General features: G+C 38.3%; 1 protein-coding gene across 1 annotated transcript; it reads left to right on the plus strand.

Annotated features, from left to right (window-relative positions):
- Positions 1-29,742: 29,742 nt before the first annotated feature.
- LOC121414407 (coiled-coil domain-containing protein 174-like) lies at positions 29,743-54,006 on the plus strand. The gene is made up of 11 exons (XM_041607571.1): positions 29,743-29,854; positions 32,811-32,921; positions 33,555-33,655; positions 34,474-34,535; positions 35,772-35,922; positions 36,741-36,834; positions 43,493-43,504; positions 46,622-46,757; positions 48,411-48,505; positions 51,084-51,315; positions 52,803-54,006. The coding sequence occupies exons 1-11, from the start codon at positions 29,816-29,818 to the stop codon at positions 53,375-53,377; spliced, it is 1,608 nt and encodes a 535-aa protein (XP_041463505.1). The 5' UTR covers positions 29,743-29,815; the 3' UTR covers positions 53,378-54,006.
- Positions 54,007-66,890: the final 12,884 nt, after the last annotated feature.

Consider the following 66,890-nt stretch of genomic DNA (forward strand, 5'->3'; position numbering starts at 1 on the left):
GCAAATCTTTGCATCTCATTGACTGTGTGCAAATTAGTCAGTGGTAAATCACTGACCAAGCCTTTCATGAAATGCTCCCCTAATGTTAACTGTTCTCATTAATGTATCTTTTTATGTGGATTTGGTGGTATCTTATGTTCCAACTAGTCTTACATCAGACTGTATGGTTTAATGGCTTGTTAACACAGTTGCATGCAAGAAGGAAGAAAAAAACCTGATGGGCGCAGAATGGCTTTACACAAGACTAACTCTCAAATGGTGATTTCTAGTTCGTAGTAATTTGCCAACGCATGTTATGTTCAGAGACATTGATTCATATCACAAAAAGAAGTTGATTAGTCCTGAATTTCACCAAGTAATCTTAAGCTGTCCAACCTTATAAGTTGGATGTGTACAACTTGTTGGTATCACTATTTCATATGTACCACTCTGTAACCATACTCCTTTGTAATGTTGAATTCATTGTGCTTCTTGAGAGGAAAATGCATCGGAATAGGCATGGGAATTTTTTTTTATGTTGATCGTCTAGTAAAGAGAGTAGAGATGATGTTCGACATAACCTGTATTGCTGTGCATGTAAAGCGCAATGTTTACCGCTGGACTATGTTGTCCCGTTGTGAGGATAAAAAAAGGGAAAAATTCTGATGATTAAAACTATTTTTGAAGATTGTCAATCAAGAAGAAAGTTTGTGGATGATGTCATTTATTCTTGTTGTCAGACTGTGGTGGTGTTATTGCCACTGTTGTGCTAATGATGAGGGAGATGATTGCAACATTAGTAATCGTTATTGGAGTTGATGATGTTACAGCTTAAAAGGACAGTGAATAACATCAGAAGTTGTTGTTCAATGTTCTTTTAGATCAGATTGTGATGAAGATTACTGAAACTAGACGTTTCAGTGGTGGTAGATTTTTAACATTGTTATGTTATTATGATTGCAGGAATGATTACAACATGAATGGTTGTTGGCAATGATGGTAAAGCTTGAATATGTTGATGACAATCATAGTAGTTGTTGATTACATTCATACAAGAGTGAGAGGAACATAGCTAGGGATAGTAGTTGCAGTGGTGGTAGATATATCTAGTGATAGTGAGGATGATTGTATGATTTTAATGGTGTTAGTTTTGATGGCATTGATGGTACAGCTTGTATATGTTGATGACAATCATAGTAGTTTTGATGGCATTCATAGCATAGTGAGATGATTGTTAGAAATAGTAGTTGCAGTGGTGGTAGGTGTTTTTGCCATGTTGTGGTAGTGATAGTGGGAATTATAGTGTGATGACATCGATGGCACAGGTTACATGTGTTGATGGCAGTTAAAGTAGTTTTGATGACATTCATATCAGAGTGAGATGATCGTTAGAAATAGTAGTTGCAGTGGTGGTAGGTGTTCTTGCCATGTTGTTGTGATAGTGGGAATTATAGTGTGATGGCATCGATGGTACAGCTCGTATAATTATGTTGATGACAGCTATAGTAGTTGTTGATGGCATTTGTGTCGGAGTGAAATGATCGTTAGAAATAGTTGCAGTGTTGGTAGGTGTTCTTGCCATGTTGTTGTGATAGTGGGAATTATAGTGTGATGGCATCGATGGTACAGCTCGTATAATTATGTTGATGACAGCTATAGTAGTTGTTGATGGCATTCGTGTCGGAGTGAAATGATCATTAGAAATAGTTGCAGTGTTGGTAGGTGTTTTTGCCAAGTTAGTGATAGTGGGAATTATAGTGTGATGACATCGATGGCACAGTTGTATGTGTTGATGACAGTTAAAGTAGTTTTGATGACAATCATGTCAGAGTGAGATGTCGTTAGAAATAGTAGTTGCAGTGGTGGTAGGTGTTTTTGCCATTGTTAGGGTAGTTATAGTGTGGTTGACTGTAATAGTGGTATTGCATTGCAAAAACACCGGTGTTGATTTAACACCAGACCGGAATCTATATATCCACACCAGAGAAGTGTTAAACTGTGGAAACGGTTATGAGGTTGGTCACGTGGTGATGCTTAAGGCCTGTTGATTTAAATAACTTGTGTCATGGCGTTGATGGTATTGGTATTGCACGTATAAGTTGGTGATCTCAATTAGAGTGACTCAGCCATGCGATGATCGTGGTGTGGATGCATAGGCGGCGGAAGCGGGGGGGACATGTCCCCCCCCCCCTAAAAATTTTTTTGCTAACCTTTTTTTTTTTTTGCTTGTCAATTTTTTTCTCTGCGTTCCCCCCCTAAATTCACGTGGACCCCCATTAAAACGTGTGTTGTCCCCCCCCCCTAAGATTCAGGTTGATTACCTTTTTTTTTTTTTTTGCTTGTCAAAAATTTTTGGAGCACTTGTCCAATTTTTTACATGTGTCCATCCCGAAATTTCAGGTAGACACCCCCAAAATTTTTTTCCTTCCGCCGCCAATGTGTTGATGACCAGTAAAGTGACATTTTGCGTTTGTGTTGTTTATGGCTGGGATGATATTGATGATTATCAGTGTGGTAGTGCTGTGAGACTGGTGGTAAAAGTGGTAATTGGGGGATTTCGTGGTACCTTTCGGTTGTGTTGGTGATGTCAATAGTGAGTGGTGTTTTGGCCGGTGTTTTGGCGGTGATGGTGGTTAGATGGTAGTTAAATAGTAGTATTTGTGACTGTAGTTGCAGTGTTGATTGCTGTAGTGTTGTCAAAACTGGTAGAATCGGTAAATTTTGGTTTTTGTGGTACATCTGGGCTATGTTGGGGATGACAATAGCAGTCTTGTTCAGGTTAGTAGGTGGGTTGCCGATGCTTACGTGGTAGTTGGTACTAGTTGCGGTGTAGATGATGGTTGTAGAAGTTCTGCTAATGCCGACGCGGCGTCGCGTCGGCGATCACGTTCAAAGCAGCTAGCGGAGAATTAGAAGAGTAATGAAAGCGACAGTCCTGAGTCCTTACCATTATTATACAACATCACCTTCACCCTACAGTCCTCGATATTATTGAAGACTGGATTGTTCCGATCTCGCATTCAGCTCAGAACCACTTCTGACTAGCTGTACTCTCCGCCCACATCTCTTTTCATTCCTTTCGTCCTTTGATTAATGAGATCGCAAGGGATATGAAGCCATGGAAAAATTCCTTTAACGAGTATTCTTCATTTTATATGATTTTGACCAGAAAATTATATCTTGTAATGAGTTCGCAAATTTCTCCCACGCAAATCTCCCCCTCTATCTCTCTCTCTCTCTCCTTCTCTCTCCCGTCCTCACAGATATGAAGAAAAGTTATAAAAGATCCACGAACGCTTACGAAACCATTTTTTTTTATATATATCAATCTTGTCTCTCGGTAAAACTGGAAAATTCACGCAAAGAAAAGGATCTAAGAGAATTCTTCTAATAATATTTTATGCGTAAATTCTAATAATTTGATTGAGATGATAACTTTCTCAATATTTTAAATAGCCCTTTTCTTTTGGCGACCTGGATTTGTTTTGCGCCCTGTAAAAAAAGAAGCCTAGACGCCACATTTCTCTACTCATTATGGGGGTAGTGTAAAGTTGTACGGTACAGAACATTTCTTTTTATATTCCTTCATTTCTCCTCCTTTTTTGCACTAATTTAGATATCGTAGGGGTCAGTTGCCCCCCCCCCCCACACCCCAAGTTTCCCACTGTGGCAACACCTATGGTTGGGTAATATAACTGTCCGTGTTAGGCTCAACTTTATGAAATAACGGTGTGTGAAGCGCCAAATTGAGAGCTCGCAAAATTTTCTAATTTTCTACTATAAAAGCTTGATTTTGATTGGCTACTGAGGAATGTTACCATGGTGATGCATACGACACAGATTTTGTGTGTTTCAAAAAACGAAATAAAAATCTGGGATTAGCAGATATTGGACATGTTGGAAGGAAAGAATAATTTCAGGCATTTAGAATAAGGTTTTGCGGTTTGGGGATACTCTACTAATTCTGAAAAGGTCAAGTGAAAAGCAAATGTCATCGACTTAAAAAAAATCATAAGCCAAGAGAAAAATCACTTGAAAATGTCATATGTATCAGTTTGGTCACTTTGAGAGTGATGAATGATAGCAATATCATTCAGATTTATAAAATTAATTATATAGCAAGAACTGTTAAGGATGTTTAGCATTCACTTTTGTTTGAAAAGAAATCAGAGACATACGCTAACCGTTGGATTGTGAGTGACGAAGAGATTAGATTGGAAATGTTAAAATCAAAGTACGATAAATTTCGTCATGACGCTACTTGTATCGTTTGATATTATCACTACAATTATCAATCTTTATAAAGCAAGAACAATTATAAATTCAATGAAATAGATCAATAATCGTATTGCATAATGTTTCGTGTCGGGAGGCGAGAGTCTATATTTTGTCGATTTTTAATAGCCTAGTTGGGATTAGGTCGAGGCCAATAAAGCGAGCCATGTTGATAATTAAAAAAAAATGATGATGATGATTATTATTATCATCATCATCATCACCACCACCACCATCATCATTATCATCATCATCATTACCACCACCTCCACTATCATCATTATCGTCAGATATCTAATGAAGATGAGAACATAGTACATTAAAATAGGATTATGCTGACGAACATAATTGCAATGACGATGATGATGAGGATGATAAAGCTAATAATTATGATGATGATGATAATACTGATGATGATGATGATAATGATATTGATGATGATGATGTTGAAGATGATGATGATGATGATGATAATAATGATATTGATGATGATGATGATGATGATGATGATGATAATTTTGATGGCGGCAATGGTAATGAAAATGATGATGAGGGTGATGATGACAAGGATAGGGGTTAGGGTTAGGATATTAATAGTGACAGCGATTATGATGATGATTTTTTTTTTACTATGGTTATCATTCTTATTACAACCACTACCATGATCATCATTATCAGATCAGGGCCTATCTCACGAAGGTCAGAATATAGTATATTAACATGAGATTATGCTGACGAAGATGATGATAGCAATGATGAGCATGAAGTTGATGATGATCATGATAAAAATAAACATGATAATGATGATGATGATGATGATATCAGTAATTCCAATGATGCTATTGCTGTTGCTGTTGTTGATGATGTCGATGATGATACTGGTGATGTTTCGGAATATAGATGTGGCGACGATAATTATGATGATAGTTGTCTTCATTATCATCATACCGAGGTTATACCAAGGTTTTTTTACCCGACTGCTGAGAAAGCACACATGCCTGTGAGCAAGCAACCAGGGGACCGACGCGTCGCGACGGCTTAAGGTGCTCTCCGAGGGTCCTGGTAATGAGGATAAATGCCTTACCAAAGGGCACTAGCGCACCACTTGGGAATCGAACCCGGGTCACCGGAATCCGAAACCCCCGCTCTACCGACTGAGCTATCGCGCCTCCTAAATGGTGATGAAGATGATGATGACGATGATCAGGGCTGATGATGATATCAGTAATTCCAGTGATGCTATTGCTGTTGATGCTGTTGATGATGGTGATGCCGATGGTGGTGGTGGTGATTCTGAATATTCTGACTATGATTGCGATGGCGATAATTCTGATTAGTATATTCATCATCTTCTTCATGATCACGATTAGGAATACTTTAGTACGGTATAAACAAACTGTTATCTAATGAAGATGAGAACGTATTATATGGACATGAGATGATGGTGACCATAATAAATATGATGATATTTGGAATTATTGATAGCATCAGCATCATAATCATCATCGTCATCATCATCATCATCATCATCATCATTATCATTATCATCATCACCCTCATCATCATCATCATCGTCATCATCATCATCACCATCATCATCATCGTCGTCACCATCATCTTCATCATCACCACCACAATCATTGCTCTCATCACCTTTGTCATTATAATCCCATTTTTATATACTATATTTTCATCTTCATTAGATATCTGATTATGGTGGTGATGGTGGTGGTCTTAATGATGGGGGAAATGGTGATGATGATGATGATGATGGTGGTGATGATGATGACGGTGATTTGGAGATGGTAATGATGGTGTTATCAATAATAATGATACTTTAAAGATGATGATTATCATTATCATAATCACCATCATCATCATCATCATCGCCATTATCACCAACATCACCATCATCATGAAGAGCACCAACTTCATCATTATCATCATCATCGCAACCATCACATTCATCTTCATCATCAACTTCATGTTCCTCCTCATTTCCTTCATCGTCGCCGTTAGTATAATCTTATTTTCGTATACTACGTTCTCATCTTCAGTAGATAACTCTGTGGATTTAGATTCAGGGTTCCACCTGTAGAACTGCATGATATATATTGATAGCTATTCTGACTTAACTGTGCCTATATATATAAGCTCTTGGGACCGCTTGACGTCATCTCCTAGGGACTTCGTAATTTGGCTACTGACTCACCGTGTAAAAAAGGCATGAAACTATTGTTATCTAAACTGATATATTAAAAAAACTCTACTGTGCAGTTCTACTATGAGAGGAGACCGCTTCACTGCAAAAACTCCGGGGTTGATTTAACACCAGCCCAGAATCTATATATGTCCACACCAGAGAAGTGTTAAACAACACCAGTTTCGTTTTGGTCTAACTCCTGAAATGTGTTTATAAAACACCAATTAGTATTAAAACAGCGTCGGTTTGATTAAAAACTGGTGTTGTTTCAATGCTTCTCTGGTGTGGACATATATAGATTCCGGGCTGGTGTTAAATAAACACCGGAGTTTTTGCAGTGTACTATGCAGTTGAGAATGGACATTCTGGAGGAAATTCTCTGCACGACTTTGCCACCATCTCGGTTTAATTTCAAACTTCCTAGGGCTTTCTCTATAATTGAAATGACAGCACCTGCTCGTGTCGCCGCTGCATTTCCGATTAACCGATTGCATTAATATCGATACCTAATTAAAATAGCAATTTTGAGTCATTAATTTTGCCGCCCGCTCGGCTAGTTATTCCTAAATAGTAAGATACATAAATACCCTCGAACGCGTTGATTCCATAGATAGGACGGTCCTACTTCACACGGTGACCTATGTTTGACTCGACGTTATGCTCCTGCAACATTTTGCTCCAGTTTTAGTTTCTCAGAGGGCATAGGGTTAGAGCAGGGGCGTCAATCCATTTTTCAGATGGGGGGGGGGGGAATCATGAATAAACTTTCCAAAGGCGCTCGATCACACAAAGCAAACAAACACACACACATATGTCTATATATATATGTGTGTGTGTACATAAATTTTGATATTTCGAACTGAGTTGGGGCTGTAATAGAGTTTTGGGTCCAGAATAATGTAAATGTGAGGATTCTGGTTTATCTAGATTTCGAGGTTAGGATTTATGTTTGGTGTACAAGTGTAGATTTTCTATCGGAGCAATATTGTCACCGGGGCAATTTTCATGAAACCAAAAAGTAGTAGAAATGGTTAATGTGGTGGCTTTAGTTCAAGCGGCCTTCCAGCGCTCAGTGCATTCGAAGGAATTAATCCTGCTGGGTACCCATTCACCTCTCTTTGGTTAAGTGCAGCACAATGTGGCTAAATTTCTTGCTGAAGGAAAATACGGCTTGGCTGGGATTTGAACCCACGTCCCTCTGGTTGAGAGACGAGAGTCGTAGAGCACAACGCCCCCATTAGAAGAGTAACGATAGCGACAGTCCTATATCGTTACTTTCATCATCATTTACCCTACAATCTTCATGATTATTGAAGACTGGTTTATTACAGTCTCACGTTCTACTTAGAACAACTTCTAACTAGCTGTACTCGCGCTTACATCTCTGCTCTTTCCTTTCATTCTTCTTACACGGTAAACAAAGTCTAAAAGAAGAAGTTGTAAACACTTATATTAAATATGAATAACCCTTCATACACAAAATCATTGCAAAACATTTTATTTTGTTGTATTATATTATCTTATGCCTGTTTTATCATTTTGTTCTTATATCACGTTTTTTATCTTTTTAAATGTTACATAATTCTATAAATGTTATCTATGTCCTTTTCTATGGTAATTTACATTGTTTTATTCTTTTCCCCATTGTTAAACTTATGTTCTTATATTGATGCTTCTTTATATTTGGGATTCAAACTTGTACGGGGTTTTCAAACCGTTTTTGTTCCCCTTGACATGTTTTACTTGTCTAAATAAATACAAATACAAACTTGTAACGGGGTCGAGTTTACTGATCTCCAATATTTTAAACCTTTAGATGCATGGAGAGAAATAAAAATAAATTCCATCTAAAATCCATGACTTTGGAGTGTATTTGTATTAATAACAATGAAATCGAGGATTCATGATGAAATTACTACTATCACCCCCCCCCCCCAATCACACATATGTGATTATCTTTACTATATATTTTTTTTTACTAATCGAGGGAATAATTTCCTTCATTGTTTATTAGTTATTGTAAAAACGTATAAGCATTTTTTTTCAAATGAAGTTCATTTTTTAAAAGTAGACTTTCGTTTACAAACACACTGTGGTGTTAACTGGTGTACATAGAGGACCACACCAGTTATTTTACACCGGTGTTAAATTGGTGGTGTTAGTTTTACACCTATACACTCTAAAAAATGAAGTGCTAATTCAGCTCTTAAAGAGCGTGTTTAGTGACTGCACTTCGGTGTGCTGATTTGTCTAGTTCAAATTTGAACGAGAAAAATCAGCACTCCGAAGTGCAGTCACTATACACGCTCTTTAAGAGCTGAATTAGCACTTCATTTTTAGAGTGTAGGTGTTATTCAACGCCTATGGTTGTTACATTTACACTCTTTGGTGTTATGTTCAATCTCTAGGGTGTTATTTTAACACCTCAGGGTGTGGTCCTCTATTAACACCAATTGGTGTCAGTTTTAACACCACAGTTTTTACAGTGCACTGTCGACAACGAAGAAGCATGTGAAATTTGAGACGTAAAAAAGTTATCAAATACCAAAAAGGTCGACATTCTCCTATTCTTCATACACTGCAAAAACTCCGGGGTTGATTTAACACCAGCCAAGAATCTATTATGTCCACACCAGAGAAGTGTTAAAACAACACCAGTTTTTGTATTAGTATTATTATTCTAACACCAGATATGTGTTTATACAACACCAATTGGTATTAAAACGGCATCTGTTTGATTCCAAACTGTAGTCGTTTCAATACCTCTGGACCTCTCTGGTGTGGACATATGTAGATTCCGGGCTGGTGTTAAATCAACACCGGAGTTTTTGCAGTGTACATACTTCTATTTCGAAGTGACAGAGGAGGTTGCTTCTTGTTCACTATGCGAAGCCCAAATCTATACGATTCTGGATGATTGCACCTTGTGCCGATGGGGGCTTAGGAAGCTGTGGACCCCCAACATTTTTTTCACGATGAAAAAAAAAAAAGAGAAAAAGGAGGAAAGGGAAAGAGAAAGGGGTGAAATGTGATATTTTTATGACTTCTATTATCAAAATCTATCCAAAAATTCGTTTTGGGTATTTAAAATATCAAAATTTCTGCTCGCTCGCTTCACTTTATAGCAGATTTTTATTAATTTTGTCCCAAACACTATTTCCGGTCCCTCTTTTTTTTTTTTTTTTTTTTTTGGGGGGGGGGGTTATTTCCAATTCGTCGAATGCCAATTCGTCCAATTACCAACTAGTCTACCATCAGTTCGTCCACCCACCTAATGGTCTACTTTCATTTAGTTTAATGCCATTCCGTCTGATAACAAGTTGGTACAATAGCCATTTAGTCCATATACCATTTGGTCTAATTGAACTAAGTGTTAAGTTGTGCAAAATGAATGAAAATGAAATGGATATTATTATTAGACGAAGTGATGAATGGACCAAATGGTTGTTAAGCGAAATATTGATGGACGGAATGGCATTAGACTAAATGAAAGTAGACGATGTGGTGAGTGGACAAATTGGCAGTGGACGAATTGGCAATTTAATTATTTTTTCGTTAATTACACCACTGGTTAATACTTAATAAAACTTGACATAAATGCAATAATATGTAAGGAGCTATTAGGTCTCGTTTTCATAAATATAATATGAAAATCTATTTCTTTTTGTTTTAATTCTATCATTTTTTAAGAGATCTTTCTGTGACAAACATTATGTTCTAGGCCGTGTCTGATTAGATTTCTGAATACAGTTCTTCTTTCTCCTTCCTCTCCTTTTTTTCTTGCAGTAATGCATCATGTAAGCTCTTTATCCTCTGTCAGAATGAAAAAAATATAATCAAATAATGAATTTATGATTAGGACTACATTCTTCTCAGATTTATTAGTAAATTGATTCATGTAGACTTCGTTAATATCTCTCATTCAATCAATGATGTGTGATATTAAAAACACACTGGTGTGAACACAAGTGTTTACTACGGGGGGGGGGGGCTGTTGTCCAAATTGAATTTCTCTAAATTTCATTGCATTGTATATTTCTAGACAGAAATTTCATCGAATCATCTCTTCCCCCCCCCCAAAAAAAAAGGGGGAAGAGTGAAATTTGTAAATTTATCCAGGAATTACATTTTTGTATGAAAAAGACCAAAAATTTTACTCCTTCGCTTCATTTTCTCACATCTTTTTAGAACCTTTGCTACATCCACCAAATTTGGGCCCCTCAGAAATCTTGTGGATCATCACCCCCACTGGCATATGAGCTGTATACTACTCTTTCAGGCTGTAGGCGGCAGGCCTACGATTTAAAGGACAATTCCGCCCCAACAAAAAGTTGATTTGGATATAAGGAGAACAATCCAACAAGCATAACACTGAGAATTCCATCAAAATCGGATGTAACACAAGAAAGTTATGACATTTCAAAGTTTCGCTTAATTTCACAAAATATAAAAGTTATATAAAATATACACATCCTGGTCGATATGCAAATGAGCAGACTGATGACGTCACCCATTCACTATTTCTTTTGTATTTTATTATATGAAATATGAAGAAATCTAATTTCCTCCTCCTTTTCATTTGAAATAAGATGTCTTTCCTCCCTCAACATTTGGAATTACCATTATTTTAAGTCAGTTTGGTCCTTATCGTCAAATCTGTAAAAATATGAAATATTGTATAATTCTTACAATAAAAAAAAAACATTAGAAATAGTGAGTGAGGGATATCATCGACTCTCTCATTTGCATATCACTGGATTGTGCATGTAACTGTTTTGTGAAGAAAAGCGAAACTTAAAAATGTCATAACTTTTTTTACATCCGATTTTGATGAAATGTTCAGCGTTATGCTTAATTGATTGTTCTCTATCGATTAAAATCAAACATTTTCTGGGGTGGACTTGACCTTTAAGGGCAGGATGAAGAATTTGGAATTAGTGCATGTCAGAATGGTGTCTTTTTTACATATCACATGGCAAAGACTGTGGTGATAACCGGTGTACATAGAGGACCACGCCAGTTATTTTACTCCGGTGTTAAATTGACAGTGTTACTTTAACACCTGTATGTGTTATTAAAACACCTTTGGTTGTTAAATTTACAATCTTTGGTGTTGTATTCAATCTCTAGGTTGTAATTTTAACATCTCAGGGTGTAATCCTCTATTAACACCAACTGGTGTCAGTTTTAATACCACAGTTTTTACAGTGAAGTAGTTTATTCGGTAATTATTCATCCTTGTAGGTACCGTATCCTGGGTCCGTGTTCTCAAATTATCGAACGTTCTCCCCACAAATTGCAAACGCCTGAGTAAATAGTTTTGGTCGTGTCGAACCAGGGAGGCAATAATTGGCATATTACTCTACTTTTCACTCCAAGTTTATTCCCCTGAACCCGATAGCGTGACTCTCTGCACTCAAATCAAATTAGAGAGGGTAGACACGATGATGGGAGGGCGAGTGGATTCCCCCATTAGATACCAGAGAGATTCGAAAGGGGTAAGAGATGGGGGCAAGATTGCCCCCCATCATCAGATGTAAGTGATGACTTTGAGAAGTTTTGATGCGTCCCCTCCCGTCAGTTACGAGTCGGGCTCATTATAATAGATAAGAGAGAGAGGGAGGGAGGGGAGGGGGGGTAAACGGACCCTCCCGTGAATTCGTAAGGGGATGGGGGCAATAGAGCTCCTATTTTGAGAGAGTGAGAGAGAGGATGATAAAAGATGGGAGTAAAATGAAAAGAGTTGCTAAAGAGACTGTATTGAGGGAATGCAACCCAAACTTTCGTGAAAAAGGAACAAAATGAATATATCACCATGGAGAGCTACTACATGATACAAATTTTCCCATTAATAATAATTATAATAATAATCTGCATTTATATAGCGCATAACACATCGAAACGACGCGACGTCTCTAAGCGCTTTACAGATATTACCCCGGTCATCGGATCCTTGCATGCCAGCATACAATGTGTGCACCTTCTCCACTCCCTGAGGAACATTCCAACAAGAGTTCCAAGACTCACTTGCTAGTCATACTACATAGGCTTTTGCATCCTACCGGGTACCCATTTAACACCTTGGTGGAGAGTCGCGAATTATGGATTGACGCCTTGCCAAAGGACGCTAGGCCATGGTGGGATTCGAACACACGACCCTCTGATTACAGTTGCAATTTCTTCTATTTTGTTCTCTCTCTTTCTTAATCAATTGTGACTTTTAATGTATTCCGATCTCCTATGCTTCTTTACCCAATCTATATACTTTTTTAATCCCCTTCCTGCCCCTTAACTCAAATCCTCCCGCTCATTTCATTACTTTTCCATGCCTACCAACCGTCATCCAACTTTAACCTCGTGTAATTTGTTAGCTTCTTGGAAAAAAAATCTAGAGACAATAAGATTCAAACTGCTGTCACGAAATCGCATAAAAAGGTCGTTTGAACTTGAAGCGCATTTTATTGAATGACGATGTCGACAGAGAAATGGTATTATCACGCTTACTTTTTCGCGCGTTTAAATCAGCACATTCCCTTCATTGTCGATCGTGTCGTCAGCAAAGCGAGACAAATTGTTCATTCGATTGACTTATTCATATTTCATTTAGCAAGTTTAGAGTAATCTTAACCATTGACTGGAAGCGCTTAGACATGTCGCGACGTGTCTAAGCGCTATATAAAAGCGGATTATTATTATCATTATTATCAAAATGGACTCATCATGAAATCTTACTTTTTAAAACCTCTTTCAAAGTTTTGATGAAAATGGTTGTACATTTATTTTGTACCCGGATTTTGCGTTTGTCCATGGCAGCGAATGATACTTTCATGCCGGGGTGCGTTTTAGAAGCTACAACTGTGGTAACTTTCCAATTGTGGCAACTTCACTGTTCGATATTTTTTATTAATAAAAAAAAGAATCCTGTAGCAGTCTCGAGAACACCTGGGGCCCGTTGCATAAAACTTATTACCTGAGAAAACTCAGGTTGTTTTTACCGGAGTTTTTGCCCTGTGTTAAAGTCAATGGCAAAAATCAGACTAACCTTAGTTTTCAGTTTTTACCAGAGTTTTCTCAGGTGAAAAGATTTATGCAACAGGCCCCTGTAATCTTACATTCATTTGTGTAAAATTACAGAAAATTTGTATTTGGTGTATGTAATCCTACAAATTGATTGTAATAAAACTGTTGTCCTTTTTTTTTAAACACACCTGGGGCCAGTTTCATAAAGGTTTTATAATTGTTGTAACATTACCTTTATTGTAGCTACCATGGAAACCTTGATTTTGATAGGCTGCTGAGCCCTGTTACCACGATAGTTACCATTGTGGCAGAGTTATACAACAGTTGCAAGTCCTTTATGAAACAGGCCCCAATTCTGTAAAGTTGTAGAAAAGCTTTCCTGTTATAACAATTTTTTAGAATTTTACGTAAAATCTGTTTTTAAATTTTTCTACATGTAAAAGCTTCTGTTTTTTTTTCTTAGAGTGTACCAAGGTGGCTCAGCAGCCAATCACAATCATGGTTTCCATGGTAGTTCAATAATGACCATAGGCGGCGGAAGCGGGGGACGGGGGGGGGGGACGTGCCCCCCTAAATTTTAGGTGGGGGACGGTCCCCCCACCTAACAAAAATTTTTGATAAACTTTTTTTTTTTTTTCCAGCGTCCCCCCTAAAGTCACGTGGACCCCCCTGAAACGTGTGTTGTCCCCCCTAAAATTTAGGTTGATGACATTTTTTTTTTTTGCTTGTCAAAAAATTTTGGTTAGCCACTCCTAAAATTTAGGTTGATAACCTTTTTGGGGGGCACTTGTCCAGTTTTTTACCTGAGTCCATCCCAAAATTTCAGGTGGACACCCCCTAATTTTTTTGGCTTCCGCCGCCAATGATAATGACAAAGTTGCCATGGTTGTGACCCATTATGAAACGAGCATCTGATGGAGCGAATTATTTGATTGACTATAAGCCAGTTCGTAGTTCCAATTTGCGCATGATCAGAGGAAGGTCATTGGTACTAAAGTTATACGTTGGTCATGGTGGTTTAAGGTTTAATGAGATATGCATCAACTTAGATGTCTTGATTATTCCTATATTCGTTTGAATTGTGTTTTTCATTTACATCCACAAAAAACAACAATGCGTCCACAAACGTCTGGTATTTCACAGTTCGCCAAGTACATTGTACAACATGCTATAATATGCAAAGTAGAAATGCAACAAATTCCTTCATGGAGTGTTCATTGGTGTGCTATTCTAGTCACCTGGTCTATTCAATTTCTCCATCCTGCTATGTAAGGCTTGCTTACGTAATGTCTTGCTTTGAAATTTGCCTATCATAATGAAAGAAATGAAAGGTCATTTGACCAAAATTGTCCATGAAGTAACTACGTACTGGTCTATTGCATTGGGATCGGGACCCATATTCTATACATGAGTTGTAGCTACGACGAAGGCCTGACGAAGTTTGCAGCCTAGCAAGAACAGGTAAATTTCAGTGATTGTGTAATAAAGAACTTTTTTTCTCGAGTAAACACTGAAGTTTGATATCGTGCCTATAGTCTTTAAGGGTCACCATCCCAATGACTAAAAAGGGTTAAAAAAGGTGGGAGAGTTTCGACAAGAGTATGCAGGGTCGCCTAAATAAATATATTTTAAAACAAAAAGATGAAATTACCTTGTGGTCACCTTGCGACCCCCCCTCCTTCCTTCCTGCTTCCAACAATGCTCGTTTTCCCTCCATGGTTGTATGCTATCATGTTTTAAAAGCTGTAATTATGTAATCGCAGTTAAAACTAAACTGCCAACAGATGTACTTTATACACGACTTCAGTGCTGCTTGGGCACTGCAGGCGAGAGCTCAGGCAACGACTTTCGTATCGTGTGTGGTCTTAGTACTAGCGTCGTAATACGTTTAGTCCGGACTTATCGCATTTACTACAGGAAAACTCTCTACAACCCACCAAAACCTTTGAAAGTGCAAGTCAAATCACAATGGAGAGCTGAGAGGCTTTTGTCGAAAGCTGGTGGACCGGAATCTCTTGACTCTGGACAACGACAAATTTGCAATTGCTCGTCCGGTGCAAATCTTCAGATGATCTGCTGTCCCTGTCCACCAACTTTCGACAAAAGCCTCTCAGCTCTCCATTGCGAGTTTAGTTGCATCTTCAAAGGAATCGATGCGTTGTCGTCGAGAGTTTCGCCGTAATAAATGCGAAACTTCGAGAGCCAGTTTAAAATATGATTTTAATTGAATTTGGCCGCTCATTGTTATGTAATGATTTTTAGGGCCTTTTCACATTTTTCCTGGAATAACATCATGTCCATTTTGTAGTGATAACCATGATTTTGTGTGTTTTCGCTTGTCGAATTATTCATACAACAATATGCCTTTCCCTTTAAATATCCTGGATCTGCCCCTTCTCCATGGGCGGAAATCCCAGGGGGGACAGGGGGACGTGTCCCCTCTACTCAAAATAGTAGGGGGTACAATATCAAATGTCCCCCTACTTTTTGGGGTCCATTATGATGATAAGAAATACATCATTCAAAATCGAAATAAAACATGTATTTTAGGACAAGATTTTTTGGGGTCAAATTTTCCAGCCCTTTGTCCCCCCTACCTTTCGGGAGAGATTTCCACCCCTGCCCTCCTTCTATTAATGTATCTCCTTAGTCCCCATTACAAGGGATGATATTAAGATGCCTTTTCTTGGATTCATTATCCTCTGTAGAAGCCATACGTTTTAATTAAGAAGCTCTTCCAAGTCGGGACAAACTTAATGATGGTGGTAGTCAGTGGTTGTATAATGTGAGCTACAAAAGCACAGTCAACGTAATAAGGATGTTCGATGATCATAGTCCCTGATGTGGACGATTATTATATCTTTACGAGTGGAGGTGACGTGGTGTAGTGGTAAAGTCACTTTTTAACACTTAAACCAAGGGTCGAGGGTTCGAATCCCATCCGGCGCTAATGTCTTTTGGCAAGGCAATTATCCAAATGCTAAGTGTGTATCCGGTATTCTGTGTAGGATGTGAACGTCAATGTGATAAAATTGGCATGTGTGCACCGGTAAATGGTTGCCTGGCCAGGTTGCTCACCGGGCCGGGAAGTGGAGGTGGTGCACTCATGTGTGGAACATCATGGGGCCAATGTATCTTATGACTGGGGTAATAATAATTACACGTAAAAGTCCTTAGAAACACAAAGTATGAAACGCTAAATGAATATAACTATCATAATTATGATATACTAGTACCATGCAGGAATCTTGTTCCCTTAAGGTCATGGTATCTGAAGGTCGGATCCAGGAATGAAAATGAGTTAGTTTATGACCATTAGAGGGCGCCCATTATCAAAACTGGAAATAAGTATGAAAAGGGGTCTACGCCACAGTTGGTCTTATACCCACTTAGTCTAATAATTACTTAGCATAATACCAATTGAGATTATCTTATTCTCACTTCGTCTACAATTTTTTTACGGTACTTTCTCATATATAGATCATGTATTAAGCAGTGTTAGATCATGTTAATATAAGATAAAATGGGTATAGCCCAACTGGAACATAGATAACAATCTTTTAAATGGGCTTAGTGGAATTTAGAACAAATTGTTAGTCGGGACGAACCGATTATTAATGAACCACGATTAGACCAACTGGAATCAGACCAAATGGAAAGTAGTCAAGGAAGGAGTAGACCAAGTGGCAATTTATCAAATCAAAAAGTCATATAGAATCGTGACAAATATTATTCAAGTGGTTTTTTTTTCGTAGGTTATTTTAAGTTAACAGAGCTACAGTATCACGAGAGATTAGCTTGCAAGCAAGCACGAAGATGACTTACAAATATCATTCAAGTGTTTTTCAAGGGTTATTTCTTCAAGTTCACAGAGCTATACAGTATCATGAGAAATAAGCTTGCAAGCACGAAATATGGATCAAAAATATATTTCAACCGTTTTTTTCATGGTCTAATATTAGCGTAATTAGGCATCCACTTTTCAGACACTTTCTGCTACGTAGAGAATCTATTGTCAGAAAGTCCAACATGGCAAAGCAGTCTTTGTCGAAAATCGATGAATCAAATCAGCAGTGTCGGCCGTGACTCTGGAAAAAATCTCCGATATATTTGCAATTTCTGATCAGCTCTTAATCCAGGGGTCGCAGAACGTTTTTTTTTAAAGTGGGGGGTTAGCCGAAGGTGGGGGGGGGGGGGGCTGACCGTGCAAAAATCATAATCGGATGGTAATTCGTACATTTTTGTACACGGTTTTGGAAAAAAAGTGCCCCCGCATTCCACCCCCAGCTTCCGCGATCCCTGTAGTCTTACGACGATCAGCTGTCCCGATTCACCAATATTCGACAAAGATCTCTCAGCTGTTCTTTGTGTTTTGACGGGCAATTTCAATATATTTTCTACGTTGTACAATCCGTCCCCGTTGTAATCGATTAAACTCGTTAATATTCTTTAGAGTTTACAGTGCTATGTCCTACATAAACATTCATCCTGAATCTATTTTGAGATCCTATTGTTGTGGTTTATTCGAGTTACCCAGTCACACCAACGCAACCGACACCAAACCGACTTATGGTGAGCCATTGAAAATAACGTAATAGATTTGATCGCTCTGGAGTCGGTACTGGCGTGTGACTGCGGCCGTCAACGTGGAAGGGATTTTGGTAGTCGGAAGCGCAAATCATGCACAGGATGGGATGTCAGTAAAACTAGTCTAAAATACCAAAGTCCTTTCGTTTCTGTTTATGCATTTGTCGGTAATAGGGTCTTAAAGGTGAAAAGCTGATACTATGCTCTACTTTTCATTTGCTTAAATTCTTTTTATTTTGGTAAATACTATAAAAAAAACTTTTTTTTTTAAATAGGAGGATACAAGCTGAACTTCTTTAACCTCTTCCATTACCCTTTACATAATATCTTGTCTATGTTGTACGCAGTGGCGGATCTAAGGGGTTAAGGGGTTTAACCCCCCCCCCTCCTTAGGGTGCCAAGTAAAAAAAAAAAGAAGAATGACCTACATTTTGCAGCCAATCCCAAATTACTTTCATTTTATACTTAACCTTTTTTTTGCTTGTAACATTTCTCGGTACCAAAATGACCTTCATTTTGTACATAGCCCTTTTTTCTCGTCGAATTTCTCGGTCGAACCCCCTCCTTGAAAAAAAAACATAGAACCGCCCCTGGTACGTATATGTTTCCAATAATGCTTGTTGTTTACTTATAATGTCAAGATGTAAGACAGAGAAGGACTTTAGACAATTTGTTGGAGATGGAAATAAGCGAAATGGGTAATCTTGGATCTATTTAACAATAAATGCAGAAGCTCCTCCTATCCTCCCGAAAAAATGTATGTATATTAAGGCGCCTGACATGGAAAGTCCGAGGTTCGATCCCCGGCAGCGATACCTATGCCCGTGAGCAAGGCATTTAATTGGTATAGTGCTCTTTTATCCTGCTTTCAAATAAATGAAGATGCAATAAGCGTGGACTTCTTTAAATAGTAATAATAATAATAATAAAATAAAATAAATAAACAACTTCTTCACATCCTGACATACTCTTGGATGATGTCTGGATTCCCACGCTGGAATCTAGGAGGGGGCGAGGATGCACAGTTTGCAGTAAATCAAAGATTTGGGCTCACCTGTAATGATATATTTTTTTTTAAGTGAAGAGGCAAATTGTGTCATTGTTTAGACAAATTAGTTTCGCATGTCAGACTTTCAATAGAACTTGGTATAAGGAGAGTAATACCTTGGTCACATTAAGGTCTACGGCGAGTCGAAATCAGTCGTTTCAACACATTTTGTACCAGCTTAGTGTGGTGGTTTGAATAAAAATTGAATAAAACGGCTGTTTTCGACTCGCCGTACGGCCGCCGTAAAGCAAATGTGACAGAGGTATTAGAATCCGTTTCCTTTCTTTCTTCCTCTTTTTTTTTGTCTTTCTTTCTTTCCTCCTCCGTTTCCATCTTTCCCTTTGCCTGTTTAAGTTTTCTTCAGGATAAAAAAGTCTTTCCCGATAAAAAAGTCCTTCCGGGAAGTAAAAATCACTTTTCACCTCTAAAACATAAAATGATTTTCCACTTCTAAAACCGCCATTTATAAATCCTGGATCCGCCCACGCGGTAATACATATAGGCCTATTAACAAAACAACGAAACGATTAACTTGACAAGCTAATGACTGGCTTTGTGTGACCTTTCAATGTAAACAAATAATAGTAGTGTTCATTCAGAAGTTTAAAAACCGGATCTTTCGCGTTTCCTTTTTCCTTCAGCTTTTATCTCCATCTTCCGTACTTCCCTTTAGACATCAATCATCACTCAAATTATTCAATAATAGGACCACTTCACAGCTTCTATACTTACAACAATAACCACCTTAAGTGACTTAAAGAGAAAGTTACAATAAAAAATAAACAACGAAATTATATTTTGTTGTTGCTTTTATTACTTCTACTATGATTCTGATTAATATGATAATTGTCATTGATGCTATGGTGAAGATGAATTATTGTACCCTATTCATGATTATCTGTTTAATTATGACATATGCTCTATGATCAATATTTCTCAAAACGTATTTTTTATGCTTTATAATATCGATTATGCCAAAATTTCATGGGATATTTTGCCTATATATCAAACTACGACAAATTGCCTCTCTTTATATTTATAACACGGGCGTGAGATGGGGGCTTGGGGGCATTAGCACCCCCTCCCCCATAAAAAGTTTCACCACCAAAAAGCACTGGCGTAAATCCGTGTTGATGGGTGGGGATGACTGAAATATTTTTTGGCATTTTTTTGCAATCATATTTTTAGATATGCAAGGAATTGTGGGGGCACCAGAAAAATTCTTGAATCACTGAGTGAGCGCGCGAAGCGCGGGCTGAATTTTTTTATATTCACACCTAAAAAGGGACATTATAATCAAATTTGTGTAATCATGATAGGTACCTGTCTTGCTAAACAATGCGAGCGCGAAGCGCGATCTGAAATTTTCGTATATTTTTACCCCAAACAGCGATATTTTAAGGAATATATCTTAGGAATCCATTAAGAGTATGCATATCTCACCATAGTCATCTAATGCTATAGGTTTCTTTGTAGGAATATACGTATTTCATTAATCAAATGATGCGAGCGCGAAGCGCGAGCTGAAAATTTTTGATATTCAGATTAGAAGAAGGGGCATTTTAAGGACTGATTTTAGGAATTCATGAAGAGCAGACATATCTCACCAATCCACTAATGCGAACGTAATTACCGACAGGAAGTGTTTATATACGAACAATAGACTTATCTAAAAATTACGTAGTTTTAGAATTTTTGTCCTAAATGCAAATTAATAATTAGTAAATCAATCTGTCAATCAATCAACCAACCGACCAAACCAAACCAAACCAAACCCAACGAAAAGCAATTAAAATATTTTCGAAGAGACACTTAAAAGACTATCAAAGATAGTGTGATAGAGTAGGCCTAAAACTTAAGGCAATTAATGTAGAAATAGATCTGTATATTCACGTAGGTAATCAATATGCACATCGTTCAACTGACAATCACAATGTAAAATACAACAACAAAAACAAAAGAAAAAAAAGAAACCGAGACAACGAATAGCATGAAAATCAAGGAAGAAGATTGGATTGCAAAAATAGTTATACACAAGGTTGTTAATAACGCTATACAGTGTATACTTGAATAAAAAAAGTTGAGCATCGTGATGAATACAACTTTTTTTAATTGCGAAGATGGGCGTTGTGATGGCCATTAATGTAATTAATGTAGGGATTCGGGAGAAGCGGAAGGGGGTGGTGGGGGATCAGCCCCTCTTCTTTCAATAACCAGCTTTAAAAAAGTGAAAAATCACTTTCACTTTATGATTTTATATGCATGTTCACCTCTTCCATTTTTCAGTTTTTCCGTGGTCACTGGATAGTGGTGTTTTTTCTTTTTTATGATAATGACAATGAAGATGATGACGAGGACGATGATGATAATGAAGGCACTGATAATGACAATAATAGCGAAATGCCCCCCCCCCCTATTGTCGGCGCAAAAGAAAAGAGGGAGAAGGGGGAAAAAGAGGAGGGACATCGGTTAAAGTGAATGAAAGGAGGGAAGGTGGAAAAATTGGAAATCGACAAACTTTCATGCCATTATATAAAGATAAAAATTTTGCTAGCACTTCGTGCGAGAATTGCCGGTTGAGGGAGATCACTGGCGGATCCAGGGGGCACATCTGGCCCGTAACCCCCCCCCCACACCTTCGAGAGCCATTATCAGAATTTTTAGTGTAAAAATACATGTTTTACCCAAGTTTACCCCCCCCTTTGAAAGTGAAGACCTTTTTTACTTATCAAATTTTCATCGGGAAAATGTGCCCCCCCCTTGGCAAATCCTGGATCCGGCTTAAAATATCCCGTTTTGAAGTCAATATGTACAAATTCTTCTCAGAATTCGAGTTTTCATTATTGTGTTTTAGCGAGAGGTAAGTCTTTGAAAGGCATATGTAAAAAAAAATCAACTCGCGCTACACGCTCGCATGATATGATCAGTGGGATAGGTATAGGCAGGCGCGGATCCAGGATTTCGTAGAGGGGGGCCCAAATTCGACCTGATTTTGGCGCCCCTGTGTACTTTTCGGAAAAATGGCGGCCCCTCCCTCCCCCAGGCAATCATAAGTGCCTTAAATGCATGTTAAATTATCTTATTTCATAGGCACATGAATCAGGGGCGGATCCAGCCTTCGCCAATAAAGGGGCCCGGAATTTTTGTTCAGCCATATTTTCCCCGATCGGCCGCTCGAAGATGTTTTTTTTTTCGTTTGTTTATTTGAAGGGGGTAGTCCTATAAGTCACTTCTTAGCTTTATTCTTTAAATCAACATAAATGTATAATATCATAATCCTTATTTTATAATGCCTGCGCAAAGCGCGAGCAATTTTTTTTAAATTGTATGTATTTTTTCCTAAAATTTGAAAATTCAGAAAAAAAGATGTGCCTGCAATAATTACTGCGAACGCAAAGCGCGAGTAGAAATTTTTGATACACGTTTTGAACCGATCGGAAAGGTAGGCCTACCAGTCCTGTTAAAGACTGCATACAGTTAATAGCTATAAAGACGTTATATATTTCAACAATCAATTAATGCGAGCGCGAAGCGCGGGCTGAAAAATTTTGACATTTCTACATAAAGAATGGAAAACTTTAATCAGTTTTTGTAATCATGAACAAGATAGCTATATAACTAAACAATTGATGCGAGCGGACAAATTCTAGATTTAGACCTAGAACGGGACACTATTCACGTTTCCTAAATCATGAAAAAGATGAGTAAGAGGGGATCTTCCTACATTAATAATGCGAGCGCAAAGCGCGAGCAGAAAATGTTTGTATACGTTTTGAACTGATCGAAAAGTGCCTTTTAAGGACTGCTTGCATTTAGCCATGAAGATATTACATATTTCATCAATCAAATAATGCGAGCGCGAAGCGCGAGCTGAAAATTTTTGACATTTCTACATGGAAGAATGGAAAACTTTAATCAGTTTTTGTAATCATGAACAAGATAACACAACGGATCAGTGCCCACCTATTGTTCTCGCGTTTGTGCGTACGGTCTTGGAGGTTAGTATAAATACAGTACGATATCGGACAATCCGTGTCACTTGATAAAGAGTTGCAGCGGCACTCGAAAGCTCGTGAACTTGTAAGCTAGTGAACACTTTTTGCGAGAGTGATCACGAATTTCCTAGAAAGCCACTGAACACTTTTTGCGAGAGTGATCACGAATTTCCTTGTTGACCATAGTAGATTGCGAGACAAATGAATGCCCTCTAGCGATTATTTCAATCCGCAATAATGAATCTATTTAGTATTATGAACAAGATAGCTACATAACTAAACAATTGATGCGAGCGCGAAGTGCGAGCGGAAAATTTTAGTTTTAGACCTAAAACGGGACACTATTCATGTTTCCTAAATCATGAAAAAGATGAGTAAAGGGAATCTTCCTACATTAATAATGTTTGTATACGTTTTGAACTGATCGAAAAGTGCCTTTTAAGGACTGCTTGCATTTAGCCATGAAGACATTGCATATTTCACAATCAAATAATACGAGCGCGAAGCGCGAGCTGAAAATTTTTGACATTTCTACATAAAGAATGGAAAACTTTAATCAGTTTTTGTAATCATGAACAAGATAGCTATATAACTAAACAATTGATGCGAGCAGAAAAATTCTAGATTTAGACCTAGAACGGGACACTCTATTCATGTTTCCTAAATCATGAAAAAGATGAGTAAGAGGGGATCTTCCTACATTAATAATCCGAGCGCAAAGCGCGAGCAGAAAATGTTTGTACACGTTTTGAACTGATCGAAAAGTGCCTTTTAAGGACTGCTTGCATTTAGCCATGAAGACATTACATATTTCACAATCAAATAATACGAGCGCGAAGCGCGAGCTGAAAATTTTTGACATTTCTACGTAAAGAATGGAAAACTTTAATCAGTTTTTGTAATCATGAACAAGATAGCTATATAACTAAACAATTGATGCGAGCGGAAAAATTCTAGATTTAGACCTAGAACGGGACACTATTCATGTTTCCTAAATCATGAAAAAGATGAGTAAGAGGGGATCTTCCTACATTAAGAATGCGAGCGCAAATCGCGAGCCGAAATTTTTGAAAAACTCATGAAAAGGGGATTTAGGTAGTTTGTTATACAATACGGGTTCAAAACTGCACCCCTAAATTTCAAATTGAACCCCTAGGGATGCAATTTTGAACCCGCATGGTGCAAAAATGAACCCCAACCGCAGGATTCAATTTTTGAACCCCAAATCAGGGGTTCAATTTTTGAACCCATAGGGTGCTGATTTTGCATCAACCTTTCGGGGTTAAATTCTGAACCTTTATTTCTTAGTGTGTGCAAGTAAACTTCAAAATTTCTGTAAATAATATCTATCAATATATCCATCAGTGTTGTAGTCAAGGCTGAAACCTCGAAGGCCAAGGCTTTAATACCCAAGACCAAGGCTTCAATCCCCAAGGCCAAGGCCAAGGCATGGAAACCCAAGGCCTAGGCATGGAAACCCAAGGCCTAAAAACCTCAAGGCCAAGGCATTTCAAACTTTCAATATATGGAACAATGAGCCAACAACAAGGCGGCAGTTCGATCATCAATTTGCCCCCCCCCCGTTCGAACATCAATTCGGCCCCCAGTTCGAACATCATTTTGGCATCCCTTCGAACTCAATTTGCCTTCCCTAGTTCGAATATGATTTCGCCCCCCTAGCTCGAGTATCAATTTTGCGCCCCCTAGTTTGAACATCAATTCGGCGCCCCCTAGTTTGAGTATCAATTTGGCGCCCCCACTTCGAACATCATTTCGGCGCCCTCCTAGTTCGAATATCAATTCGGCGCCCCTACATGTAGGTCCAACATCAATTTGGCGCCCCTAGTTGAATATTTATTTGGCGCCCCTACCGTAGGTCGATCATTGATTCGCCCCCCCCCCCCCGTTCGAACATAAATTCGGCCCCCAGTTGGAACATCATTTTGGCATCCCTTCGAACTCAATTTGCCTTCCCTAGTTCGAATATCATCCCCCCTAGCTCGAGTATCAATTCGGCGCCCCCTAGTTTGAGTATCAATTGGCGCCCCCCTAGCTCGAACATCGATTCGGCCCCCTTCCCCACTTCGAGTATTAATTTGGCGCCGCCAGTTCGAACATCATTTTAACATCCATTCGAACATCAATTCTGCCCCCCTCCCCAGTTCGAATATCAATTCGGCGCCCCTACATGTAGGTCCAACATCAATTTGGCGCCCCTAGTTCGAATATCAATTTGGCGCCCCTACATGTAGGTCGATCATCAATTCGGCCCCCCCCCCGTTCGAACATAAATTCGGCCCCCAGTTCGAACATCATTTTGGCATCCCTTCGAACTCAATTTGCCTTCCCTAGTTCGAATATTATTCCCCCCCTAGCTCGAGTATCAATTTTGCGCCCCCTAGTTTGAACATCAATTCCCCCCCTCCCAGTTCGAGTATTAATTTGGCGCTCCCCTCGCCCCCTCGCCCCCCCCCCATGGATCCGCGCCTGGGTATAGGCTAACTATCTCCCTTTGAAAATTCCCCCTTTTTCTGTAATATTAAATATTTTCAGCTCCCGGTTTGTATTTGCAATGTCGAATAAGTTGCTTGGTTGGATACGCTTCTTTGGATAGATTTTCATTCTGTTCACGGTAAAAAAAGTGCTTAGAATGTAGGTGTACAGTTTTGGGTCGGAATATAAAAAAATTCAGCTCGCGCTTCGCGCTCGCATTACATGTTTAGTTAGATTCCCAAGGATGATAAGGACTACCACTCAAAAAAAAAGAGATAACAATAATCTTTTAACAGTCGATTCGGAAAATAAATATGAAAATACTTTTCCGTCCCCCCTCCCTATTGGCGAAAGCTGGATCCGCCCATGTGGTGCCTATTTGAAAAAAACAATCGAAGATGGACATATAGATTACCTTGAATACGATTTATAATCACTCATTTTCCACAAATAAATTTCAGCTGAAATGAAGCCATTCAAAAATTAATACTCAATAGCGTGACTCAATTTACTTCAAGAAGATTAACGATGCAAAATTTGTAATATAATTTTGTTTCGTCACTGTTGAAGTGTCATAGTTTATGTCATTCTATTTCGACCTTTTTTTCTCTGGTGAGTAGTCATGTAAGTACACTTGGGTTGGACATAAAGTACACTTCTGTTATATAAGTATTCACGTTGGATATGTCATAGGAGGTCGCAAAGAAAATATGATGTAAGTGATTTAACTGCCACACCTTCAAAGATCATTTTGAAGACAGATAAAGAAGATAAAAAGGAAGAAATGAACAAGGTAACAGAAAAAGGAGCAGTATATGAGGAAAATGTCAGCAAATGTGTAACAGGGAAATATAATGTCTAGATTCCAAAAAAAATATGAGAGACTGGAAATGAAGATGCATAAAAGATGGAATAGAATGTGAAAAAGTTAGTCTAGATAAGAGAGAGAGGGAGGGGGCGGAAGTGGTAGATATATAGAAGGGGAGACGGGAGGGGTGAGGGATGAGGAGAGGTACGAGAAAGTGGTGGGGCAGATCCCCGGGGAGGGGGGGGGGGGCACTCAGTATTTATTGCATAGTGGGTATGTGCCGCGGAGGGGACCCAATTTTTACACTCAAATTTCCGTTCCAAGGCATAGCATTTTTGTCTTATTGAGAAAAAAAACAAAGAAAGCCGCTCCGAGGCATAGCATTTTATTCTTATTGAGAAAAAAAGAAGAGAGAAATCCGCTCCAAAGCTTCGCATATTTTTCGTTACGCCGTTGATCCGCTACAATGAGCTGCAATTTTGGTGAAAAGCGGCCGCAGAACACCGTCCGACAATCGCCTCTGCGCGGGCGCACCCGGCGGCCGTGCCACCGGGCAAGCTGCGTCATACACGTATACCCATTCCATAGGGATGCATACGCACTCACAAGCTGGAGATCCGTTCCAAGGACCCCCGTTTTCAAAAACATTTGTAGTTTCGAAGCCCGTCCCGAGGACCCCCCTTCTTACAATAAGCCCGCTCCAAGGCCCCCGTTTTTTGTCTCGCCCGCGGCACAACCCCACCACTTTTTTGGTCGAGTGCCCCCCCGGGCGGGGGGGGGCAGATCAAGCAGAAAGGAGAGGGAGAGGTGGGGGGAGAGCAGGAAGGGGTAGATATAAAGACGGGGAGGGAAGGGAGGGGTAGAGAGAGAAAGAGTCAGAGAGGGGGGTGAGGAGAGATGAAGATAGAGAGAGAGGAGGAGAGAAAGACGGCAGAGCTAATGGGAGGGATGAAGACCCTGAAGAAAGTAAGACGAATTTGAGTGAAAGGTGTAGAGAGCGCCGGAGAGAGCGAGAGAGAGAGAGAGGGGGGGGGGGGTTGAGGAGAGATGAAGAGGGAGAGAGGGAGGGAGGGATGAAGAAAGCAAGACGAATTTGAGTGGGAGGTAAAAATGATGAAGATGAAAGACTGTGTGAGCTCAAATCGAGTGCAACGATCGATAGTTCTGCGCGCACAAGTAGGGCAAGCCATTATCTCCTTTTCCCGCGCACCCCCTCTGAATAAAAAAAGGAAAAAAGAAATGCAGCTAGAAGATACAGAAACCCCCTCCGAGATTTAGGTCAAAATATGAAATGGATAAAAGGGCGAGTTGTGAGGGATGACACGGGCGGATATAGCCGGGCGCCGGAGGAACGTGCGATCTTGTAACAGAGTGATTGATCTGAGCTTATCTGTATCAGGGTGCATCCCTCCACCCCTAGCGCCTTCGGTTACGGCATGATAGGGATGAGATTAGCGGGGCCCAGGAGTATATGGGGAAAGGGTATATTTTGTGTCATTATCAAAGATAATAGGAATAAAAAGTATATTTTGCATTTTTCATGCATGGTAGAGAAAGTGTTCGATGGGTGGGGAAAACCAGATAGCCAAAAATGCGAATATTCTCTTAAAAGAATATAATAAAAATTATTAAATACCCCCATTCTCTCTCTTTTTTGCTCGCACAGACACATGAAATGCCACCTCGATCTCTTTCTTTTTCCTCCTTTGATTTCTCATAATATTTATTTTTTTCTCTCACCCCCCCGCACACACTTCTCTTTTACGCCTGCCAAATCCCCTCTCTTATATTTATTCCTAAATCTTGAATATTTTTCTTATTTATCTCATACAGTCTTTATTATAATTATCATTAACCCAAATGTTTTCATTGATGAACATGGTGAATGTTTTTGCTGTAAAAGGGTGAAATTACCCGACAAAACGTACGTTTAAATAATAAAAAGAGAAATCTACGCCACTATTGTATATTGTTATGTGAAAACTACGCGGTATGTTCAGTCCGGGTGTCAATAAAGAAATAAATCTTTTTGCGAGTATCCAATCTGTTGTGTAAATTCTTTCATTGATTAAGCAAAATAAAAATGTCATCAGAATCAGATGTAATTAGAAACGTATTTATGATTTTTTTTTAAAGTTTTGCCTATGTGAATAAGGCCAAGCTGATTTTGTCTTTACATCCGATTTTAAATATATTTTTTTTAGAAATCCTTATATTTATTTGATCTTTTTATTGAAATCGACTTTTTGATGGAGTTGACTTGTCCTTTAAGGGGGAATCCACTTCCCTCTCTTTAGTGAGGAGGGGGGGGGGGGGTTATTTCACCCTAGTACGCAGCTACTGCATTTGTCGTCAGTTGGATTTGTGATACGAGTGTGTGTGTGTGTGTATTTGAGTTTTGTCAGACGTGGATCAATCAGATATGATTATTTACGTCTGGGACCGACCTTTAACGTCACCACCCGAAAGACTGACCAGGGCTCGAACCTCAGTGCATCAGTTTGTAACTTCCCCACAGCTTGGATTACAGGCGCACGCCACAACGCCCAGGATACGAATATCAGTATGGCACATATAAATTATACATACACTCTCAGACAAATCAGTCAAAAATGACTAGTTAATAGGGTCAGCTGGATATAACTGTTATTCTAGTCATAGTTGACGACTAGTCGTAGTTTGCTACACGAGTTATTTCTAACTAGAATACAATATATGTCAGAAATGTGACAAGAATATCAGTTGTACCCAGCTGACTACTTGTCTAGTCAATTTGGCTGGTTTGTTTTAAGAATGTACGATCAATAATAATATAGTTTTAAATAATATCACTTGGCCATCAGGGGCTTACAAGATTTTATTCTAAATGGGTGTATTTTAGTGGACAAGTGAAACTCGCATCGGATCGGGGTGGGATGGGGTGGGGATCAGGGGGTGCAGGAAAGATGAGGGGAATTTCACTCTCTTTTCCTTTTTCTTTCCAGAGCGCGGGTAAGACAATATATTATCAAACTTTGAGAAAGGAAAACTTCTCGTAGATTTTTTTACCTTAAAATGTGAAGAAAAAAAATATCACATTAGTCTAATCAATTTTGAGCGTCAGCAATCAACAAGCTAATATTTTGTCACTAAAATTTTCTCTATTTCCTTCCCCTTTTCCGTTCTTCTCCCCCTTTTTGTGTTTTGGCGAGCGATCACTATAATTGGTTCAAAATCTAGTCAATAATCGAGACTTCAAACTTAGCATATTAGTGCAGTGTACATGTATTTCCTTTTCTTTATTATATGAATTATTTTCGATTTGTGTTATTTGAGCCACCGTTTATTTCTTTTCTCGGCGAGCTCGAACCGCAACAAACAAGATAAATCACGGAGCGTTTTCATGAATTTAATGTGATAGTTCTGCTATGAATAAATCATCGAAAATCAACGTTAATGCCTCTTCAGTGAGTTTGCTGGATCGACTTTGTTTTCTTAATTATTTTAGAGGCCAAAGTTGGGGATAACAGCTGACAGAGAACTTCGCAATTAAGATGTATAATTACATTACAGTCCCACCTATGAATTTTGGTGTAGCCTGTAACCTATAATGAATTAAGAGATTGGGCGAGTTTAAGTGCACATGGCGATCACACACACGTATACCGGGCGGTATGTATACCCAGTTGTGTGTCCGGACGATTAATTTAAGAAAGTCATTTGGAAAAATTTATAAGCGAAGTATAATCATTTTTTATTACAAAATGTAAGGAAATATTAAAGTGAACAAAATAGATGATTATTGAACATTTTTGGTTTAGCCCTAGGCCTAATCCAAGACTAAACAAAGTCAAGAAGAGAAAAGACTGTTTCAAAATATGAAGACAAGTGTCCGGACACCCGACCCCCCCATCCTACTTGCCCTGCACTACGCATGTGGATTTTAGAGTTGTCGTTAACATCGCTAATGGGAATGTTAGCAGAAACTCGTCATTCCGCTACTCAGGGGTTTTTCTGGTGAAAAGCGTTCCATTTTCAATTCTTAAAATATTCTTTTAATATAAAAAGCACATGAAAGAGAGCAAAGTCGCCTACTTCGGTCTGTAGTGTAATGTAAAGTGGCTTCGCATGTCTTTTCCACAGAAATAAAAGGAAGGTCGATGGTGCATGGTGGTGCACAACCTTAATTGATCTTGTCGGTATTTTTAAATGTAGATTCTTGATTCATTGTATACGCAATTCCCACGATTGCTTGATAAAATATAGAACCAATTAATGCAATAACTTTAAAAACATACTTTTATATTATTTTTGCTGACAATAATTTTTGGAAAAATGGTCAAAGCAATGAAATTAAACAAAAAAAAATTAGAAAATTCTACGTACCTTTAACGAAGCCTGCAATGCTACCGTTCATTTATCAATAAACGTTCCACCAAAGTTTTTACAGTAAAAAGATTGGACACTTTGCTGACTTTGCGTAACTCTGTGCATCAATTTACATGTAAAATAGTTTTTTGCCTAGTCTTTTCCTTGTCTTTGAGATAAATTACGTGCCCTCTTTAGCTAATTAGATGAAAAATTTGGGAAATAGAAGCAAGCTCTGTAACGAGAAGAAAAATCAAAGCTTAAATGACGCTATTTGAGGGATATTCATCATATTAGGGGGAATTTACTTCACATCGTTCGGTATTATCATCGAAGGACTTGATTTTATAAATTCGCGGGAGTTTGTTTCAAGTTTGCATGAGCCGTGCCTTCAATTTTCCTGTACACGGCGGCAGTAATGCACCCATGGGTGCATGGCGACATGCTTGGCTTAAAAACATTGCGCGTAGCCGTACCACTAGTTCACTGCTGCTACCCGGCCTGTACATTTCGATATGTGCATCATCGCACATTTTAAAAATTCTTTAAAATGTCACTTTTTGTAACCAAAAATACTCGGTTCCATATACTATGATATTTTTTTGGGGTTCACCTCAGCACTCAGCAACTACAGTTGGTCTGAATCTTTTTAATCTAGATATTTAAAGGATTCTATTTAGATCTACTTCAGAGAAAAGTTGTACCATAATAAAAACTGACAATATCAAGAAAGAATTCAAGCAGTTATCAAATATCGACAAGAAGAAGAGAAAAAAAGCCGAGCATTGCCACCGATTTTTCACCGCACAGGGATTCCTAACCGAGGACAAGATTTGGTCATTGGATGAGTGCGCTTATACCTCTGGTCTTCACCTGTCGGTAAAAAAAAAAAACACTCTACATTTAGATTCTATATAGGTCTAGAGCCTAAACCTGCCTAAAATCTTGTATTTTCATTTTTATAGCCATAGGATGAAATTAATGGGAATGCTTCTGTCACATTTCCCCTACGGTGGCTAGTCAAAAACGGCTGTTTTAACATTTTTTGTACCAACCACATATAGATTTAAATAAAAATGAATGAAACAGCGGTTTTCGACTCGCCGTAGGGGGAATGTGACTGCAACATTAGCTGTATTATTAGAGGGAGAAATTAGAATGAAATATGCCTCAGTAGCAAAAGTATGCGTGCCCTTGCTTTGCAGACATGGCTCCTTGAGTTTATTTAAAAAGGGTGAATTTTTTCCCCCAAATTATTAGAAGAGCCCCCCCCAAAAGAAAGTGGTGTTTTCTCTCCCCAAAAGGTATTTCAAAGGGTCAGCCTTTTAAAAGTTTTGGGGTTAATTTCACTTGTGCACCCGCACCTTCTGCCACCTCCTCTGGATCAGGGCTAGTCTAGATTGGACCTTGGTGTTTGGAAGTTCCCTTTCCCAAAGCTAACATATAACGTGTTTACACGCTGCATTGGCTTTTTTGTTGTGTGTAAACGCGATTAACTTGCATTGGCTCTCGTTGCAGAATCAGCAATTTTGCACCACCAAAGTAGTAGGTTCAGAACCGCGAGCCGATGCAGAATCAGCTTTTTTTCTACGTGTAAACAGATAGCCGATTCCGCATCGGCAATTGGCATGCATTTCATTTACTTTATCATTATGACATACTTTGTAAGCGCAGGGATCCAGCGTTGTCTTTATTATGACGTATATTGTTGGTGCACGGATCATCTCGGGTTTTTGCCATGCGAGCCGATTTTGCTCCGCCAGCTGTGACAGCGTGTAAACGCGGTGCAAGATAAACCAAAAGTCGATTCTGCAATGGCTTTTGGTTCTGAAGTCGATGCACGTGTGAACACGGAATCAGAGGGCACATGTCTCCCAATCTCTTATCAGCGCTAATCCACTCGTATTCCCTCCTAGAGTAGATCAGTGCCTGCTTTGTGTACAGAGGCTGGAAACTGGTGAATAGATATAAGTTTAGAGTCTTGAGTCAAGATATTGCTTGTATGTTTGAAATCAATTATCATCTCTAAGATTGTTTGTTTGCTTTGATTTATAGTTGGTTGGCTTGAAGGCCGAGCTTTTTAAGAAGCAGGAACAACTAAAGAGAGACCGTCTCCAACCTGGAAGCAGTGCTTCAACCAGTAAAAACAGACATGGAGAATCTAAGGTAAATAAAGAGCTCTTTTCCGGTTTAAAATTTAAACTGACTTTCAGACTAGCTTATTCGAAACAGCTGGAATTAAGGTCAGTTGTATTTTACCAGAACACAAACGTATGAAGTGTTTGAGGGTTTTAGTTTTTCTGATAATTCCTGTTATTCTATTGTGATTTAATGATTACTGTGTTGTGTTCTGGTTTCTGGTTTGACTCATAAAGTATAAAAGCTGACAGTTTGGACGGTTGGACATTGTTAATCAAATCTAGGATCATATTCCTAATCATGAATATCATCTTTATCACTCATTGTTATAATCATTGTAACCATCATCTTCCTCATCTACTCTATTATCTTCTCCATCATCATCATCATCATCATATCTTAATTATCATCACCATCATCATCTTCATCATTATCATCACCATCGTCATCATCATTGTCATCACCATCATCATCACCACTATTATCATTATCACCATCACAACTATTATCATTATTGTCATCATCATCACCATCATTATCATCATCACTATTATCAACACCATCATCATCTTCATCATCATCTCCATCACCATCATCATCACCATCATCAGCAGCAGCAGCAGAAGAATCATATTTTATTTGTTTTCTTATTCATCTTAGAAGCCATCCATCTGGAACAAGAAGAATGCTGGAGTGAAACAAAGAGCGGAGAAGGACCTAGAGCAGCTGGCGAATGAAAGAGATGAACTTGACAATGCAAGGTAAGTTATTGGATAAATAAATGATACACATAGGCGTAGCTAAGAGCAGTAATCCTATTATTTAGGGGTTTAGATGTCAATGCCCTAGCACATAGGGGATCATTCTTGCTATCACAACATGTAATTCCTATATCAGTGACTTTTTTTACTATATCATTTGTGTACAGGTCAAATAAATCATTATCAACGCTTGCATATTTTTATTGATACTTTTGAAGGGGGATCAGTCCAACTATCACAACTTCCAATTTTCACTATATCTAGTCACAAACCTCTTTTTATTTCACTTGTCAGTCATCGACAGGCATGTTTCTACCATTTTTTTTTGGGGGGGAGGGGGTGGTGTCATTTTTACAATCAGAACTTCTACTTGAAAGAGATATTCCTACTGTTTATTTCAACGCTTGTGTGAATAAAATAGTTATCAAAGCTTGCAATGCAAGTTTCTAGTTTTCTACCCTAATTTTTGTAATGTTTTGGGCATTTATGCCATTTAGTTTTAGCATGTGGTGATTTGATTGTGTGTAATTGTTTGCACATTTTTTGTCCATAATTCTTGTGATCTTGACAAACCTACTACTATGAATATCATTTACAAACATACTGTAGGAAGTGTTGAAGTGATATTTATTTTAATTAAAGATTAAATAGATTCATGTAAAATTGGAACCGTAAATAAAGCAAAAAAAAGTGTTAATTCTTAAAAACTTGACACAGACACAGATAAGACTGTTATATCTGTTTAAATAAATGAATGAAATTGAATTAAAAAGAAATACTTAGAAAGAATGGTGAAATTGATTGTGTTTCTCTTGCAGGAATAAGTTGGAAGCCAAGGCCAAGTTTTATGAGAAGATGACAAAAGATGGGTTCATCCCAGGTAGGTTATCTTTTATTTTCTCATAGTGGTGCCGTGGGCGAGTGGTCTAAGGCGCCTGGCTATATATGGAAAGTCTGGGGTTCGATCCCCGGTCGCGGCACCTATGCCCGTGAGCGAGGCATTTAATCTACAATGCTCTTTTATCCTGCTTTCAAATAAATGGAAATGCTATATGCATTATTGGTAACTAGGTGTGAACTTGTTTAAAAAAGAATAAAAATATCCCTGAGGTTCTTGGCGGTCTTTGGACGGGCCCGAGGGCCACGGAGTGATCCGGCGTCTGTAATGTCCGGCTCCCGTGGAGGTGTCGGAAGGTCTGAAGTATAATCAGAGAAGTTCTCACCTTTGCCAGTCTTAGAATCCTCTTTCCCCAGTCTTCTTTGACTTTTTCATAGTCATCTCCTTGCCATGTTTGGTCATGATGAGTGCAGGGGGTAAGAGAATATGATATCCAAGTTGGAGGAAAGTATGGAGAGACTAGATGCCATGTATTATTTTGATGGCCATAGTCTCAAATAAGATGAAGCCAACCATTATAATAATTATTATCTATTTCGAAAAAAGGTAAAGTGATTTCGCAATTCATGTCACTTCTCACAATCAGTTACTTTGACTTCACTTCATAAGATCAAATTTGATCATAGATATTCTACTAACATGAAGCTCTTTAAGATGTCATTGCACTCTATGTGCATTACATTGCATGGATTTTATCCAAGCAAGGAATAGATAACTGCATGTGGTATACTAGTACCTTGTGCATTTGCGCATGCACATTAGACTGTTCAATACGATGCTTTATATCGAACAGAAAGTTTTGTACAGGAGCCTATGGGATCTTCATCAGATTTAGGTGCTACAGTGTACATGTAGGATCAATGTACTCTCTTACTGCACAGACATATTAGTCAGATCAAAATATGTGTTTTTAGATGTGTCATTCAAGCACCCTAATAATCACTTTTACTATCATTATTCTATGTAATGCCCACATGTATTGACCAGCTTGAGGGCAATTCCATAAAATATGTACGTCCGACCCCATATATGTGGGACCTTCTGTCTCTGATTTCTTGTTCTTTTGACAGTGTGTAATGTTGTCAAAGCACCACGACTTGGTCAGTATATGAAATGAAGTAAAACTTGATAAAAATGGGGGTCGGACATACAAAAAGGTTGACAGTTTTATGGAATAGCCCCTTAATGATCTTGTGTCGTATGTTTTCTCCCATTCAGAGAGTGATTCCGATGAAAGATTTCTGGTTGATTTTGAGAGGAAGGCTTTGGATCAAAGAGAAGAATTCAAGCGGAGAGTTGAAGAACTTGAGAGGGAAGAGGAGACAAATGAGAAGGAAATTCCACCACCAGCTAATCCAGATGAGGAATGGTGAGAAACAATCTTTTGAAAGCTTAGTAGCATCCAGGATAAAGTCTAGTTCTTGGGTCAATATGATGAAACATGTTACAATAACAAATAAGAGTAGAGAAAAATGATATCAGGCATTAAAGTTTGCTGGGCAAACCCTTCACTTGAGGATATTGGTCTGAATATGGAGACTATAAAACTCCCTGCCTGTGACTTGTGCATAGAAACAGCAAGTTTTATTTGTGCTAGTCTTATGGAAAGTTTGGTCCAGTGGTTAGAGCATTGGACTCGTAATCGCAAGGTTGCGAGTTTGATTCAACACTCTGCCATTGTCTCCACTTTTCATAAAAAGACCCGAGAGTAGATATCTGTTGTCATAGGGTCAGCCACTGTGACTGATTAACCAAGACGTAAAATGTTTCCTAGGTAATTGGTTATATTCAATTTCGATTTCAAGTTATTTCATTTTCAACTGAACAATTTCAATTTATTTCATTTTCAACAGAACAAAGTAAAGTGGTTGAAACAATTGCAATGAACTTATACAGACAATATAATTGAGGCATATACAATACCAGCTTGGCATTTACCAGGAAAGCGCTGTCCTGCCGAGCCCCTACGGGAGTTACCATAAACAGAAAAGGAGCACTTGTTGATCAAATCTGTAATCAGGTGCTGTGTTGCGCTCCGCAGATTAGGTTAGGCATGCAAAATGGTCGATTATCTCATGGAATTGCCTCAAAGTGAATTTCATGGTAAGAATTTAGCTCTCTTAGGTTGATGTATTTTCCGTGATCCAACTCCTCAAATTCCTCACTTCTCTCTGTAATTTTTCTCAGGGTGGACTACACCGACACACTGGGACGCTCGAGACGTTGCATGAGGAAGGACCTTCCCAATCTTGTTTCTATGGATAAGAGGCTCAATCCTGAGGTCTACAGGTAAGTTTGGGACAATCAATTTTATGATTGATTGCAAATATATATGCACATGATTTGCCATAGACTTAACAGGAATTCTTAAATTTACAGTTAATCATACTTGTTTAATGTTACCGGGCCAAGATTTTGTAGCCTATCCACAAAGAATTATGTCACTCTAATTGATCTACTACCCTTTCGCTTTTTAAAACCGAAGCAACTCTTGGGTATCCGGTGCTCTGAAAATAAGGAATAAATTTGATATGCTATCTCTGAAATATTTTCAAAGGTCTCGTTTGATTGTGTGTATGTGTAATGGAGTGTATCAATCAGATGTAATTATTATGTCTGATACCGACCTTAAAGTGATCATTTCACTTTGTTCTGATTTAAAAAATTCTCATTTTGGTTCTTGAAAATGAGCTAAACATTAGGCTTATAGTGTAAAAATACCATCCCAAAAGTTTCAAAGTATTATATCTACAGGATCAATTTTAAAACCTTGGAGATGTAAACCAAAGTTTGAAAATAATTGGGAGTTGTTTTCAATGACTATGTGTATAGAGTGAATCTGTGCAACACAACACATTAACTCTAGAATACAGCATGACCTACATACAGTGTATACACTGAATGTACAGTGCAGCTAATAATAGCGTGTGTATAGGAGATACACACAGCAGAAGGCAGTCAACATAGCCAACAGACATTTTGTATTGGAGAAAACTGGTCATAAGCTGGAACCCATCTAGTCCAGTCATTTTAAATTTTCACTTGGAACAAATTGCAACAGAATTTAATCCAATGCAGAACGTTTCTTTGAGGTCCATAGAAGACCATACTAAAAGTCCCAGAAAATCCGAATAGGGGAAAGTGTTCTAATTTTCATAAACATAATGGTTAAGTTTGGTCATATTCGCTCATTAAGTTTACGTAGCACACGACGCCAGTGTATATTATGTACTCAGACCCGATTACAAATCATATCAATTCCGGCCTCGATATACTATAAACATTGACTTCCTCAAACTATCGCTGTATCATAAATATCAGTAAGCAAAGATTTATACCACAAGAACATTGTTACTATTAACATTAAATACATAAATTCGATTCTGTTTGGACTGTATTAATTGTTTAACATGAAAGGGTCTAGGCACAGAAACTATCATATGCTAGTCACGTGACATTGTACACCAAAATAATGACATTTTCTGCTTGCTCGATCTCAAAGTTCAAGAGAAAAATAAGATGTATAGCTATTAGACCTGCCACATCCTATTATACTACTATTTAACTGTATACCAAAGTAGCACTTTTTCCGTATTTTGCCAATTTATGGGAAAAATCTGTCAATTTGGAGCCCCTGAAGAGGGAAGGGGTCGATGCGCCGTATTTTGCCAATTTATGGGAAAATCTGTCAATTTGGAGTCCCTGAAGAGGGAAGGGTCGATGCGCTGATAGACTAAACCTACTCATCTTTAAGTTTCAAATAATAAAAGTGACTTAACCATATAGCAGAAATGCCTTTTGCCCGAATGGGGGGGGGGTCAAAAACTGCAAGTTTGAGACTTCGGGAACCCCTAAGGGAGGTAGGCTTTGCTGAGCCAGCACTTCTTTATTGTCGTTGATAGAGGAAAATCTCCTTTTTTTTATCTCCAAGTGGTTACGAATCAATGAAAGAAGTTTGCTATAGAGCAGAAACAACGTTTTGCCTTAATAGGGGCTCCAAATTGGCAGATTTTCCCCATAAATTATGAATAAAATAAGGAGGGGAAAATAGGCAAAAAGGGTGGGGAGACTTAGGGAACCCCTGAGGGGGTAGGCTTTGCTGAGCCAAAACTTCTTTACATGTAGCTGATATAAAGGATTTTTTTTAATCTCCAAGTGGTTTGCTATATATATATATATATATATATAAAACATTTTTTGCATCAATGAGGGCTCCGAGTTGATAGATTTTTCCATAAATAGGCAAAATATGGAAAAGGGATGGTTGACTTCGGCAAACCCCTGAGAAGTAGGGTTTGCTATATGCCAGCACTTCTTTGTATGTAGCTGATGGAGGAAATCTAATTTTGTTATCTCCAAGTGGTTCCAAAGAATAAAAGTGGTCTACTGCAAAGGGGGAAACGCCTTTTGCCTCATTGGGGCTCCAAAATTTAACAAGAAATGGGTAAAATACGCTAAAGGGGTGGGATGATTTCAGCAGCTCTCTAAAGGATGTAGGCTTTGATGTGCCAGCACTTCTTTATACGTAGCACATAGACAAAAGGCTACTCTTTTGTTTCCAATTGGTTTTAAAACAATAAAAGTGGCTTACACTGTAGCAGAAACATCTTTTTGCCTCAATGAGGGCTCCGGATTTATAGATTTTTCCATAATTGGCAAAATATGGAAAAGGGGTGATTGACTTTAGCGAACCCCGTAGGGGATAGACTTTGCTGTGCCAGCACTTCTTTGAATTTAGCTGATAGAAGAAAATCTATTTTTTCATCCCCAAGTGCTTACAAAACAATTGAATCGGTTTACGGCAAAGGGGAAACGCCTATTGCCTCAATGGAGCTAAAAATTGTGCGAATTTTCCAAGAAATGAGCAAAATACAAAAAGGGGTTGGTGACTTCAGAAGACCCCTGAAAGGGTAGGCTTTGATGTGCCATCACTTCTTTATATGTAACTCAAAGAGAAAAGCCTGCTCTTTTGCCTCCAAGTGATTTCTAGACAATAAAAGTTTTTTTTCTTTGTAGCAAAACACCGCGTTGTCACATTGGGGGCTCCAAAAAGCACGATATTTTTAATAGTTGAGCTACGGATAAGGGGGTAACTTTGACAAGCTATTGCGGGACTATGCTGTGATGTTCTTGAACGTAATTGCATACAGCATGCAGATCAATTATGCATCCTCTAACTTTTTCTAAGAAATTTCATTAACATAAAAGTTACTTTCAAATGAAGAAAAAGCCCTTTGCCCACATATCAATTTAAGTAATATACACCTTTGTATCGCTAGACGTCATTGTATTTACGCGTGTTAGTCACACCAACAAAGGCGAGGCAAGACCGATTTAGTTTATTGTACTATCTTCAAAGGCATCCAAGCGATCGCGTTGTAGTCGATATAAAAGAGTGACTGGACACGGAGGTTTGTTTTTGGTGTCACTTTATCGCAATATCGCATAATACATTCGGATGTATTTGCCCTTAATCTAAGCAAGTTAAGACATTAATACTGTTATGAAGCATATCAATTTTTTCGTTGATATATCCCCTTTCTTGTCGAATGCTGATATTTTACATTAGTTGTTGATGCTAATGTTAAAACAGAAAGATTTCAATGCACATGCAAATTTTTGACCGAAAATACGAAAATTTTGGCATAATTTCTCACATTTTTCGAAAAATATGAACCGGACAGTCCCGGAAACGATTGCAACCGATTTATGATATCTTAATCAAAGTGAATTGCGTATTCATTTCAAGATTTTTCCATTATCTGTACAAAAAATATTAAGGATAAGTCATATCAATTAATTTTGGCAGCCATCTTGGATTTATGCAAATTAGATGCCTTTCCCCTATTCGGAAAGTTTGGGACTTTTAGTATGTTGTACTAGGGACCTTACAGAAATGCATTGTGATAAAAAAAATTCTGTTGCAATTTGTTCCAAGTTTGGTCAAAATTTGGGCTAAAATGACTGGGCTAATGTACTAGACAGTTCTCAAAATCATGCTAATAAATTGCTACTCTAAATTAGAGTTTTTGTCTCACCTGCATAGCAGAGTGAGACTATAGGCGCCGCTTTTCCGACGGTGGCTGCGGCGTCAACATCAAGTCTTAACCTGAGGTTAAGTTTTTGAAATGACATCATAACTTAGAAAGTATATGGACCTAGTTCATGAAACTTGGCCATAAGGTTAATCAATTATTACTGAACATCCTATTAGAGTTTCATGTCACATGACCAAAGTCAAAGGTCATTTAGGGTCAATGAACTTATCTGTATCTGTCCGTTGACGTACAATCACCAGCATCTGGTTGTCGCGTACGTTTGGGTTTAGGGGGTCAAGCGCTAAACACAGTTAGTTTTGGTAGTGTGCTTTGGAGACAAGGATGTTGATGTCCAAACTTTCAAGTTTGAGTTTGAAAACTCCTACGTCTTTAGAATTTCTGACATCCTCAGAGAGAAGGTTCCATTCTGGGATGGTCTTGGGATACAGGGAGTGTCGGTAGCAGTCTTTATTTGATCTTATAACATTGTATTTGAGAGTTCCCTTTTGTCTTGTTCGATATCTACAACTGGTTGGGTTTTGAGATTGAAGGTGGGCTGATATGTTGGAGGGTACAAATCCATGTGTCTCTTTGTACAAGGTTGTCAGTCTAGCCTTACTTCTGCGGACTTTCAATGTGTCCCACTTTAGTTTTTGTAGCATCTTGGTGACACTAGATTCCCTACTGTAATCCTTCAAAGTAAATCTAGCCGCTCTATGTTGAACCCTTTCTAATTTGTCCTGGTCTGATTTGTGTTGTGGATCCCAAACTGCTGCGCAGTATTCCAACCTTGGTCGTATTAGAGATTTATATGCAATTTCCTTTGTACGAGTACTGCAAGAGTGCAGATTTCTCTTTAAGAGTCCTAACATCCTATTGGCTTTTGATGAAATTTGGTCAATATGAGTTGACCAACATAGGTCCCTTGATAACTCCACACCGAGATAGGGATGATGTTGCACTTCTTCCAACGTGACATTACCGAGCCTGTAGCTGGTTTGGATTGGTTTTCTCTTATGTGTGATTCTCATTTGAAAACATTTAGAGGCATTGAATGACATCTGCCAATCCTTTTCCCATGTAGTTAGTTTATTTAGGTCCCCTTGCAAGATTTCTGTGTCCCTAGTATCATGTATATCTCGGTATACAATACAGTCATCTGCAAAAAGCCGAACATTGGAGTGCATCCCAGAAGGAAGATCGTTGATATATGCGAGGAACAGGAGGGGTCCGAGGACCGTCCCTTGCGGGACGCCTGATGTTACCTCACACTTTTCTGAGGTTTCACCCTGAACGACTACTTGCTGGTGACGATTTGTTAAGAACGAATCAATCCACTGGAGGGTGTTATTGCGAACCCCCGTGCCATGAAGTTTTCTGAGCAGGCGTTTGTGTGGCACGGAATCGAAGGCCTTACTAAAGTCCATGATGATTAAATCTACCTGACCTCTATTATCCAGAGCCTTGGCTAGGTCATCTGCAAGAGCTGCTAACTGTGTCTCACATGATCGACCCTTGCGGAATCCATGTTGTACATCCGCAAGTACACCATGCTTGTCGTAGTGAGCCATGATGTGATGATGAATAATATGCTCCAGGATCTTACAAGGTATGGAAGTCAGGGATACTGGTCGATAGTTACTGGCCTCACTCCTGTCACCTTTCTTGTAGAGTGGGGTTACATTCGCTTCTCTCCAGACCGAAGGTACACGTCCAGAGTCCAGGGATTTTTGATAGATCTTCGTTAATACTGGAGCCAATGACGTTGCACACTCCTTTAATATCTTAGCCGGAATGGCATCAGGTCCAGAAGCTTTGTTTGGTTGGATTTTTTTTAAGAGTTTCTCGACCCCCGTCTGTGTAACTATGATGTCAGGCAAATCCGGAATATCAGAATCCTGAATATCTGGAAGATTTGTCAGGTTTTCTTGTGTGAATACTGAGCTAAATTGCTTATTCAAAGCATTTGCTTTATCCTTAGGTAATGTGACCTTGACATTATCTACTGACAATGTAGGAACCCCAAGTATTTCCCTCTTGATTGACTTTATGTAGTTCCAGAAGGGCTTTGTGTTATTGGTTTGAAGTGAGCCACCAATAATGTCCTCCATGTAATCGTTTCTAGCTCTTCTTATCTCTCTGTCTGTGCTCCTCCGTAGGAGTGTAAACTCTTTCCAATCCACTGCGGAACCGCTCTTCTTAGCTTTCTTGTAAAGCCTCTTTTTTTTGTGAAGGTTTTGCTTAATGGTATGACTGATCCACGGTAACTTCCATCTTGAAGAAGTCATTTTAGAAGGAATGCAACTTGTCATCGCCTCTCCGATCACTTGGTTGAGCTCCCGAACCAGCTCATCGATGTCTTTGTCCCGGACGTACTCCGGAGATAGCTTAGTGTTGAAAGCAGCAAGACGATCGTCTATGCCTGGAAAATTAGCTCTCTTATATAAGTAGATTTTACGTTTAACCGGTCTACTTAACTTAGGCTTCGCCATGATGTTAACGACAACTACATCGTGATCACTTATTCCTGGAATAATTTCTATGTTTGATACAAAAGATGGTGAGTTTGTAAAACATAGGTCAAGAACATTATTGAGCCTAGTTGGTTTGTTGACCATTTGAAAGAGATTGTAGTCCAAAGCCATATCAACCATCGCCTTGCTTGGACCAGGGTAAGAACCTCCTGGGACAAATCTAAAGTTCTCCCAATCCACATCAGGAAGATTGAAATCACCCAACAGCCAAATTGAAGCTTGCTGCGGGATTTTACTCAGTGGAAGGTCCAAAAGTTTGATGTAATCAGCATTTGTAGTCTGCGATCTATAAAAAGCCCCTATATAAAGTGGAGTGGTTGACTTGATATGAATGCTAATCCAAATACTCTCGCTGTCGGTTGCTAAGCTTCGTTCCTCAGTGGCTATCATATTGTCTCTAACTGCAACAAAAACCCCACCATGCGAGTCACCATCAGTTCGATCTCTCCTAAACACTTGGAAATTTGGAGGAAAAATTTCCCCAGAATTTATGTCCTTATGTAGCCACGACTCTGTCCCAACAATAATATCTGGTTGCTCGGATTCTAGTAATGCATGGAACTGTTCCCGTTTAGCTTTGACACTCTGGCAATTCATGTTCAACACTTTAAGTGATTTACTTTTACTTTTACCTTTTGGCCTACTATTTTTGTTTGCCAGTTTTGTTGAAGGTTTGTGGTTAACTTTCGATTTGGGACTTGAGGTGTGTAGGGGAAGAGCCCTATCATTCAGATCATAATCTATATTCAACAAGTCATCATGATTAGTGTTGGATGTATTCAATGGCTCAAAGGGATTTGAGAGTTGAAAGCTATCCGTAAAGTCAAAGATCGACGATGCAAAGTTAGGGAGGCCACAACTGCAACATATCCAACTATAAGAGGGATGGTTCTGTACTACTTCAAACATTTCGTTACTCATTTTGATGCATTGTTTATGATACCATACATGACATTCTTCACATTCAATGGCTTGTTGTGACCACTTTACTGCTTTGCTACAAATACCACAAGGATATTTTGGCTGGTAAGGTCCAGGATTTGTGTTGATATCACCAGCCAGCAATAGCAAAAGTAGACTCAAATGAGTTATTTTGTTTTTATCTAAGTCTTTAATCACATTCGGTAAGGCATTTATTTTATAGGAAGACTGGTGGTAGAAAACATGGAACAGACTCACCGGCATATCAGCGTGCAGGTCCAGTGGAGATGCGCAGAAGCATATACATGCCCAGTTTCCTCGACTTACTATGGCGGGTCCAAAATGGCGATCCAATATGGCGTCTGGCGGGAAATTTGCAGATTCAGAAGGGTTTGTTGACTTCAATGAAGTAATGCAGAGAACATTCAAAAACGCGAAAAGAATGCTAAAGTCACCCATGATATTTCCAGACTATTGCGGAGGGAGGCTTGTGATGAATTTCCAGTGATAAAAAGATGCTCTTGTATAAAAAACCGGAAATATGATGCTAAAACTATCCAAACAGGCGATGTTGCACGTACACATAAAGTCTATTGCACTGGCGAAAACGATGAACACGTAGAAATAATACACGTTGAGACAAAATAACAGGTCAAAATTTAGAGTTTATAAATCGATAAAAACGCGAAATCGACGATTTCCGCGATACTTAGATACGCTAAAAATACGATGTTAACAAAATAAAACTTAGATGATGAAAACAAAAAGGTTAAAAAAGTGGATTTAAAACAGATAGACCGGAGCTATCTCAAGGTGCGTGTTGAGCGCTTGACGACCCTTAGACCATGTTGGAGGAATCAACATCGAAATCTTAACCTGAGGTTAAGTTTTTGAAATGTCATCATAACTTAGAAAATATATGGACCTAGTTCATGAAACTTGGACATAAGGTTAATCAAGTATCACTGAACATCCTGCATGAGTTTTATGTCACATGACCAAGGTCAAAGGTCATTTAGGGTCAATGGACTTTGGCCGAATTGGGGGTATCTGTTGAATTCCCATCATAACTTTGAAAGTTTATGGATCTGATTCATGAAACTTGGACATAAGAGTAATCAAGTATCACTGAACATCCTGTGCGAGTTTCAGGTCACATGATCAAGGTCAAAGGTCATGTAAGGTCAATGAACTTTGGCCATGTTGGGTTTTTTGTTGAATAACCATCATATCTCTGTATGTTTATTGGTCTAGTTCATAAAAAGTGGACATAAGAGTAACCATGTATCACTGAACATCTTGTGCGAGTTAGAGTAGTTTTCAAAGTCAGCACTGCTGCTATATTGAACTGCGTGATGCAGGTGAGACGGCCAGAGGCATCCCCTTGTGCATCCTATGTTGTCTGTTTCAGGGTTTTTGAGGACAAATACAGGCACTCATACACATGTATGTCTCAGTTTGAGAATTTTTTAAATGAGCTGCTCACAAAGTTAAACGATCCCTTTAAATATCACCATATAAGAGATTGATTAACTTCTAGCTAGGACACTTGAGGCATTTGTTTGTCAATCTTCCTACTTTGCCTAGTTGTTTGTCGAAACATTTTCTTTGTCAGTTGGTATATTAGTGCTGTGGGGCCAGGCAACTTTTGCTGAAAAACAATGGAAAGTCCCAAATGCTTGCTTCTGATTTGTTAGAAATTCAGTTACGATTGATTTCAAGTGTTGTGTTTGATTGCAACAGGGTCAAGGTGTTATATTGCATTGAGAGCCAGTCAGAAATTTTTAGCGGTGGAAAGTTCCACCTGTGTTGACCTCTGTAGTGGCAACACTGAACCTAACCATATGTCACCAGCCACCCCCAAGCCAACAGTAAGTTGCCAAAAATGCATTTTGAGATTTTCATTTTGCTGTAAAAATGCACATCCCTAAGCTTTACAAATGGTTCATAACTTGTTAAAATTGATCAGCAATGACCCTCATAAGTACTCAATTGAGTGTAGAAGATATTCTGCGAGAGCTAAAAAAAACTAAGGAGAAAACAAGTTTCGGGAGTCATTCAAGCATGAGATGTACATGTACACACTACAATTTCTATGAAACTTTCGAGCAGTGCGCTAAATCTTGTGTCAAACAAAATCTTGTATCTTGTTTTGTATTCCACATTACTACTACAAATTTTGAGAGAATGAAGAAGATTTGCTCATTCAGAGAAGCTAATTTTCACATTTAAAACTAAGGATAAAGCAAAGTTTGGGTCACTCAAGCATGAGATGCACATGTACAAATAGTGTAAACTCTGAAACTTTCAAGCAGTCCGCTTAATACTGTGGGAAAGAAACTCTTGTATCTTGTTTTGTTTTTCACGTTACTACTTCAAATTTTGACAGAATGAAAAAGAAGGTTTTACTCTTTCAGAGAAGCTTATTTTCAATTTGTTTCTTTTTGAAGACTGAATTTACTATTGTAGCTATTTGCAGGGAAACTTTCCTGGCGACATATTGTTGGTTTGACTATGAAAAATTGTTTTCTGTGATCACCTCAATAGAGAACAAGAGAAGAAGGAAGCCGAGAAGAAGAAAGAAGATATGCCGGATCTGATGTCAAATGACATGTATCGGGAGATGCTTCGGAAGAAGTGGGAGGAGGAGGAGGAGCAAGCAGCGAAAGGCCCACTTGGCTCCACCCATTATCAGAATCTGAAATATGACGGTGAGTTGTGATTTTGATAGATATTAATAATTGAATATTAATGTAGAATGGTTATTTTGTCATTGTCCTATTTTGTTTATTTCCTGTGACTTGTGTTTTCTTCAGCTGTTTTACATTTCTGTTCTGTCTAGACTTGAGTTCATTTGCATTTCTTTTCAATACTGACCTTGCAGTCTGAACATAGGTTATTTGAGTTTAATGATATTCAGTTGTCATTCATTCATTCATTTATTTATTCATTCATTCTACTCTGAATGCCTTTCCTTTGATTCTCTTTTGTCATCTTCATTCCTTTTCTATTCTCTCTTCAGGTGTTCCACTCATTCCATCCCTCACCTGACTCCTTAGTTTCTACTTCCATTGTTACATAATCACCAGACATCTTTGTCATCTCATCTCATTCCTTATTGGTTTATCTTATGAATTGGGTTCTTACATTTTAGTTTGATCCTCCCATTTATTTTATTTTGATTGGTTGACTATACTTGATTTAAATATTTATGTAAAGTATACAATGATTTGAGTTTAGCTGGGGCAAAGTAGACCAGATATTAAACAGTGCACTACCAGACTTCTTAAGGTTCTGTTCAATTCATTTTGCATCTCTACCTCAGTTTCATTTTATCCCCTTCAGTTTGATGATTGAGTTTGCTGATTTAGAACTTACATTATTTTCTTCTACTAAATTTATAATTTTTACGACCTTACATTAATAATAATAGCTGGATTTATATAGTGCTCTTTTCCTGAGGATGCAAACGCTGCTACTATCACCCTGGTTTTATCTTGAGCAACCAGTTTTTATTCTCCTTATAATGTAGAATAACTTCCAGCAATTTGATATTCTTGTGTTTATTGTTATTGAGGTGAGTATATTATTTGACTAAGTGTTGTTATTTTGATGATTATTATTAATATCTACTTGTTGTGTATTGCTTATTGATTGCTGTTCACCAATTAATAAGCCACCATTAATTATTGATCATTAATCATGAATTTATCATTTCTAAGTTGTAATTGTAAATAATTAATTATTCCTTTTTTTTCAGGAATTAATGATTTATAATTGATTTTTGTTTCAAATAATTTTTCATGGCACATTGAATGTTTGGAGGTATATACTGAACATGTATGGAACAACCAATGAACCGTACCCACTTCAGGGCCCCCCCATCTTACAAAGAGTTGCGATTGGTCCAACCAATCAGTGTCATAATCTTTTTGAGAGGTAATGTGCCAAATGTCCTTTGTAAACAAAGGAGAACACACCGAACTGTCAAGAAATCAATGAATTTATGGATGCACATTCATATCTAAAAACAATTTTGAGCAAACATGCATTTTATTGTTGACTTCGCTGGCTTTCCATCGTTGCGATTGTAACTCTTGCAGGGGTGTGAGACTTCAGATTTTTATCTGATTTCAGATTTTTTGTTTGTTTTAGTTTTCAGCTTAATTTCAGCTTTTTTTGGTTTTCCTCTGTACAAAAAGAATGGGAGCTCGTTCTATTTCAGACTTTTTCACCACTCCTCAGCTTTTTTTCAGATCTTTTTTATGTGTGACCACTCACACCCCTGCTCTTGGTAAGATGCGGTCCTGATGTGTCTCTTCTCTTCTGAATTTTTCTCTCTGTCTTTATTTTCCTCCTTGTAGAGGTCCGTGATATGGGCGTGGGGTACTTTGACTTCTCCAAGGATCAGACAGAGAGAAATGAGCAAATGGATACTTTACAACTCCTCCGAGATGAGGTAAGTTAAAAAAGATAATTAGAACAATATTGTGGAAAGCACTCTACCTCTCTGATAGGTTGATAAATGCTATGTGATTGGGTATAGTAGTGCTAAATACTAAAGTGTGATATATAATATTCTGTTACATATGTGTATATACATGTATCTGCCCTAAATTTGTTTCTCAGATTAAATTATTAAATGGCAGTATGAGACATGTCCGTATGACCTTATCCTTCAATGTTGTATCATTTGTGGTTAATTTTAACCCTATCTAGGCCGGGGTATTTTGGGAGTTTATATGGCCGGGGGGGGGGGCTCCCAGGCCCCCCCATGATCTTGGCCGTTGACCGTGCGATCGCGCCGAAAATTGGCACGCGGGTTGCCTGGGACATAATCTACTAGATTGTCTAGTAATTTGTTTCATCCGAATCGCTATTAAGTGATAATGCTAATTTATGCGTAATTAGTATGCGAAATCATACTTTTTCCTCTAACTCCCTAAATAAAGCTCCAAATTTACTAATTTTTGGTATAGAAACTCTTTGTGGTGTTCTTAGCAAGTGTACATAAAAAAATTGCGATATCAAATAATTTTCTTATGTATTTTATTGTTTTTTGCAATTTCTTATGTATTTCCTTGTTTTTTGGACCTTTTGTTTTTCATTGTTTTTTCAATGAAATTTATTGGGAACTCTTCTGAGATCATAAACAGCATAAAATAAATACATTTAAACCAGCAAAAACAATCATTTATGATTTTTGGTTGAAAACACAATTTGCATTGACTTTGTACACAAAATCATGTTTTTGAGCAATTTTTGGTCTGACATGCACTTAAATAATGTTACGTAATTTCGGAACCACGTACCCAGGTGACTTAAAGTTGATCTCAAAACTTGCGCAAGACTTGAAAGTAAAAAGTTAGCGAGCGGCGCGGTCAAAATTTTCGTACGGCAAAAATATTGCGCGATTTGTTGAGGGGGGGGCCTCCGAGGCCCCGCTCAATGGTTCACGCAATATTTTTGCCGCGCGAAATTTTTGACCGCGCCGCTCGCTAACTTTTTACTTTCAAGTCTTGCGCAAGTTTTGAGACCAACTTTAAGTCACCCGGGTACGTGGTTCTGAAATTACGTAACATTATTTAAGTGCATGTCAGACCAAAAATTGCTCAAAAACATGATTTAGTGTACAAAGTCAATGCAAATTGTGTTTTCAACCAAAAATCATAAATGTATGATTGTTTTTGCTGGTTTAAATGTATTTATTTTATGCTGTTTATGATCTCAGAAGAGTTCCCAACAAATTTCATTGAAAAGACAATGAAAAACAAAAGGTCCAAAAAACAAGGAAATACATAAGAAATTGCAAAAAACAATCAAATACATAAATTCATCTGATATCGCAATTTTTTAATGTACACTGGTTAGGAATACCAAAAAAAGTTTTTATACTAAACATTGGACCATTTGGAGCTTTATTTAGGGAGTTAGAGGGAAAAGTATGATTTTGCATACTAATTACGCATAAATTAGCATAATCGCTTAATAGTGATTTGCATGAAATAAATTACTACACAGTTATGTAGATTATGTCCAAGACAACCTGCGTGCCAATTTTTGGCGCGATCGCGTGGGAGGCCCCCCCCCCCGGCCATATGAACTCCAAAAATACCCCGGCCTAGATGGGTTTGAGACCAATTCCTCAGGCATTTAGTTAAAAATTCTGATCTCCAGTTAAGTCTGCGCAAGTAAACTTTCTCTTTTAGAAGGAATAATGACCTAATAAATGGAAGCAAAATTTCAGACGAAAGTATCTCTAATCTATTAAAAGCTCCATAGGACACTGTGGTATATGGAACTCTTCCATATTTCAATCAAAAGACTAAATTGTCTCTTTACTAATGTTAAATCCATACATGTTAACAATATTTGAAGTAAAAATTTTGTATCAATTTTTCAGTCTATCATGAATTCATCCTTCCGTTGATTTTATCATTACAATTATCTTCATCTTGACTATCATCGTCTCCGTAGCTTCCATCTTCATTATTATTTACGTTGTGAACTTGAATTTACATTAAATTAGCAAGACACATTTTGTTGTACTGTACATTTTAAACTTAAGGATTGATATAATTTCAAGTATTATTACGCCTCACACACTCCTTGTAAATATTTGTAAATAGTTGTGGAACATAATAATTTGTCTATTTAGTTTTCTTTGTTTTGTTTTTCGTTTTCTTTCCCTTCTTTGAGTAATCATTAGTTTTGACTTTTTATTATTGTTTTATATTTATGTATGCATTTCATATATCCAAAGGTCTGACAATAGCTCAAGCATCTGCTTATTTTGTCATACCACTGCATGTCTGCAACCTTGTTATAATCAGTTATGTTAATGTTATGTTAATCATCATAATTATGATTTGATATCACTTTATTGAAATCACAATAAAGGAAAGAAATATACAAAGTCAATACAAAACATAATAAAATTATTGTGTAAAATTCAATGTAATCAATTTTGTGATGGTTACACTATGTAAATTATCATGACATGCAGAAACAAATAAATAAATGATTTCTCTTTTTAGACCATGGGTCAGAGGGAGAGGAGAGAAAAATTAAAGCTGAAGAGGAAAGCTGCCATGAAAGCCAGACTAGAGAAGATCAAGGAAAGAAAACGACAGAAGGGAGAAGTGATCGAAGATGAAGAAGAGGAGGCAGAAGAAGAGGAGAAGGAGAAGGAAGATAAGAGATTGACAGAAGGTGTAGAGGACGCAAAGCCCAAGGAGAGCAAAGTCAGAGAGTGGGATATTGGAAAAGGTAAACTTGGTTCCACAGAATTGTCACAAATTAAAAACCCAACCCATATAACATAAGTTGTGACCATAGTGACGGGTCGTGGGATGTCGGAAAAGTTGTGGGATATAAACGGAGCATCTCATGAAAGAACTCCAGATTTTTTTTTTATTCGACAAGTTTGATTTTATCTGACAGTTACCACGGTAACAGAGCTTCTCAGTCAATAAAATCAAGTATATTTATCAGATCTTCACTGCACTTGATCTAATACCACAAATGAAATATTGAGTTCCACTGTATAATTTGGTCAAATAAATAATGACTTGACAAAAGGATGAAAGTTTAGGATACAATATTCATGAATAGCTCTCCCACTCCTGTGGTAATACAATGAATTACCGTAAGTAACGGTGTATTAACCGCACCCCCAACTTTGGACTAAAAAAAAAAAAAAAAATCTCACATTTACATGCATATTTGAGGTACGAAGAAACAAAATCTAAGTTTTTTAAGATTTCAAAGTATCCAAAGAGATTACCGGTATGCAGATATATGCTGTTTTTGATCAATTCATCTACAAATGTTAGAAAGAAAGAACGGTCCCGACAATATTGGCAACTTACACACTCGCTCACCTCACAGTCACAGTGTACACACACAGCACTGCCATTACATTGCAAACTACGATACAGTACAAGTCATGCCAGTACATCTTATCAAATTATGATCTGTGTCTTTCCCAGGCCCAGCGTAGGAGGAAGAAACATTCACATTTCTTGCATCACAATCTCACAATCACTTTCAGAAATTTGATGTCTTAGCATGAATTTTGGATACGGGATTATAGGAAGGTTCAAGAAACAAAGAAATTGGCATTTTTTCCATTTGTTTTTTACGGCTTCTTGCCGTCTCTCTCGTGCGTGGTTTACATGGTATCTTGTGAAAAGCAAACAGGAAGGAATAAAAACAAGCTGGCGCGAAACGGGACTTTGAATAGCGCCAGCTTAAGTCGCACTATAACCACATTACAACGCAATCTCTAAGCTCACTCAACTCTCGCTCAGCGGTGACAAAATATTACCGAGTATGCTTGGCGTCTCTTTAAATCCGCCAGGGAACTTCACTACTTTGAATCGAGAATAAAGTCAAAATTAGTTTCATGAAGGTGGGTGCGTTTGTTATGGACAACATTTAATTAATATTGCGATAATCGCTTCCCATTACCCGTGGCTCATACCCCTCTAAACGACATTGCCTGGGCGGCTACGCCCGGCCACTCGATGTGTTGTGAACTGGCAGACATCGTACATGTACGGGAGGGGTTACGGCGGGCTGGCTCAGACCCGTCACCGTGTATAAACCGCACCCCCGACTTTTGCTTCTGCCCCGCCGAGAAAAAGGTGCGGTTAATACACCGTTACTTACGGTAATTATAATGAAGACCCAGCTCCATACATGCTCATTGAATTACCAATTGGTTGTATTTCATTTTTTTTCTTGTATTTTAGAGCCAGTATCAGCCTGGGAGCAGAGGCTAACCAACATGAGGGACGAAAGACCAGCGGAGTTTGCCCCTCCATCCATCTACAATACAACTAGCCATAAGAGAGGTCAAAATCAACCCCCTCTATACCCTCCGCCAAAGGACTACAACTCAACCTTCCCAAATATAACCACAGAAAGGACTGTCAAGAAGCCTTTTACCCCAAGATCGTCAGACATTTCCCCGCCAGATGTTGGTTATCAGGATTCCTCTCTTGATGCTGGTCAACGGAGCAAAATGAGCTTGCCACCTCCAAGGGACTATTCATCGGTGTATGGGAGAGTCAAAGAAACGACTGGGCAGAAGTCTAGCACTGCTACATGGTCACAGTGGAATGCACCCAGTGGGTCATTGGAGTCGAATCGACCATTTGCTACAGGAGCGGGGTTTGGATGTACCAGCAGTGGAGCGACATCAGAACGGACTACAACAGCGAATAAGCCTACAGCTACAGTTGAGTCCGTTGATACAAGGGTTGAGGATAGCGAGGGAGCCATTGCTTCGGCGTTGTCATTTTTCAGGAAAAACGCAGGAAAGTGAATGATCTTCTTTGCTGCTAGATTACAGTGAGAAAATGAAAAAAATGTTGGTTGATACTTATTGTTCTTGTGTGTGATGCCCATATTTCTCAACATCTCTGATTGCTCCAATACTTGAATGTAAATCCTAACTTTCATTAGGGTTCATTTATCCATGTGATTCGTATGTATGGTGCATGCAGAATTGTTGTTCTTTTTATTTTATTTTTTTCATGAACATTTTCTATTAATCATATTGACAACCAGATTGTAAGAATGAAACAAATTCTTAAACTTTTAGCAAATAATGTGCTGAATTAATATGCCTCCATTTATATAATCTCTTCATTCTTCTTGCTCTTGCCTATTTTACATCCATAATCCCAAATATCTTTGAGTATTTTTAGGATCCATTCTCTCCTTGCTTTAGTCTTTATGTTCCTTTCTATTTCTTGTAAGGACGTTCCACAGTTCAAATCGCTCACTATCAAGATTTTTATGTGAAAATTTCAAACTAATTATTTCTAAAACTAAACAAAGTCATTGCCACTCCACTGATATCAATGAATGCTTCATTCATGAGGGCTTGGGCATTGGACGATCGCTCATTTCCAGTAATTTTGTGCGCAGAAACGTGTCTCTTATACCCATTATTATTTTTTTTTGTAAATGACTGAAGGCACATGTTGCTGCTTTCCCGTTCAAATCAGTCACAAATTTGTCAATTGTTTCACACCCTTGCTGTACTTGTGTAAGAAAAATGTGTTGTTCATATGAAAATGATTGTCAAATTTTTATATGAGCTTGTCTTTGTCTTCTCCATAGGTGAATGTGAATTGTAAATTTGATTGCCTCTTGGCCAGCCACATGGGGTAACGCGTTGACTTGCACGGTTTTTGGTTTGTTACTTGGGCTGCTTGCAGATTTGTCCATTGCAAATTGTTGTTTCCAGTGCTTCTTATTTTTGACTGGATGTTTAGCAGCGTGGAAAAAAAAGGTGAGAAGCAAGTTTGTTACTCCTAAGGACAACTACGCACCCCTTAAACAGGTAAATGATGCCCTGTTTTATTTCATTAACCTTCCATATGGGAGATGAGAAAGTCTCGGTTCTACTGCACTTGGCGCCTAGGAGACTACATCCTCAACCAAACCATTTGTAAGGGTTGTCTCTGTTAATGTACACAAGAAAAGTAGTGGACCTAAAACTGATCCTTGTGGAACTCCACATGAAATTAATTTGGTAGTAGAATTGGCATTTCCCATGGATACATACTGTTGCCTTCTGCTGAGGTAGTTCCTGAACCACTCCAGGGCTATCCCTCTGATGCCATAATAATTAAGTTTGTAGAGTAGTATATCATGATTTATTGTGTCGAAAGCCTTGGAGAAATCCAGAAAAACACCATCAGTATGCCCGTATGTGTCATTTCCATTTAAAATTTTATTGATCTTTGTCAACAGGGCATATGTAGAATTGTGTTTTTCAAAGAAACCAAACTGCAATGGATAAAGTAATTCATGCATATTTATGAACATTGTCGTTCTAATCAAAACTACTTTTTCAAGAACTTTGAACAGACAAGTCAACAATGATATTGGATGATAATTACCCAGCACTGTGCTGTCGCTTTTTTTTTAGAAACGTGGATTTCAGTATCTTTAGGTCATAACCTCTTTTTCTGGGATTCATGATCGACTGAAGCTTGTCCCTTGTGAGTTCATGGACCCTTACAAGCAAATCCCTCAAAGAACAGTATTCATCAACAAGCATATGCTACGCTGTCTGAGGCAAAGGATAGATTAGATCTACAGGTTGATTCACCTCCCGCCTAAGCATTAACATATGTAGATTGAAACCTGTACTCCTGTTCATTGTGGACCTAATTACTGATCAAGTGGGTGCAATGCAGGTGCGGGTGCTGTAGATAGCAGTAGAATTTATTATTCTTTTTTTAATTTATAGTGGTCAATGAGGAATATTTTGAAGTATGGGATGAATAAGATTGAATGATATTTAAGAGTTGATTTTAAGGAGTATAAAGTGGAACAAGAATTAATATTGTCTGGAAGATTTTTTTCACAATGTCTGGACCATGATGTCAAATAGATTTAGAGGTAAATAATACATCAGTATGGGTGACACACCTAAGTTTCAAAATTTTATTGATATGAAATCCCGAAACTGAAAGATCATCATCAACACAAAACAACAAAATAGTAACAATTAGGCAAAATCATTGGATTCAAATTTTTAACAGAAAAAAATATCCTGGATAAAGTGTTAAATGCGAGGAAAAAAGATGTATGTATACATATGATATTATATACCTTTACGCAGTGTTGTACAATATGAATACACAATGTTATATACATATATTTCTATACATACATATACGAATGCATAAATCTACACACACTCATACATCTATACAGATGTATAACCATCTATTTAAATATCTTTGGATATACATGTACCCATACATGAATATAAACACATACCATTATTGTATACTGACAATTAGTTGAAGTAACATTCTTCAGAAGTCTGAAAACTCCACAGAGAATATTTTTTTTTTCTTTTTCTTTCAAGCACCAATCCCCTGTTCTATTCTCAATCTCTCAATGTACATGTCACTTATTCTGACAACACAGATTTTGCCGATGTCTGCACACACATCTCTGCAGAATGATAGTCACTCGTATGTTCTTGCTTACAAAGCGGGACTACATTGTCAATTAGATGTGCAAAAACTGACCAGTTCTTATGAGCCCGTTCACAGTCGTTACAGCCCCCACAGGGAAGATCTGTTGGAGTTAAACCTAGTGAATAATTCTTGCAAGCGGATTGTGAATGATCTGGCCTATGCAAAAGTGCATCTGCATTGGCATGTCTCCTACCGGGTCTTTGCTCAATGACTAAATCATATTGACTAAGAACTTCCAACCATCGCGCAAGTTGGCCATGGGGTTCGCGAAAGTTTAATAGCCACCTCAAACTGTCATGGTCGGTCCTAACTTTAGAATGCTTACCCAAAAGAAAATGACAGTATTGCTGTATGAATTTCACTACAGCTAACAACTCTTTGCGTGTTACGCAATACCTGCGCTGTTCAGGGGATAAACTTAAGCTACCATAGGAAATTACTCGTTCAACACCATTTTGAACGTGTATTAATTCAGCTCTAATTGCACAGTGTCATGCATCGGTATCCAAAATAAAAGAATCATGGCAATTTGCCAGTGCTAAAACTGGAGCAGAAGTCAATGCTCCTTTAAGTTGTTCAAACGCTTTTTGGTGCTGCTCTTCCCAAATAAAAGTACGCTTCTTGCTTGTTAGCGCGTATAAAGGGTCTGCAATTTCTGCGCAGTTCTTAAGAAAAAGCCAATTGTACCTCCTGGGTACTCTTTGGTGTTGGCCAATCCAAAATCGCATTGATGTGTTGCGACCTCAAATGCAATCCTTCTGCATCAACTTCGCGTCCTAAAATTCAACGCGACATTGAAATAAACTAGAGAATTCGCTGCTTCAAAATCGTGTCTTGCTGGGAACGTGCTTAGATGTTTCAGGCTCATTCGGAGCTCCGACAACCCAAGATATGAAGTTTTCCAATGCGAAGGCAGAGATGAAATATTTGCCCATATGGGCAATGTTCGTTGGCACATTCAATTTGCACTTTATTTCTGGTGTGCCTTGCACATATGCAAGAGTGGGACCTGTTGGTTCTTTTGCAGCTTTCGCTACAGTACCAATCTTTTCGTTGTGGTGGTAGCATGCCATCACTTAAGCCAACTTCACTGAGATGAAAGAAGAGTCCATGGGGGCAGAATACATTGCTGCACATAATCATTTCTTCATTCTTTTCTGTGATGAAGAAGAATAAGAAATATGTAACTATGCGAAATTGAAATAAGCTACATTTCTTGGCCTTTAGCTTCAGGCTGTATGTCTGGTAACGTTTCAGAACCAGTTCAAGATTTTGCAAATGATGATGAAAAGAACGTCCTAAGACAATAACATCATCAAGAAAAGCTAAAGAGATATTCCAGTTTAAACAACTCTAAATTAGATCCATAACCCTAGAAAATGTGGCGGGGGCATTGTATAACCCAAAACCCATTCTGACAAAATGAAAACATTTTGTAATGAAAGCAGTTTTTCTCTATCTCGTCTATGTGCACCTGCCAATTTGCGGCATTAGCATCTAACTTTGAAAACCATTCGTTTCCTCCCAGGGTGTCGATGAACTCTTCTATACTTGGTAAAGGATAAACATCCTTCTTTTACATCATTGAGTTTCCTGTAATCGATGCACCATCTAACCCCACCATCTCGTTTTCTAACAAGTACGGGTGGTGCAGCCCACTCTGGAACAGAAGGTTCTATAACACCAACATCAATCATTTCTTGCAAATGATCCTTCTCCTCATCCACAAAATTGATAGGGGTACGTCTCATTTTGAGTTTTACTGGAGCAGAATTCCCTGTATCTATACGATGTTCAATTAAATCAAAACTACCTAAAGCAAATTCATGTTGTGCAAATACGTCACTATATTTACACAATAAACCCAACAGTTTCTCTTCCTGTTGACTATCTAAATGGGTCCCAGAATCTACCCTTAGGGCTCCTAAATGGGGAGGTATAACAGGTCCTCCCTCTATTTTTTCATTTTCTTTTGCTCTCCCAATTCTGAAACTAAACAAACCTCTCCTACAGTCTTTGACAATTCAACAGGCTTTGCTGTAGGGTTAACTGCATATGTAAAGAAATCAGAATCCCCTGAATGTAAAGTAAGGGAAATAAAATGGGTAAACTAGAATCAGGCTCAAACAACACTGCACCCTCGAACTTGGTATCCCAGGAACATTTGATTCAAGCTGCAGACCATGGCGGCACCAGTTGTCCCATACAGTTGCACAGGATAGCGCCTGTGGTCGCGCTCGCGTCCAAAGGTCATCGGGATCCGTTCTCTAATTGATTTGATTTGATTTATTGATTTCCGTTTTACACTAAGTACATAATAATTATGATAAACATAACATAAAAAGGTCAAATACTACAATACATAATCATAGATTTGATGGATTGATTTTATTTCTCATGATAAAAAACAATACAAAATATATACATTCAAAATATAAAACATTAATGATTGAATTGCATAGTAATTAGGTACATGAATTTGAGATTATAAAAAACTTATAAGAGAAATATGGGAAAAACCAAAAAGCTACAGAGAGCTTGAAAGGGGCTATTCCCAGGAACACAATTAAAAAAAAAGTTTATCTCAGATGACATTTCTATTTAAAAGTAAAACGGGGGGTCTTGCCAAAAAAAGATAAGCTTGTACAAGAGGCAAGCCCCTAACTTAGTTACATGTACATTACAAAATTACAACAAAAATATTCGGTCGTAATAGTATAAAGAAACTTTGTTGAAATAGAATATGAAAAATAAATACAAACAAAAAACCCTAACTGACAGATCGTGTGAAAAAATATGTTTTACAATATTAAAAGAGAGAGGGGGTGAGGGGGAGAAGACAGGAGGGACAGAAGAGTGCAGTGTACACTAAGTAGAAAGAAAGAAGGTGGGCAGCAGGAGCAGGTACTTTGCTAATTGCAATTTTGAGAAGAAAAAATGAAACAAGTAATATACATGTCTATGTGTATGATATGAGCGCATCATCACATATCACATATAAACAAAAGTCAAGTGTAATTAAAATAATTATTCAGCTTTGCGGCAGGGATATCGATCAGAAACCCTTACTTAATGCATAAGGTCCATACCCAATAACATAATCATCAATAATAGGGGCAACAAAAATCATATCATTGAAAGTGTGGGGCCCTATACGGATTTCCACTGGACCTACCACCTTCCTGGCCATTTTCATATCCCTACGCGCGGTATTAAATGTTATAGATTTGATAATGGGCGCAGGATTTAAATACTCAAATAATAATACATTATAATTAAGCTTTAGAAAATTTCAATCGAAATAACACAGGGCACATGAGAAGTTTTGTGTGAGTGAGGGGGGGGGGAGGGTACATCATTTCTGGATCTACCTTGTAATGATGCATGATTTTAGGAAGGATTACTTGCCATAGTTTAAATCATGAACATCATTTGTTGTCATAAAGTGAGATGAAGGGTGATTATTTTCTTAAAACATCAAAGGTGGCATTGATAATGGGACAGGATTACAAATTTTTCAATCGGGGGGGGGGGGGGGAGGGGCAGGTGGTTCTTATTTGCCTTTCTCGATAATTTAAGTCCTCCCCTATGTGCTTGATCTTGAACATTGTTATATTTAGGCTTTCGTAATTCAATGAAATAGTCCGAAGCACAAGTAGGAAGCATTGAAGAAATAAATTGCTTCATTAATTTCAATAGGGCCTATTTATTTTTATTTAAATGAGGTGTGATTATGCCCCCACCCAGCCCAGCTCCTGGTCGAGTAGCGCTCGCGCGTGCGGTGCGAAACGATCAACAATGCTGCTTAATAAGTACGGCTGGCCGACAATTCACAAGCTACGCGCATCAAAGCCATATACCTATCATATCGACGCAACATTTTTCCCATACGTCGAAATCGTGGAATTTTTATTTGTTTGTCTAGCGTTACAGATACCGGTCCCGGTCGAATCTTTAATGGGTCCAGTCATTGGACCAAAGACACGATTGACTTTAAGATAATGATGAAGGATTTTGCAGGTGAGCAGACAATTTTGAAAGATATTGTTAGCGCTGGCGTTGTATACAAATACAAGCCGTATGTAACAGATCTAAGATCTAAACTCGTATAGGATCTCAGGAGCTGGCCTGGACGGAGTGCTGAACAGGACGAAATCGTATGAGGGATCGTTTAGGATATCGATATAAAAAACCGTCTGCGCTGGCGATCTGCGCACTTTTCGTCTGTCGCTGGAGTGGAGAAGCTAAAATTAAAATTATGCAATTCTTTGATCATTTCTCACGTTACTAGATCTATACAATATTAAGTCAGGTAATTACCGGTTAGAGCTCAAATTTACTAGGGTCTCCAAACCAGGCAAGATCCCCGCCAAGTACTCGAATGCAGACACTGCATCGTCGTTTTGACGAGCAATGCCTGCATCGTCATCATACTCGTTGAGGATCTGCGAAAATTCGTTCGGGACCATGTCCCGAAGAAGGACGGAGAGGTCAGAGGGCTGATGAGGTGGCTCTCCTCTCGTCATCCTCTTTTTTGAGAAGTCTGCCCACTCAGCCTTCCCCGCGAGCTTTATTCTTTTCCATTGGTCTCTTATTTCTTTCAAGCTCCTCTCACCATACCGGGCCCGAAATTCACCAAAGATTTCCTCCCAGGCCCTGATTTTGGCTGAGTTGGCCTGGAAATCGTTTCTCTTCCTTTCTATTATATCTATCTTATCACCAACGAGGTGAACGAGCAGTGTTTTTTCAGAACTGTCCCAGTTTCTTTTCCTCGCCTTGTGACTTTCCTCCATGGTTATCTTGTAAGGAAATATCTCGAGTAGCACTAGCAGAAGATCATCACAATTCAACGGAGCCTGTATTTACTGCGCATGTGCAATAGAAGCAGACCAAATTTCTGCTTCAATTACACATGCGCAGTAATCTACTACCGCAACAACCACCAACTTAAACCCGGGGTTTAACTAAAACGGAGTTTCAGAAATGCAAATCGCGCAAAACTGGAGTTAGACTGAACCCGCGGTCTAAGTATGGTTTAGTTAGACTCTAGTTTAACTTAGACCGAGGTTTAAGTTACACCCGACTTCAGAATACGGGCCATTGGGGATAGAGCTACCCGCCATTACAGAACGTGAATCGATTCTCTCCATCATGCCCCACACGTCATGGTTCTCACCTCCATGATCTGTGTAGATTTTTAGTGGCCACTGAAATTCATTCACAGCTTGCTGGAACTAAGTCACTGCAGTTGCTACCCTGTTGTTGCTAATTTTTAGGAAAGTGGTGAGTCTTTGTAAATCCATCTGTGGCCCCATGGATTACAAATTTCCATTTGATCAGTTGGTGGTTGCCATCGAGTTACCACGCAAAGTGTGGGCATGGAACATTATACACACAGCGATGAATAGTATGTGTTCGCCTGCTCTTAATGCCTTCAGGGTCAACCTCGCTGATGGCATTCCTGATACGATCGTGTTGTACAAATGTACCTCTTTGGCGCAGGTGTCCATGAAATAAATGACTTCTCCTGACTCTGGATGAACTTATTTCATTGCCATTATTGCTGTAGTCGGCTCCTCTTCACTGATATCACTGTGTCTGGTGTATATTATGTTCTCTCTGTGGATCTGCCTATATAGTTGCACCCAAGACTGTCCATACTGGTTGTGGACGTCATGTGGAGAAAAATCAAGAAAAAACATACACAAATAAAATTTGGCATTTATGTCACCAGAGACACTGAAAATGGATTTTACCAATTCTTTTATACACTATTACATGAAAAGATGTCGTTAAGAAACACCAAGAACAAAGCATAACAAAGTTTAAATCAGGCAAGGGGATAGCTCTTATAATCTTATTCCAGAGGTAGAAAATTCCTACAGTGTATTATGCAGCCTTATCATTTTAATAAGAGATGCGGATGGTACGTATAGAGGGTCCAATATGGAAATATAGGTACTGGGAAAAAAATGTACTGGGTACAAAAATGTACCCCAAATTTAAGAATTGCAATTTGCGAGGTCGGCATGATGTCACAGTCACGTGATTTCCCTGACAATGCGATCGACCATTTTGGCGAAGGTGCAAACAAAGGGTGCGAGCGTAATTGTTGGCTGTGCAGTTTCCTTGACGTTTTGGGGGAACTGGTTGATTTGAACTGTTTCTCCAATATATTTTCATCGCGTTCTGTACTTCATTTTGATTTTAATTGCTGGGCAATGATAAATATGTCGAACAATGTTATCGTGTTGACAAAAAAGCAAAATATCTTCATGTAAAATAAAGATACAAATATGAAATACTGTTTTGACATTTGTTACAACATATTGGCACAGTTGATGAAAATGTTCTCTTCATGAAAATAAAAAAGGCAAAGTAATATTCATGTCATAAATATAACAAACCCGGCCCTGGGGCCTCGTTAGCTAGCTCTTTAGCCCCTTTAGCACGCGACCCGTCAGCAATGGTCTCTGTTTCCATCTCCATATTTTCTTGTTCTTCCTTGTTTTTGACTTGTGCCTCCTGAGTCATCTCCAATCTGTTCTAGATGTTAACAGATGTTCTGATTTTTTAAGATCCTTAACATTTCTGTATTTTTCCTTGGTCTTTTTCACTACTGTAGCTGCAAAAATATTCTACTGCTCTACAGTGCCATCTTCCATCAGAAGCGATCTACATGTACTGTCATTGTGAATATTATTTAGTAGAGCATTGCAGAACCCAGATGGGAGGTTATGAGGTTATAAATGTAGGTGCTTGTACAATCTTTTCTGTGCAAGACATTGTGAGATATTTCCTTGTGAAGTTTGAACCATAAATTCCAATGTTGATACTGAACAGACTGGTATAAACTAGAGACCTGGGGCCCAGCCATTTCATAAAGAGTTAAAATCTGTGGCAACTACCATGGAAACCTTGATTGTGATTGGCTACTATAAAGCCCTGTTACCATGGTAGTTGCCATGATGGCAAAGTTACAACAGAAAATCCTTTATGAAACGTGCCCTAATTTGACATAGAAATATAACACTAAGATATCGCCACCTATTTGACACTTAATTACTGAACACCCTACTTCGATGAAGCTTACATTAGACTTAGATAACTGTTCTCTTCCCGAGAGTATTCTCAAGGAGGATATTTGTGAACAGGGGCCGAAGGCTTGCACAAGCGTCTTTAAAAGGAATTCCTGGCTATCTGATTTGAAGCATTTCTTGCACAAGGCATTCCTTTCAAACAGGGAGTGGCTTAGGATGGCGCATCCTCTTTCAGCTTGCAAGGAATGAACAAAGGCAGTAAGTCTGCTAGATAGGATTTATGCACTCTCAGAGCAATTTTAAGTCTATTCCACATGTAATAGGGCACAAGTTGTGCTAAATAATTCGGTTGATTGTACTTTCCTCGTATCCCAACTCTGCCTAAGGTTCACCAACGTATAGTTCTGTCAGATGCCTTTTAATGACAAGGAACTGGATGGGTGACATACCTCCCTCAGTAGGAATACCATGCATGTTGTGCCCCCTCAAATTCAGACTGATCTCTCTGTATTAGACATTCATGCACCTAGTGCAGACACTGCAGATCTACTTTGTCTGGGTTGATGATTCCTTCTTCTGTCATCTCCTGAAACAATATTGTGTACACGTCTTGTGTTCTAATAATTTTGTTTTCAAGAAAAATTTAACATTTGGGGCAATAACAGACACACCGGAGTAATAGCAGATATATGCCCGCTATTACCTCCAGTGAACTTTTACCAATCATTTTCTAGCTATAATCAAGAATTCACGGTATTAAACTTTCTTGCACACCATATTGATAACAACTTTAGTCCTCACTCAGTCTTTTGTACATGTATCTAGGGTAATCACTCATACTCATATGTGACAATAATGTTTATTTTTGTTTGATGGATGTACTTACTGTTAATGGTGATGATTTCAAAATGAAAGAGCAGTGGAGCTGATTATCTTTACAGTTGCAGGTTAAATTTCCGTCAAACTTTTGGATGAATCTGGAACATGCTACCCACCGGCAAGATGATGGCCCCATGTCCACAAATGCCCCGCTTTCCCCCTATTGTAGAAACGTGTAAAGTGGGTCTACATGTATGTAGTCCTTTCTGCTTATCAGCCCCATGTATGAGCATTTTTCAGATGTGCAATTTAAAATGCTGGATGAAGATCAGCTGGTTGAATATACATGTACAGCGGTGCAGTCATTGTCACATGAAACCAATATATATCAGTCAAGCATCCACAATCAGGGTGGGCACAAAAAGAACTGTGGAATGTCCTTTCATCTTGGTTTCTTCTCTCTCCTTTTTGTCTCTTTTGAGTACTTTTTGTTTAGCAAGATGTATGCACTGCTTTACCAATGACAGCTGAGTCATCAATGTTGAAATTGTCACAAATGGTGGTTTCAAACCTCCTCGATCATAAGAATCCCCGTTAGAAATTACAAGAACCTTTTCCGGCTAAAAAATAGCTGTTGATTATTCTTGCAACAGCGCCCCCGCGCCCAACCACACACTGGGCTAAAAGTTCCTGTAATTTGCTTCCACACTGCCAAAATACCAGTGAGTTTGGAAAAATCGCCGCAATTTTTTTTTTAATTCTGACAAGTACCTACTATTTAGCGGTTATTTTCTTTCGGGGAGATTTTTACGTGTGATATGCTTTCTCACTGCCCCAATTATTACGTGGTATTTTCTGATCAGGGTAAATTTCCGATCAGAAAAATTCTTGTAACTGATGAACTTTGAGGCGGTCTGAAACCACCTAATGACATGATCACTTTAAAAGTATAAGGGCCTATTTCTTATTAACATAAGGGCAATTAAGTATCACTGATCATTTGACATGTGTTTTGGGCCATTTTGTTGTAGTTGAGATTTCTTTCTTACAGCACTTGTGTTAATGGCAGCAAAAGTTTGTCAGGCAATTTAAGGGTCTTTGAGGCCAGTCAACAGGGCATCAAAAACTTTGACCCTTTGTGACTTTGGATAACATAATTACAGGTAAATGAAACAGAGAAAATATTTGTATATCAATGTCACAAAGTCACCACTCCTGCTATATTTCATTGTGTAATGCAGACGAGACTGCGTTGGGTGTTGTTCCACTTTGCATTTGATAATGTAGATTGCTGTCATGTTAGTCAAATTGAATGAACCCAATGTCAGTTTAAAGTAACTTCATGTCAAGTTAGAGTAAAAAAAAACTAATTTAAGGTTCATAAAGAATGTAGTAGAATTCAAGATGTCCCAATTGCTTGGAAAATCAATTCATTATCTTGCATACTCTTGGCTGCACAAGTAATACCTTGGTCACATTTGCTCTACGACGGCTGTACAACTAGTCGAAAACGGCCGTTTTAACATTTTTTGTCCAACTACATATATGTGGTTTGAATCAGAATTAATAAAACGGCCTGTTTTCGACTCACTGTATGGCCGCCGCAGAGCAATTGTAAGGTATTAGGTCATTTGCTATGGTAACCTCTTGCTGAAATAAATCTTCTTGGCTGCTGGTCATTTTTTAAATATATTTTTCATTGAGATAAATAATAAATTTTGTCCATTATTACCCCCTATTTTTGCAAGCCAAATGGACACTTTTCCTGAAACCCCCGGGCCAGTATTCTGAAAACCTTGTCTTTTGTGTTATCTTACGTCTTTGGCTCACATTGCTCTCATGTCTTAAAATAACTAACAATTACTTTTGAGCTGAGATGCAACACTACATGTATATTACACAAAAAATATGCAATTTAGGTTGCCATGGTTACTGTACAATATGAAGAAAGTAATAGAAATGTGGAAGTCTGATATCTGTTGAGGCAGACCCACGTGGTCTGCTCTGCTTGCTTTTCTCATACATAGTGAATAGCAATATCATCATCATCATCACCATCATATTCAAAGGCAAAACAAAAGAAAAACACGCAGAATATAGTTTTGTGTTTATTTGTTACCAACAGTGTATTTATTTACACTTATAACAAAACATCATAAATTGGCACTTATTTGTTCTGAAAAAAGATGGAAAAAAGATTCTTGAACTATTTACTTTCAAATAGAACAAACAGTAAAACATTGCACACATAAAACATTGTAAACCACGGTACTAATCCTAGCATGAAATTTAATAATTCTTTAATTGTGGATATTATTAAGTCTCCTACAGAAATAGTGCAACAATTTAGATAAAACTAAAAATCATGCCTCGTACTGCTGCATGAGTGACAAGTGAACATTATTTTATTGTTAGTGTTCTTTTTAGTACCAGCTAATGAGTGTTTTAACAGAAACTTGATATCTTTTGATAATCCCTGGCATTAGCTGGTGTTTTTTTCACTTTGGTACTGTATGATGATTGTTTTCAATGTATTGAAATTGATTATTGTATTGTTACGAGTATAATTGTGTACTTGGAAATGAAATAAAATATCAATAAAAAAATAAAATGATAAATGTGCTTGCTAAGCTTATGTTACATTTTCATGCTAACTTTGAATTAAAACATCTTTATGATGTCTAGAAAGCGTTCTCTACATGTATTTCATAGAAGAATGTTTTTTCAAACAATTTTACACTCAAATATTGGTTACTTTTAAGAGTTTGATTTGATGGCGATTGATGACAATTCAATTGTCTAAATGCAAATTCCAATTTAATAGATGGTATGAGAAATTCATATAAATAGAGAAATCAAACAGCAAAACTGATTGAAAATGGGTTGCTGGCTCAGTGGTAGAGCGCCTGCCTCATGAACGGGAGGTCGTGGGTTCAATACCTGGCCGAGTCACACCAAATGAAACCTTCCA

The sequence above is a fragment of the Lytechinus variegatus genome, chromosome 4 (genome assembly GCF_018143015.1).
Source record: "Lytechinus variegatus isolate NC3 chromosome 4, Lvar_3.0, whole genome shotgun sequence".
Lineage (NCBI taxonomy): Eukaryota > Metazoa > Echinodermata > Echinoidea > Temnopleuroida > Toxopneustidae > Lytechinus > Lytechinus variegatus.

Excerpts from the sequence above, each read along its gene's own strand:
- LOC121414407 (XM_041607571.1), top strand. The coding sequence starts at position 29,816 with ATGAATAAATCATCGAAAATCAACGTTAATGCCTCTTCA. Across the intron at positions 35,923-36,740 it reads GCTAATCCAGATGAGGAATG|GGTGGACTACACCGACACAC; the intron begins GTGAGAAACAAT and ends AATTTTTCTCAG. Across the intron at positions 46,758-48,410 it reads TCAGAATCTGAAATATGACG|AGGTCCGTGATATGGGCGTG; the intron begins GTGAGTTGTGAT and ends TCCTCCTTGTAG.